Source organism: Hyla sarda, chromosome 6 (genome assembly GCF_029499605.1).
Source record: "Hyla sarda isolate aHylSar1 chromosome 6, aHylSar1.hap1, whole genome shotgun sequence".
Taxonomy (NCBI): Eukaryota; Metazoa; Chordata; class Amphibia; order Anura; family Hylidae; genus Hyla; species Hyla sarda.
Window position 1 is genome coordinate 79,962,414 of NC_079194.1, and position 63,342 is coordinate 80,025,755.

Genomic DNA, 63,342 nt, shown 5'->3' on the forward strand with positions numbered 1-63,342 from the left:
TGTCCGCTTCCGTGTCCCTAGCTACAAGTTGGGACCACGCTATCTTGGTCCTTTCAAAATTTTGTGTCAAATTAATCCTGTCTCTTACAAACTTCTTCTTCCTCCTTCTCTTCGTATCCCTAATGCCTTTCACGTCTCTCTTCTTAAACCACTCATCCTCAACCGTTTTTCTCCCAAATCTGTTCCTCCCACTCCTGTTTCCGGCTCCTCGGACATCTTCTCTGTCAAAGAGATCTTAGCCTCTAAAAAGGTCAGAGGGAAAACTTTTTTTTTAGTGGACTGGGAGGGTTGTGGTCCTGAAGAGAGATCCTGGGAACCTGAGGACAACATCCTAGATAAAAGTCTGCTCCTCAGGTTCTCAGGCCCTAAAAAGAGGGGGAGACCCAAGGGGGGGGGTACTGTTACGCCGAGCGCTCCGGGTCCCCGCTCCTCCCCGGAGCGCTCGCTACACTCTCTCCGCTGCAGCGCTCCGGTCAGATCCACTGACCCGGGGCGCTGCGATTCTGCTGCCAGCCGGGATGCGATTCGCGATGCGGGTAGCGCCCGCTCGCGATGCGCACCCCGGCTCCCGTACCTGACTCGCTCTCCCTCGGTCCTGTCCCGGCGCGCGCGGCCCCGCTCCCTAGGGCGCGCGCGCGCCGGGTCTTTGCGATTTAAAGGGCCACTGCGCCGCTGATTGGCGCAGTGATTCCAATTAGTGTCTTCACCTGTGCACTTCCCTATATCACCTCACTTCCCCTGCACTTCCCTGCCGGATCTTGTTGCCATTGTGCCAGTGAAAGCGTTCCTTGTATGTTCCTAGCCTGTGTTCCAGACCTCCTGCCGTTGCCCCTGACTACGATCCTTGCTGCCTGCCCCGACCTTCTGCTACGTCCGACCTTGCTTCTGTCTACTCCCTTGTACCGCGCCTATCTTCAGCAGCCAGAGAGGTTGAGCCGTTGCTAGTGGATACGACCTGGTCACTACCGCCGCAGCAAGACCATCCCGCTTTGCGGCGGGCTCTGGTGAAAACCAGTAGTGACTTAGAACCGATCCACTAGCACGGTCCACGCCAATCCCTCTCTGGCACAGAGGATCCACTACCTGCCAGCCGGCATCGTGACAATAAGTATTTTAGTAAAACACTAGCAGTACAAAGTCTCTGTGTACTAAACCCTAAAATGCACTCTCTCCCAGACTATTAGGAATTGTCTGCTGGGTATGTATTATACAGTCTACAGACTATTATAACCAGTGGAACAAAGAGGGCAGAAAACATGCGCTACAGTATGCTTAAAGGAAATCTGTCATCAGAATCACCAGCACTAAACCTGTTACACAGGCTTGTAGTGCGGGTGATCCTGATTAAAACGCTTCTTACCTCATTAAAAACTGTGCAACGATTCACCAGATATCTTAATTTTTAGTTATATGGTATTCCCAGACTTGGGGCTCAGTGGGAGGTCCGCAGCATCAGCGCGGACTCGCTTATGTCATTTTCGCCGGACGGAGCGGCTCATGAATATTCATGGCTGCCTCATCGCAGTCTTCCTCCTGGTTTAGGTCAAGTGGGTAGCGCCGCGCGCCGTACACCCGGAAGCGGCATTCTCCTGCATATCTATCTATGCGGGAGAACGCCGCTTCCGGGTGTACGGTGCGTGGCGCATGCGCGGCGCTACCCACGTGACCTACACCAGGAGGAAGACTGCGATGAGGCAGCCATGAATATTCATGAGCCGGGCAGCCGCTCCGCCCGGCGAAAATGACGTAAGCGAGTCCGCGCTGATGCTGCGGACCTCCCACTGAGCCCCAAGCCTGGGAATACCATATAACTAAAAATGAAGATAACTGGCGAACTGCTGCACAGTTTTTAATGAGGTAAGAAGCGTTTTAATCAGGATCACCCGCACTACAAGCCTGTGTTTTACATGTTTAGTGCGGGGGATTCTGATGACAGATTTCCTTTAAAAAAAAAAAACATATTGGAGTAAAACACCAGCCGGTGATTACTTTTGTCTGGAATTTCACAGTATCTAGGCCCTTGGCAGATTAACAGGTACAAAATGGTACGCTACTTAGATGTAGGTATGTGGTATGCACTTATGAGGGCAGAAAAATGTGCTACTCTATGCATCAAAAATTATTTGAGTAAAACACCAGCCAGTAATTACTTTTGGTTGTCCTTTCACTGTATGTAGGCCCTTGCCAGATTAACAGGTACACAATAGTAGACTACTTAGATGTAGGTATGTACTTATGAGGGCAGAAAAATGGGCTACACTACGCTTAAAAATATGTATTTTTGCACAACACCAGCAGTACACAGTCGCTGTGTACTAAACTCAAAATTGCACTCTCTCACAGACTATTAGGAATGGACTGCTGGGTATCATACCGTCTACAGACTAGTATAACCAGCTGATTTGTTGTGGAACAAAGACACAGAATTGCGCTGAAAAATTATTCCTGCCTCCTCTGCCAAGGTTTATGAAGTTGAGGCAGCTTGTTGAAATGTATGAGGCATCAAACAGCTATCTGCCCCTCTCTGTAATACAATGCTGTAGAAAATGACTGAGAGGATAATGGCTGCAGTAAAAATTATTTTCAGTGAAAAAAAAGCACTGCTCTCTGTCCACCAGAACGCTGATGTGATTAGGAGGTGAAACACTGCTGTAATAAGCTTTTCTGTGTAACACACAAACACAGGCTGTCCGTCCTATCTCTCTGCAGTGTAATAAATAAAGTGATGAGCCACAATATGGCTGCCGATTATATAGGGCTGTGACATCACATGGGTGACTGGCTGCTAATAGGCTGCATCTTGCATGTGATTCAGGCCTACCTGCCTTCCCGCCTATCCTTCCCGCCTTCCCAGCGTTCCTTGCCCCATGTATTGACATGTGGATCTGCCATTTTAGATGCCCTGGAGCCTGGACAGCACTAAATGGAGTGTAATGAAGCGATTTGCGTGATAGAATCACTGCGATATTCGCATTCGTTGTAATTAAAATTTTTCATGAAATTCGGAACAAATTCAGGTTCTGCAGCTTCGATTCGCTCATCTCCAGTGTAAATCATCAGCCCAACACAGTGTATGCCTTTTCTGGGCACTTGCACTAGCATTATGTCATGGCATAGAAGAGAGAAGTGTGTCAAGTGTTTTGCTGGGATGTGTTGTCTAGAAACATAAGGGAAAGGAAGTAACTGTGTGTGCACTACTGGCAAATAACAGATGTGGTCCTGCCACCTGAAATGGAGAGAATTAGCAATAGGTACGCACCATGCTCTAGGATCACCAGATAGCCATCCTTTTCGAAAGGTTTAATTTTGATTATGTCATCCTTCTCTAAGGTGCAGAGTGCCTGCATTTCAGTTTTAGAAAGGTTGGCAGGAACCTTACAGTTTTCCTGTAGATTTTCAATCTTCCAGGTAATTAGAACCAAAAATATTTAAGCATGACCCCATTTATCAGTGGGAGACAACCCGATGATTCTAGGATGTAAGTTTAAGAAAAGTCCTTGACATAAACCCTCTGACCCTCCTCAAATAATTCAGCTAATAGCGGAATGTCCCATAAGTCAGAAGTAAAGATCTATCCAGTCATATTCTTCCATTGTGATGTTTAAATCATTTATGCCACTTTTGTTTTATACATAGACTGAGACCAGTGTTGCATTTATAAAGAATAGGATGCTCTTCCTCTGTTTCTTCCTCCTCCTCTGAAATTCTATCTTTTACTTGGGCGGCCATGAGCTTCTCAAGACATCAGTAATCTTTCCTTCTGATATGCACCCTATGACCTACAAGGATGTATTACATTAAATAATATTATTAAGGTCTCAAATGGACTTAGTCATTACAGCCCCATACAATTCTAAAGAAACTCCATCAACAATCTGGCAGAAGGGGACATGATGAGACAGTCCTATCTGTCTGGGGCCCTTTATGAATGAGCTACCAACAGAAATATTTGGCAGCAAGCTAAATGCTAAGGGACAAATGATATCCCGAATAAGCACATATAACTCTCTCAGTATGTCTTTTTGAATATCTGTGTTACAACTAATTTTGAATTCCGCTCTTCTGTCAATTGTCTTGAACCAGAACCCGTAATAATATTTGAAACTCGTTAGTGTACTGTATTTCATAAACAGATGCTTATTGTATCAGTGCCCTATGGGTCTATATTACTCTGTGCGCCACCATATGGTGCATCTGTGAGGCAATGTATTCTTCGCTACGAGAGAATGCCTTTGTAAGATGGTAAATAATGCTGCATGGAATACTTTTTATAAATACATCAGATATACTGTATATAGGTGCATGGCAGTCAATGCTATGCACCTAGCATCTTCGACTGACAGCTTATCCACTTGTATCCCTCATACATGTTCACACAATGTTCAGAACAGCGTGCTTGTGTTCTAAATTAGAAGATGGTGAAAGGTTATTGCTTGACACCCCTCTGGGGGTTTATCTTAAATAGGAACAAAGGATCTGGTTTGTTAACATTTTACCAGCCTAATCTAGTTTCCCTATTATCATTTTTTGAGGAAGAATTGGGACACACTCCCAAATCCATAAGACAATCATCCAGTCCTGCCAATATCAGTAGGTCTGGCTGAGTTTGTCTGTATGTGTATGGGCACCTTTATTGCAGGTCTGTAGTGTGAGCATGTGCAGAAGAACAAAATCCATTGTCAAACCATAATTGAAAGACATTGACCTTCTTTTAATCTATCATGTGTAAGATAGCAGGTAAATGCATTGTGAGGTATTAGTCTGAATTGTTCTGAATTTCCCATTATGGTTCTTCTTATCAGCCACGTTCCTCTCCCTGTTTCCATTGCTTTCCAGTCCTTTGGCAATTTACATTATATAAAGAAATCAATGAAGTTCCTTCTACCTTAAGATGCTCGCAGAATTATCAGATGGCCCAACCAGAGCGGTTGTGTTTTACGGTCTGCAGACACCGCTGTACCATTTCTTCTGGAGTAATAGCTCTCCCTGTGCACAGAGACAATAAACTTCTTAATGTTCTCATTAGCTTAATCTTCCTTTTAATGTTCCTAAATTTGTTTTCTGTCATTTATGTTTTACCCACAGACTGCAATTCCAAAAAATAAATAAATAAATAATAATTTTAACATAATCGCTAATATTTGAAAAAGATTCAATGAAATGAATTTTTATTTCATATAATTGAATAAAGCACAATAAACAGTATACATAGGACGGATGCTCTATGTTTCTCTAAGTATACATGCATCTAATATGACTGAGGAAAGATCAATGGTATCATTGTGCCGAATGAAAATGGAATTTGCTGCAGTGTAGAAAAAAGGCCCTGGAGAATTGGAGATCTACTTCCCAGGGAGATAAAATGGCTTACCAAGTAATATGTCTGTTAAGCTCCATATTAACTGTATGTATTGTAGACAAGAATACTTGATTATTTTAAACCCTGCATACTATATTATGAATTTTTGTATAGCAGAAAAACTGAAAGGTTACCATACATGCAGGTCCGTGTAAATAAGCAGAAACAATAGACATTCTGTAAACAGTCTTTACACGAATACCTGCTACTGGTTTAGAAATTACTAACTAAAAAACTTATTTTACTAACAAATATTTATTTTTTAGATTTCTTGTTTATGCCTATTATACATAAGCATCTTTTTATTACAAAATTGCCATCTGTGGCCTTTGACTCCTTCAATAAAAAAAAACTGAAAAAAACTGTTACCATTGTCCCTCGCAGAACACTGTCACCAGCGTCAGCCACAGTACAGGCTGGTACATGCTTATAGTGTGGGTTAGGCTGATTACGAGGGTCTTTTTCTTTTTTATGTCCCTGTTCCAGAGATATTGAGGGCAATGTATATATAACTGTGCTATTTGGTCGTACATGCTGGGAGATCTTCCAGTTGTTTTGCAAAAACTGGAGGCACCCTGGTCAAAAAAACAACAACATTGGTCTATTGCATGGAAGGCAGCTCATTTGTGCTTCAATGGGTGGGGTGGCTGATGTGTGGGAGGGAAAAAAGTGACCTCACTCTAACAAACAAGATGGGACTTGAAGATAAAGGGAAGGAACTCCAGCAGGAAAGTCTTTTTACAAAAAGATAGCCACAGCGTTATAGTGGACTCAGCCCCAAGATGAGCATGTATCCTTCGTAAGCATGTCCATTACTGTCTGGCAGGTAAGTGCTAAAATCATCTTATGGGAGATAACCTTTTTAATGGCTTTTGTATATAGTGTGAAACAAAGAACGAAATCCGACCAACCTGAATAATAAGTGCACTGTGTACATTTTGAAAATAAACACTTGCTGGGAAAAAAGATACAAAATTGAAAACATTGCCAGAACATGATGAATGCCTCCTTTGTTCAGTTGTAAAACAATGGTGAAAATCAGTGGGAAAAAGGATAAAAAATTGTAAAAATGTTTTTGTGAGGCTGGAATTTGAATTTCTGCTCCAGATGTTTCCGGCATGGAAACTCTGCCAGATGCAGCAGAATCTCGTTGAAAATAATGTTTCCGCTGGATTCCATTTTGAAATTCTGCCAAGCCTTACCATTTGTGGCAAACTGGACAAAGCAGGGTGCATTGGACAAAGTCAAGAAAAAACCCAGATGGGACACTGCGTGAATCAACAGAACATGTGAAGTTATACGTTTTTTGTAATTTAATTTAATTACCCCCAATTTTTTTTCTTTAGGAGAAAAACAGCCCTATTTGGCCACTAGGGGTCTACTCGCTATCAACTGTCTGTCACTCCTGCCATTTCATCTCTAGCAACCAGGTAGATACAAAAGAACACAAGCGGGACCTGACAGTCACTTACATTCAAGTGAGCAAGGGCTGAGTGTGCACAAACCTGCAGGACAGAGCATGAGGTAGATGTGCCGCTCCCTGACTGCAGCTTAGCACAGTGCGTCATTCTCATACCATGCCAGGACAAGCCCTATTTATACAGCGCTATTGAAAAAAATCATTGTCCCTAATCTTTATTTAGATTATCCTAAACATTGATGTTTTTATCAACAGTTTTATCTACAGTTTTATCTTCAGTTTATTTAGTTGATTATGCAAATTAGCTGGTCGCTCAGTGAGTAAATCAGTGGGGGTAAGTGTCACCAAGGGATAGAAATGCCGAGTAAGACTGCAGTTTTTTTTTCTCAATGACGAGGACATGTACACTTTAACTAAACTACACCAAAAAGGCTTAAAATATACCCGTCCAGTGTTATAAACCACAGTGAGTAAAGTTACTAAAGCAAAGGGGAGGGTGGACCGATCTGTAGGTGACTTTGCTTGGCGTAGACTATACTCTTTTTTTATCTATATCAGTGATCTCCAAACTGTGGCCCTCCAGATGTCTCCACAGTTTGGAGTCCACTGCTCTATAGAATAAAAATCAAGGGTGGACATATACTGTTTGTGTGAGCTGGCGCAGTAGGTAAGGGTGCCACTGTCACCTTAAAAGCAGCTTCTTATTGTCCATATTTCATGTAAAAGACTGAATTTGTGAATTTCATAGCTCAGTGCTACTGGTTAATTGTGAGAAAAATGTGAAGGGGGTGGTGGTGTCTATATAATGTTTATTTCTTATATTATCTGATATATCCCTTCATATAAGATATAATCCCTCTTAATATACAATAAGGCCAGGGACTAATATAGTATTTAGAATATTGCAGACGTAATGGTCCAGATGGTTCTTATCTACCAACATATTCTATGTTTCTATGTGATTTATAGTAAGGGCCTATAGAATCAAATTAAGTGTCTGCCACTTTATTTGATGCCCTTACTGTTAAAAATATAAATATTGAAAAGTAGGCAGATCCCATGCCAATAGCTGAATAAAATATTCAACAGTTCTGAATACTCTAAGATGTAAGCTTTCAAAAACTATTATGTTTCAAAGATAAAATTTCCCTAAAGCAGATCTCAGTGGGAAAGGATGTGTTTTCATGATTGGAGCTAAATGAATTTAATAAAAATAAATTGAACTTTTCTGGTCTTTCAGCCTTTTAGGACCAGGCTATTTTTGACTATAAAAAAAAAAATCCACATATAAATATTTTTTTCTGAAAGTAGGCATCTGGCTCTAGTAATGTGTGACTTTATCATCAATGCATAAGGTTTTTTTAAAAAAACAAAACAAAACATGCTTATAAATCCAAGTCTTTAGCTACAAAATTGAATCAAGCAGGCCAAAGGCCTACAGTATATGAATTTATAGAGATACAAGTTTAGGATGTATGTGATATACATACTGCTTATACTTACAATATGTCTATATATTTTTCATACAACTTCACAAACTCACTAAAACCAAGAGACCAAAAATCTCTGTAGCATACTTGCTGGTAGCCATTTTGTAATGATCAGGACTAGATACATTACATCTTAGTCCTATAGGAGAAAAAAAAGCCCCATGAAGGTAAAAATCAGAACGCACATATTCTTTCCGACTGGTAAGGTACAGTGATAACATAAAGAAAAGTTCATATATCACCTGTTGGGGTCATTTCAATTTCTCTCCAACAAAATCAAAATCTGCACCCCAAATCTGGTATTAATCGAAAGCTAAGATTTTGAGCTTTAACCCCTTAACGACGCAGGATGTAAATGTACATCATGGTGAGGTGGTACTTAACGCACCAGGACGTACATTTACATCCTATACATAACAGCGAACATCAAAGCGATGCTCGCCTCATGTGAGGCAGATCCCGGCTGCTGATAGTAGTCAGGGACCTGCCTGTAATGGCCGACATCCGCGATCGTCCGCCATCACGGCATCTGCAGCACTTAATGTGGACGATCGGGATTGCCCGCAGCGTCACCGCGGTGATCCGGTCATCTGTAATGGTGGGCAGAGGTCCCTTCACCTGCCTTTGTCCATCTCCCAGCGTCTTCTGCTCTGGTCTGAGATTGAGCAGACCAGAGCAGAAGATAGCCGATAACACAGATCAGTGCTATGCCCTATGCAAAGCACTGAACAGTATTAGCAATCAAATGATTGCTATAAATAGTCCCCTATGGGGGACTATTAAAGTGTAAAAATAAAAGTAAAAAAAGTAAAAAATAAAAGTAAAAAAAAATTGGAAAAATCTCCTCCCCCAATAAAAATGTAAATTGTCAGTTTTTCCCCATTTTACCCCCAAAAAGTGTAAACATTTTTTTCAATAAACATATTTAGTATTGCTGCATGCATAAATATCAGAACTATTAAAATATAGTGTTAATTATCCCATGCGTGAACGTTAAAAAAAAAATGCCAAAATTGCTGCTTTTTATAACATTTTATTCCCAGAAAATTGGATAAAAAATGCATTAAAAGTTTTATATATGCAAATATGGTATCAATATATGGAAAAATGAAAAGGTTATAGGTCAGCAAAATAGAGGGATTTTAAACGCACTAATTTGTTTAAAAAGTTTCCATTTTTTTAAGTATGTAATCATGGGTATCATTTTAATTGTACTGACCCACAGAATAAAGAAAACATGTCTATTTTACTGTAAAGTGTACAGCATAAAAACAAAACCTTCCTAAATTTGCTAAATTGTGGTTTTCTTATCAATTTCCTCACAATATAGTATTTTTTTGGTTGCGCCATACATTTTACGGTAAAATGAATTATGCCATTACAAAGGAAAACTAGTCGTGCAAAAAACAAGCCCTCATACTAGTCTGTGGATGAAAATATAGAAGACACAGTGTAGCAAGATGTCTACACCGGTACCGCCAGACAAATGAATATCCTGCCGCAATTAACTTCCAGGTTTTGAGCACCTGTGTGTATAGACTTCCAATTCAGGCAGTGATAGGTAGTGCTCAGGCATATGACAGTTCCATATAGACAGATCCACTTCAAAAGATATGAAGAAAAAACAGAGTGCATACCATGCTTAAGATGCCTTAATTGCCTGAGGTTCCCCCCGAAGCACCCGTCCACCCTCCCGACCCTCTTGCCGCTTACCCCAAAATGAAGCAATAAAGAAAATGAAGGCATCTTAACCCCTTAAGGACCAAGGACGTACCGGTACGTCCTTGGTCCTGCTCTTCTGATATAACGCGGGGTTACACAGTAACCCCGCGTCATATCATGGCGGGCCCGGCGTCATAGTGAAGCCAGGACCCGCCTCTAATAGCGCGCGCTCAAAGCTGAGCCGCGCGGCTAAAAGTGAAAGTGAAAGTTCCCGGCTAGCTCAGTCGGGCTGTTCGGGATAGCCGCGGCTAATCGCGGCATCCCGAACAGCTGACAGGACAGCGGGAGGGCCCCTTCCTGCCTCCTCGCTGTCCGATCGCCGAATGACTGCTCAGTGCCTGAGATCCAGGCATGAGCAGTCATCCGGCAGATTCGTTGATCACTGGTTTCTTATGAGAAACCAGTGATCAACATAGAAGATCAGTGTGTGTAGTGTTATTGGTCCCTATGGGACCTATAACACTGCAAAAAAAAAGTGAAAAAAAAAGTGAACAAAGATCATTTAACTCCTCCCCTATTAAAAGTTTGAATCACCCCCCTTTTCCAATAAAAAAAAAAACACAGTGTAAATAAAAATAAAAATAAACATATGTGGTATCACCGCGTGCGGAAATGTCCGAATTATAAAAATATATAATTAATTAAACCGCTCGGTCAATGGCGTGCGCGCAAAAAAATTCCAAAGTCCAAAATAGTGCATTTTTGGTCACTTTTTATATCATTTAAAAATGAATAAAAAGTGATCAATAAGTCCTATCAATGCAAAAATGGTACCGTTAAAAACTTCAGATCACGGCGCAAAAAATGAGCCCTCATACCGCCCCATACACGGAAAAATAAAAAAGTTATAGGGGTCAGAAGATGACAATTTTAAACATATTAATTTTCCTGCATGTAGGTATGATTTTTTCCAGAAGTCCGACAAAATCAAACCTATATAAGTAGGGTATCATTTTAATCGTATGGACCTACAGAATACATATCAGGTGTCATTTTTACCGAAAAATGTACTACGTAGAAACGGAAGCCCCCAAAAGTTACAAAACAGCGTTTTTTTTTTCAATTTTGTTGCACAATGATTTTTTTTCCCGCTTCACCATAGATTTTTGGGCAAAATGACTGATGTCATTACAAAGTAGAATTGGTGGCGCAAAAAATAAGCCATCATATGGATTTTTAGGTGTAAATTTGAAAGAGTTATGATTTTTTAAAGGCAAGGAGCAAAAAACGAAAATGCAAAAACGGAAAAACCTCCGGTCCTTAAGGGGTTAAACATGATATGTTCTCCGTTTTTTCTTCATATCTTTTGAAGTGGATCTGAAAATATAGAATAGTTATGATTTTTAACCTCTTAAGGACCCAGGACGTATGGGTTCTTCTTACCTTCTCCTGCGCTGTCCGATCGCCGAATGAATGCTTCAAGACTTAGATCCAGGCTTGAGCATTCAATCACTTAAAACACTGATTGATCCATTCCTATGGAGATGGATCAATCAGTGTAAAAGATCATTTAATGCAATGTTATAGCCTCCTATAGGAGCTATAATATTGCATAAGAAAAGTGTAAAAAAAAAAATCATTAACCCTTTCAATTATCCATTCCCCTAATAAAAGTTTGAATCACCCGGCATTTCTAAGAATAAAAAAACACAGTGTAAATAAAAATAAAAATAAACATATGTGGTATCGCCGTGTGCGGAAATGTCCGAATTATAAAAATAGATCGCTTTTTAAACCGCACGTTTAATGACGTATGCGCCAAAAAATTCCAAAGTCCAAAATAGCGCATTTTTATCACTTTTTATGTCACAAAAAAGTGAATAAAAACTGATCAAAAAGTCTGATCAGAACAAAAATACCGATAAAAACCGCAAAAAACTTCAGATTACGGTGCAAAAAATGAGCCCTCATAGCGCCCTGAACACAGAAAAATAAAAAAAAGTTATAGGGGTCAGAAGATGACCATTTTTCTGCATGTATTCATGATTTTTTTCTGAAGTGATACAATATCAAACCTATACAAGTAGGGTATAATTTTAACCGTATGGACCTACAGAATAAAGATAAGGTATCATTTTTGCCGAAAAATGTACTGAGTAAAAACGGAAGCCCCCAAAACGTACAAACTAGTGTTTTTTCATCAATTTTGTCGCACACTGATTTTTTTTTACCGTTTCACCGTAGATTTTTGGGTAAAATGACTAATGTCATTACAAAGTAGAATTAGTGACGCAAAAAAATAAGCCATCATATAGAATTTTAGGTGACAATTTTAAAGAGTTATGATTTTTTAAAGTTAAGGAGGAAAAATTGAAAATGAAAAAAACAGAAAAAGCCCGGGTACTTAAGGGGTTAAGAAGGCAAGGAGGAAAAAACGAAAACGTAAAAATAAAATTGTCTGAGTCCTTAAGGGGTTAACATTATCCAAGTTTCTTATACGTTACACACCATTGGAACACATGTCCATAAAGAATCAGTCTACATCAGCCAACTGCTATGTCTATTGTCTCCTGTACATGCACATTTGGGGATGGATCAGGAGAAATAGCTGATTTATTCTTTGTGAAAACTGTAAAATCCTATTTGCAGGAAAACAGAGGTGTATATAAGCCAATGCGTAAATAGGGGTAGTCATCATTCTGGGCATACATTTTTATTGAAATAGTCCTCCTCACTGGCGAGATAGAAGCCTTTTATTTATTATGAAAAGAAGGTGCAAGTGCCCTGGTGACATTCCACTGCTTGGCAAGAGCCCAGTCAAGCCCATCTCCTTTTTATATAATAGTTATCACTAAAATGGGGTAGGTGGATGAAAGAAGCCCATACAGTGAAGATAAGGAGACATTGGCTAGACTTGCCTGGGCTCTTTCAGTGCTGAGGAATACTCCCTGGGAACTTATGTCTAATATCTCTAATATGCATTATAACAAAAAGGCTTATATTGGCTTAATATTAGATGAAAAATATCTTTATTAGACATCACTCTATTAAAGAACATCAAACAACTGCATAGGAAATAAAATTGGTTATTTAAAAAAAAGACACAGGATATGGGATTTGCACCTGGTCACTCCGACTACTGCATTGAGTGGCACAATGTATATAAATATATATATATATATATATATATATATATATATATATATATATATATATACAGTATGTACTAATATTAGGCTACTTGGCCATATGTATATGAAGTACAAAAAAAATTAAGCTCTCACCTAATTGAAAGCCATATTTACAATTAAAACATGTTATTAATAATAATAATTATTTTTATTATTGTAATAATAACAACATCAATAACAACAACAACAACAACAATAATAATAATAATAATAATAATAATAATAATAATAAATACCAGATATTTTTTTTGCCGGTAGTTAAAAGCTGCAACTTAAAAAATTATTATTATTTTTTTTTTTTAAAGAAAGTTACTTGTAAATACGCTCTAAATAGTTATTTAGAATGAATTTTACAATCAGGAGCAGCTGGAGACCAGAAACAAATTGTATCAGATCCCTGAGGCTGCTTGTATTATTGATAGTTCTGCTATGATCACAGATTCTGTCATATCACCTGCTGGGATATAGTCAATTCTCAAAGTGGTAGAATTTCTTGCGGATACTGATAGCTTAATAACATGTGTATAAGACATAATCGGCTGCAGGCAGCTCAGTGGATTTTATTTCAATGCTTTTTTTTTTTTGTGCCAACTGATAACCAGCTCCAACTGGTTAGCAAATATTTGCTGGCCCGAGGTCTTCAATCTGGCCGGCTTGCCGTCTGTGACCATCCTTTACTGGAAACATATTACAGCCACAGACGCTTGTGTGCAACGGTGAGAAGAGACAGGTGCTGCCTAATCGCATTACTGACATGGAGTACTTAAATGGAGGTCTACCTAGTGACCTGAGCAATTGTCATTAGAGAGGAATTAGTTCTTTCACAGGTATTTATCCACCAGAATGTAATTACAAAAGTGACACAAAAATGAGAAGTAACTGATGCAGACGGAAAACAACTGAGGTATTGAAGCCAAGACGCCGGTTCGCTTTCCCAGGACATAATATACAGGAGCATTCATGTGAAGGTTATATATATATACATATATATATATATATATATATATATATATATATATATATTTTTTTTTTTTTTTTTTTTTATTTGCTCAGGAAATTTGCTGACATGTAGAAACATCCATTACCCCCTCAGGTGTTTCCTTGGAGACATCTTTGTCCATACCATGGAACCAAATGCACTGCAATAAGCTCTGTCATTGTCAGCCATGCCTGATCTGCTACGTGTTTGTCAATATATTGGTTTCATGCATGGGTCCTTTTAAAAGCATTCCAGCATATTAACTTCATGTGAAATTAACTTTAGCATGTATGCGTAACTGTAGTAAGGAAAAAAATAGGGATAATTTATTAAGTGCTTAGAAACAGTTTTCCTGAATAGAAACGTGCACATTTTGGTGCAAGAGTATTTGCTCTAAAATGCACTACTCGCATCAATGAAAAGTAGGCATAGTGTGAACACTTAGAAACAAAAAAATTACCATAACTCATGCCAAAAAGATAGCTGACATATGTTACTTTACTAGTGCACCAACAATCCACAAATTTAAATAAAATTAGCACATTTTTCTCCAATGCATTTTGCATTGAGAACAGTGTATGACATGTTGGCCTCAATGCTTTGGAGGAGTACTCTGCCTCTAGACTTCTTATCCCCTATCCAAAGGATAGGGGATAAGATGTCTGATCTCCCTGCTGCACCCAGCATTCGTATAGAGCAGGGGTCTCAAACTGGTGGCCCTCCAGATGTTGCAAAACTTCAACTCCCAGCATGCCTGGACATACCCAGACCCATTTGTTGCAGCTAACTGCTGTCAGGAATGCTGGAAGTTGAAGTTTTGCAACATCTGGAGGGCCACAAGTTTGAGACCCCTGATTGAGAGCGTATGGTGCAGCACCGGAGGCTCGTGGTGTCATGGCCACTCCCCCCACATGAGGTCACGGCCACACCCCCTCAATGCAAGTCTATGGGAGAGGGCATGACGACTGTCACGCCCCCTCCCATAGACTTGCATGGAGGGAGCATGGCTGTGATGTCACGAGCAGGGCGTGATCGTGATGTCACGAGCCTCAGCCCCGCGTCGCCAGTCATCCGGCACAGAGCAAAGTTTGCTCCGCGCACCAGATGTCTGGGGTGCTGCAGCCAAGATTGCAGGGGTCCCCAGTGGGATCCCCATGATCAGACATCTTATCCCCTATCCTTTGGATAGAGGATAAGATGTCTAGGGGTGGAGTACCCCTTTAAGGTTCTTGACGGTAGTCAATTTTCCTCCATTGTCTTAAAGCATTTCACTAAAACTTACTGAGCCCTGCTGTGATCTTAACTTTTGACTAGTCTGGACAGCATGTCAAAACTTAAGATGGGTTGGGGTCTCGGTGCCCTACAGATCGATAATTATAGCTGGATGAAGCAAATGGCAGTACACTTTACTCCCCAGCTGGCCACCCTATTTGATTGATGTGCTCCATAAACTATAATGTTTGACTATAATCTGGATGACATGTCATCATTTTGTACAACTGACATTAATGCTTTTATTTATGTCATTGTATGGTGTGAGATATGTAGGAATAATAAAAATATAAAGTAATAGAATATTATTCTTTATCTACTAATTAATAACAAAAAAATATATACTATTCCTAACTAAAGAAATGTTATGAAGTCGCTACTAGTCACACTTGCTGGGCAGGGCTGTTCACTGTTTACTGTGCCTATTTATGAATCCTTGCCCTACTCCCTGTACTGTCTCAGGAATGGGCAACGCCGCTGCTCGCATGTCCGGTTGTGGGCACACCCAGCCGGCAACAAGATATTTATCCCACTGCGTTCCTGGCTCCCCTGTTCCTCTTGACTGCCAGCATGCGCGTACCCGCTTCCTAGGGCGCGCGTGTGTCGGCTCTCTGAAATTTAAAGGGCCAGTGCACCGGTAATTGGCTGTTTCCGGACGCTAACCCTATAAAGTATTCTCACTTCCTTTGACCCCTGCCGGATCCATGTGCTTAGTACCCTTAAAGAAAGCGTCCCTACAGTGTTCTGTCTTTCGTGTACCAGTACAGTTTGCCTACGTTTCCTGACCACAAACCTAGACACCTGCCCTGAACTTCCTGCCAGTCCCTGACTCTGTGTATTCTATATGAATTTGTTCCTCACCTCAGCCGCCGCTGTGGGTAGTTGTACCAGGGGTAGCGACCTGGGAGTTTGCCTGCCGCAGCAACTCCATCCCGCTTTGCGGTAGGCTCTGGTGAAAACCAGCAGCTCCTTAGACTCCACTCCCTGGTGCGACTTCCTGCAGTGGTTCAGTGGATCCACTACTCTGACCGTTACAAGTATCTAACATGCCCATTGATTAATACATCTGCCTTAGATTACCAAGTCAAAACACACACTATTTTTTCTTTTTGTTTATTTGTACTCTCTTTTCTGGCATCAGAGGGTGAGTTAGAACTTAGGAAACATGGAACTAAAGTTTCATAGACATTGGATTACAGGTGATATTGATCTCAGGGTGCTATGGACATCAGGTAACAGATAAAATTAAACAATGTCCTGTTTTTTGTACTACAAATACCAGCAGTCTGACTGTAGAACAAGACAATAAAAGCTATCAAATTACAATACTAAGCTGAGTAAAGCAGTAGACGGACTTGTATTTATCGAAATAACTGATTTAGAAGCACTGAGCGAATGCAGAACATACATCTAAGGCCAAATTAAAATATTTTCTGGGTTTAATCAAACATATAATATTTCTACTTGTATTTTACATAAAACACATTAAAAGTGTTGAGAGCAGATGCGAAATAGCCATCTAAGGCAAAGTTCAGTGTATTTTCGGGGTTTAATCAAACATATAATATTTCTACCTGATTTTAACATAACTGCGCATTAAAAGCATTGAGAGAGAACATGATATAGCCATCTAAGGCCAAATTACGTGTATTTTTTGGTTTAATAAAACATATAGTATTAACACCTGTGTTTAACATAACTAGGCATTGAAAGTGAACACAGAATAGCCGTCTAAGGCCTAGTTACAATTTTCTGGGTTTATTACAACATATATTATTTCTACCTGTGTATATCATAAATCCGCATTGAAAGTATTGAGAGTGGAACTTGACTAGTGACAAATAAAAAACATTGAAAAAACATTAAAATAATCCCCTGATATTTTTCAAATAAACAAAATATGTCTGGTAAAGGAATTGCTGGACTGGGTACAGGACAGAGCAAGCAAACGTTGTCACTGTCTTCCAGGGGTTGTGGGGTTTTAGAGGACAGTACAGCCCTCGGGGACTGGTTGATTCATCTGAGGTCATTTCTGGAGGAGGAAGAAGAATCTGGCAATATGACCTTGAGCCAGGAGTCAGTGGTTTTCTCATCATCTACAGTCACATGGCATGGTGTAAAAGTCTGCCCTAGACAGTCTGTTAAATCAACTCTGGGACGATGAGGAGGCATTTTATGTTGGTCTGATAAGCTCAGGAGCAGGTAATAGTGATGCTACTGCATCTGCAGGCTTGAGAAACATAGGAGGAGTTGAGTGGTGGTATACCTATCTTTTTAAGGTATTCTGCAGTGTGGTAAATCTTTCCTATCTTACCAGATTCAGAAAAGCAGGCAGAATTTTTTTTCAAGCCAGGGTCCAAGTTTAGAAAGTAAGAAAGTAAGGTATAGCCACGGTCCAAGTTTAGAAATTACGGACTTTATGAAAGCACATGGAGCAGCATTAAAAGGCCTGGCTAAAAGTTTCACTAGTCCACCCCTGTCTGCTGTATGCTGGTCTCCAGTAGCACTAGTCCACCACTGCCTGCCTTCTACTGGCTACAACTCCCATTAGTCTGCCACTCTTGCTGCTGCTACTACAGGACTACACATACACACCCCATGATCCAAAAAAACCAAAAGAAGGACATTTTCTTATTTACCATTTTGGAGGCCAATCATGTTGCAACTCCCAAAGGGGATTTTTTATATATATATTTTTTTCAACTTTTCAATATTTAGAAAAGCTATTTTTTCATTGCCTACAGGTTCTTTACTATTTTGAAACACTATCACCAATCCTGTTGCAACTCCCAATGAGGGAGAGCTGTTGGAATGCTTAGGAAAAGTCATTACATCTTCCAATACCTCCTTGTGCATTTTAATACTTGCTGACATCTGTCAACAAACATGGATACTTCATACACCTTTATTTTAATGTTAAAAAGCATATGACACATGATACAAAGAATACTCAGTACACTCTCCTATAGGAGTAAGGCCATGTTTACTCAACAAAATGTCAGCAAGGACATTTCGCAGCTGAAGTGTCCTTTTGATTTCAATGGGATTCTGCTGCACTGTTTACATGGCAGACTTTCTGCAAAATATATATTTGGGCACAGAAATTCTGATTCTGGCATCCACAGAAAGAATAGTCAAGTCTATTCTTTCTGTAGAGTCTATGGGACGGCACATTTCCAAGCGGTCCTAGTGCCCGCTGGTTATTCAAATGTGCGGAATATCTGTACTTGCTTTCCCTGTGAACATTCCACACATTTTTGGCCTGTGTGAACCCGGCCAAAATCAGTAGTTTGGCTGAAGTTTCCCATGTAAGTGTTTCTCTTGTAAAGTAAATCTTGGGAGCTATCATACACAACTTAGAGTAACGTGCAGCCTCATTAATCCTGTAAAGGATTAATAAAATGAAAAAAAAAAAAAAATAGAAGGAAAAAGCAGGACAATTTATGTGAATTCTCCACATCTATTTTCTTAACCCCTGCATATTTGTGAGCTGTAACCTGTGTCTTCTGCTTGTGAGCTTAGATTTGCTTTGAACTTAATAAAGGGAGGAATCCCGAAAGCTTGTCTCTACAAAATGCTGTTAGTCCAATAAAAAAGGTATTACAAGATACTGCAACATTTTATGATTTGCAAATATAAATATATATATATATATATATATATATATATATATATATATATATATAATTGTTTGTTTGTTTTGTTTCTTTTATTTTAGCTAAACATTTTTCTGTTAGCAAACTAAATGTACAATGGCCTGAAAGGAAAAAATATTCATACATTTAGTGTTTTCAAAAACTAATATAGTATAGTAAGTGTTGTCTTCAAACTCCATTAGGTAAATCACTTGGTTCATTACCAGCAATACTGAATTTCCAGTCTAGTGCCTCTTTTCTTGAATGGCTGATGTTTCTGGGCTACATATTATAATTTTTATTATAATGCAAATGGTTGTTAATAGCTGCACAGTGACAGAATTTATCCCTTATGTTTTATGAAAGTTTTCTCATGAGTCTCATAAGTTTCTATAAGTGAAAGAATGAAATATAAAATGTTACTGCATATATAAATAGACATGTTTCCACAAAGTTAAGTGTAGAAGTATGTTCAGTTGTGCTCAAAGGTTTGCATACTCTGTGAGAAACTGTACAATTTTGCTGATGATTTAGAAATTATGACTGATCATACAAAAAAAAAATAAACACTTTTATTTTAAGAATAGTGATCATATAAAGCCATTTATTGTTTAGCTGCTTTATTACCCAATTGGTAACACAAATCTACTGGATCCTGAATTCTTTTGATCCACCGTTAGAGAAGCGCCAGTGGGTAACGCCTATTTTTTTTTCATGCGGACCTCTGTCCCATATTTGCATTAGATTCTAAAGCCATGTAAAATACTGTTAGGAATGTATTTAAGACGTTTTAGAAAAGGTTTTAGGGCTAAGTTATTGTCAAAGGTCCGGTCACATGCTGTAACCCATGGTAATTAGAAGCTTGTTTAAAAACACACTGTGCTATTGGATTTTGTAGGCTTTGTAAGATAAAGAATCCATATTTGTTGGCAAATGCCTGCCAGTGTTATAATGCACACAGAGGTATTGGAAGATACAACATTTTTTTCCAAACGTTTCAAAAAAGTATCACTTTTTGGGAGCAGCAACAGGTCTTGGGTCTGACAACTTGGGTCTGAACAATAAGTTAACTATGTACCTATAAGTTCAGTCATTCCTGTACCCTTATTCATGATATGTAGAGATTCTGTGGTGTCTGGTATTGTACCGAGGGACTGGCGCAAGGCGAATGTGGTGCCAATCTTCAAAAAGGGCTCTAGGTCTTCCCCAGGTAATTATAGACTGGTAAGCTTAACGTGCATTGTGGGAAAATTGTTTGAAGCACTCATACGGGACTACATACAGGAATACTTAGGGTATAATAGTATTATGAGTGATATCCAGCATGGGTTTACTAAGGATAGAAGTTGTCAAACCAATCTAATTTGATTTTATGAAGATGTGAGTAGAAGCCTTGACAGAGGATATAGTGGATATAGCGTTTTTGGATATTGCAAAAGCGTTTGATACTGTCCCTCATAGATGTCTAATAGGTAAGTCAAGGTCTTTTTGTTTGGAAACTTTTGTTTGTAACTGGATTGAAAACTGGCTTAGGGTGCATTCACACCACGTTTTGTACATACGGGTGCCAGATCCGGCGGGGGGAGGGGCAAACTGGGCGCTCCCATACCCCGGCCGGATCAGCCCGTGACTCCGTTTACTTTAATGATCCGACCGGAGTCAAACGGTGACTCCGGTCGGCTCAGTTTTGACCCGTATGCAGTTTCCTGACCGGACCTAAAACCGTAGTACACTATGGTTTTAGGTCCAGTCCAAAACCGCATACGGGTCAAAACTGCGCTGACCGGAGTAACCGTTTGACTCTGGTCGGATCATTAAAGTAAATGGAGTCACGGGCTGATCCGACCGGGGTACAGGAGCGATCGGTTTTCCCCTCCCCCCGCCGGATCCAGCACCCATATGTACAAAACGAGGTGTGACTGCACCCTTAAAGGGGTTATCCAGGAAAAAACTTTTTTTTATTTATCAACTGGCTCCAGAAAGTTAAACAGATTTGTAAATTACTTCTATTAAAAAATCTTAATCCTTTCAGTACTTATGAGCTTCTGAAGTTAAGGTTGTTCTTTTCTGTCTCAGTGCTCTCTAATGACACGTGTCTCGGGAACCGCCCAGTTTAGAAGCAAATCCCCATAGCAAACCTCTTCTAAACTGGGCGGTTCCCGAGACAAGTGTCATCAGAGAGCACTTAAGGTCGTTCTTTTCTGTCTAAGTGCTCTCTGATGACACTTGTCTTTGGAACCGCCCAGTTTAGAAGAGGTTTGCTCTGGGCATTTGCTTCTAAACTGGGCGGTTCCCGAGACACGTGTCATCAGAGAGCACTGAGACAGAAAAGAACAATCTTAACTTCAGAAGTACTGAAAGGATTAAGATTTTTTAATAGAAGTAATTTACAAATCTAAATAAAAGGTAAATTGGGGCTCAAGGTCTTGAACAAATGGCCATAGAATATAGTTTGATAAATAACTGTTTATTATATATGTAAAAAACTAGTGGAGATAGGTGTACCACAGGGCCCTTGTGATGGCACCACTCCAACAAGTATAACAATAAAATGGTATAGTAAATAATAAAATATTAAAAATGTGACCACTATAGGAAGGTAGATAAATTCCTCTAAATGATGCGCTCGTTTTTTTCTTTTTCGATTGGCGCAATACTATAAAATAGCAACTTAATGGCTGTAACCCGTAGCAACCATATGTGAGACTGTCAGCCGGCAGTAGTAATTCTTAATAAGTTCCTTCAGTCCTTAATCAACGATAGATAAGGATATAGAAAATGCTGGCCAGCATAAATATTTCGTTTCAACACATAATTTGAGTTCAAATCTCTCGCGCAGTCAATTTGTGACAAGTTGTACAGATTTATACTGCTGCAGCGAATAAAGTCTATGATGTTTGTCAACTATGCAAGAGATACTGTCAGTTATGACAGGTAATTTTGTATCTCACCACTCCCGGGTATGTTCGGTTGCGATCACCTCTGCGATCCCTTCTAAGATGCAGTCCTCGCAGTATATTGTATGCGCATCAGTGGCGGCGGATGCCGGGTCGCGGACCTACAGTGCCTGCAAGTGGCGTCAAGACAGCGGTCTTGACGCCACTTGCAGGCGCTGTAGGTCCGCGACCCGGCATCCGCCGCCACTGATGCGTATACAATATACTGCGAGGACTGCATCTTAGAAGGGATCGCAGAGGTGATCGCAACCGAACATACCCGGGAGTGGTGAGATACAAAATTACCTGTCATAACTGACAGTATCTCTTGCATAGTTGACAAACATCATAGACTTTATTTGCTGCAGCAGTATAAATCTGTACAACTTGTCAAAAATTGACTGCGCGAGAGATTTGAACTCAAATTATGTGTTGAAACGAAATATTTATGCTGGCCAGCATTTTCTATATCCTTATCTATCGTTGATTAAGGACTGAAGGAACTTATTAAGAATTACTACTGCCGGCTGACAGTCTCACATATGGTTGCTACGGGTTACAGCCATTAAGTTGCTATTTTATAGTATTGCGCCAATCGAAAAAGAAAAAAACGAGCGCATCATTTAGAGGAATTTATCTACCTTCCTATAGTGGTCACATTTTTAATATTTTATTATTTACTATACCATTTTATTGTTATACTTGTTGGAGTGGTGCCATCACAAGGGCCCTGTGGTACACCTATCTCCACTAGTTTTTTACATATATAATAAACAGTTATTTATCAAACTATATTCTATGGCCATTTGTTCAAGACCTTGAGCCCCAATTTACCTTTTATTTACATTTAACTATTTCATCACCTTGGGTATAGGTGATACAATTGGGTAGCCCAGGTCGTATGGTTATTTGATTGACAAGAGCCTCTCCAAACCCACATTGTAATAATTTACAAATCTGTTTAACTTTCTGTAGCCAGTTGATAGATAAAAAAAAGTTTTTTCCTGGATAACCCCTTTAAGGATCGTACCCAGAAATTGGTGGTCAATGATTCATACTCTGATTGGTCCCCGGTTATTAGTGGTGTATCCCAAGGTTCAGTACTGGGCCCGCTCTTGTTTAATTTATTTATTAATTATATAGAGGATGGGAATAAAAGCTCTGTTTCTATTTTTGCAGATGACATCAAGCTTTGTAGTACGGTACAGTCTGTAGATGATGTGTATAGGTTACAGGACGACTTGGATAGATTAAGTGTCTGGGCATCCATTTGGCATATAAGGATAAATGTAAAATTATGTATTTGGGTGCTAAAAGTCTGCATGCATCTAGTGTTGAGCAGCATAGGCCATATTCGAATTTGCGATATTTCGCGAATATATGGACGAATATTCGTCATATATTCGCTAAATTCGCATATTAGTAATATCCGCGATTATCCGTATGCGGAAATTAGCATATGCAAAAATTAGCATATACAAAAATTCGCATAACCAAAAATTTGCATTTGCAAATTTTGACATATGCGAAAATTTGCACGCCAGTCTCACACAGTAGTATTAGAGCCTTCTTTACACCACACAAGCTGGAAGCAGAGAGGGGTGATCACTGTGATGTGTACTGTGAAGAAAAAAAAAAAATGAATATTCGTAATTACGAATATATAGTGCTATATTCGCGAATATTCGCAAATTCGCGAATATGCGATATTCCCGAATAAAATTCGAATTGCGAATATTCGCGAGCAACACTACAAGCATCTTATGTCTGGGGGGGGGGTTAAACTGGGAGAGTCACTGGTAGAGAGGGATCTGGGTGTTCTTGTAGATCATAGACTACAGAATAGCATGCAGTGTCAGGCAGCTGTTTCTAAGGCCAGCAGGATATTGTCCTGTTTCAAAAGAGGCATGGACTCGAGGGACAGGGACATAATACTACCCCTTTATAAAGCATTGGTACTGCCTCACCTGAAATATGCTGTTCAGTTTTGGTCCCCAGTTCATAAAAGGGACGTTGTGGAGCTGGAGAAGGTGCAGAGACGCGTAACTAAACTAATATGGGGCATGGAACATCTTAGCTATGAGGAAAGATTAAAATAATTACATTTGTTCTTGAGAAGAGACGGTTAAGGGGGAATATGATTAACGTATATAAATGGCCCATACAAAAAATATGGGGAAAAACTGTTCCAGGTTAAACCCCCTCAAAGGACCAGGGGGCACTCTCTCTGTCTGGAGAAGAAAAAGTTTGATCTCAAGGGGCGACACGCCTTCTTTACCATAAGAACTGTGAATTTATGGAACAGTCTACCTCAGGAACTGGTCACAGCAGAAACAGTTGAAAGCTTTAAAACAAGGTTCCTAGAACAAAATAACATTAATGCTTATGCAGAAATATCCCTTACCCTTTATCCCACCATACCACTTCCCTTCAATTCCTTGGATGAACTTGATGGACGCATGTCTTTTTTCAACCATACTATGTAAATATGTATCTATGTAATACATTTTTCAAGTAATCCACCACCAGCCATGTCTTAGATATGGAAACCTCTGTTACAGTTGCGCTCCGGTCGGACTCGCCGGCCGTGAGCACTTTCTGTTCCCGCTGTCGGCGGGCTGTAATTCACAGTGCGTTGACGCACCCGCATGCGAGTCTCAGCCCTTCGCTTACCATCCTGTGTCCTTGCTCCCTGATGTCCTGCAGCTCCGGTGTGTGCCTCTAGCACCTTTGGGTGCGCGCGTGCCGGAGCTCTGTTTCTTAAAGGGCCAGTACCTATTAGTCTAAGTGTCTGCACCTGTCCTCTGGTCCATAAGTATCTGCTCCTCCCTGCTCCCTGGGCTGGATCTTGGTTGTCTGTGATTGTCCTACGCCTGAGTCAAGTCCTGTTCCTGAGTCAAGTCCTGTTCCTGAGTCTGTGTACCGGTTCCGAGTTCTGGCCTGTCCTGTACCTGTGTTCCTGCCTTGTCCTCCTGCCCTGCCCCCCATGTCCTGCCAGTCACGTCCTACCAGTCACGTCCTGCCTGTCCCTGTCAGTGCCACGTCATCCCCCAGCTACCTGTGTGGAGGAGTAATCCCAGGGGTAGCGACCTAAGTGCCACCTGCTGCAGCAAGACCATCTCACTTTTCAGCGGGGTCTGGTGAAAACCAGTGGCACCTTAGACCCCGCTCCCTGGCATGGCTCAAGTCTCCATTCACACAGGTCCAGAGAATCCACCACCTGCTGTATTCCTGCCGTGATTCCTAACAGTAAGATCCGGCCATGTATTCCGCTAGGGCGCTTTTGTCTGATTTTTCGGATCTTTTCAATCCGGCCTTGGATTCTGCAGAAGGACCTCGGCCAGAAGTCCATCCTACTGTCGTAGGCCATCAAGCGTAACGATTGAAGTTACTTTCAGCGATGATGCAACAGCTTTTGGCTTTAGAACAGCAGCAGGTACCACAATCTGGCCCACTACCAGTTCCTGCATTGTTTCCTGGTTCTCAGCTATGCCTGTCTGTACCTCGTCTGGAGTCTCAACATCCTTCCTTGCTGCCAACTTTGCCTCTTACCGAAGAAGTCTTGGATGTGAACTATTTGCCTTATGAAGCTCCTGCAGTGTCTTCTGAACATCCTTCCTTGTTACCAACTTTGCCTCTTGCTAAAGAGGTCTTGGATGTGGACCTTTTGCGCCGTCTAGCTCCTGTAGGGTCCTTCTGAACACCCTTCCTTGCTACCAACTTTGCTTCTAGCCGAAGAGGTTATGGATATGGACCATTTGCACCTGTCATCTCCAGCTGTATCTCCTGGTTCCCAGCTACGCCTGCCTGTACCTTGTCTGGTGTCCCAACATCCTTCCTTGCTACCAACTTTGCCTTCTGCCGAAGAGGTCTTGGATGTGGGCCATTTGCCCCGTCTGGCTCCTGCATTGTCTTCTGGTGCCCAGCAATGCCTGCCTGACCCTTGTCTGGTGTCCCAATATCCTTCCTTGTTTCCAACTTTGCCTCTTGCCGAAGAGGCTATGGATGCGGACTGTCTTGAATTTTGCCAAGTTCTTTGTCTTGTTACCTTTTCCTCTCCAGGTTTTCATCTCAGAAGACGAAAGACTCCTAGCCTGAAGCCTGTTAGTTCTTGTCTGCCTTTGTCCAGTTCAGTACCCCCCTGGTCTTATGTAGTGGGGAACTCTTTGAGTCCCACAGAAGAGGTGAGAACAAAGGGGGGGGGGTACTGTTACAGTTGCGCTCCAGTCGGACTTGCCGGCCGTGAGCGCTTTCTGCCCCCGTTGTCGGCAGGGCTGCGATTTGCAGTGCGAGACGTGCCCACATGCGAGTCTCAGCCCATCGCTTTCCGTCCTGTGTCCTTGCTCCCTGATGTCCCGCAGCTCCAGCGTGTGTGCCTCTGGCCCCTTTGGGCGCGCGCGCCGGAGCTCTGTCTTTTAAAGGGCCAGTACCCTATACATTTAAGTGTCTGCACCTGTCCTCTGATCCATAAGTATCTGCTCCTCCCTGCTCCCTGAGTTGGATCTTGGTTTTCTGTGATTTTCCTATGCCTGAGTCAAGTCCTGTTCCTGAGTCAAGTCCTGTTCCTGAGTCAAGTCCTGTTCCTAAGTCAAGTCCTGTTCCTGAGTCAAGTCCTGTTCCTGAGCCAAGTGCTGCTCCTGAGTCAAGTCCTGTTCTCGAGCCTGTGTACTGGTTCCAAGTTCTGGCCTGTCCTGTACCTGTGTTCCTGCCTTGTCCTCCTGCCCTGCCCGCCAAGTCCTGCCCATCACGTCCTGCCAGTCACGTCCTGCCTGTCCCTGTTGTTGGTTCCAACCTTGAGATAAAAGAATAGGAGGCCGTCACTTCTTTACGAGAAAACAAAGAATTAATTATAAAACCAAGAGATAAAGGGGCAATATCGTTGTGATGAACAGATCTGCTTATGTGGACATGTTATTAGCTTTCTTATCAGATGTCACATAATATGAAATGTTTACTGCAGATCCTACAAGCCAATATTTACATGAATATAAGATCTTCCTGACAACCGCAAAAGGATAGAGGCCTACTTAGTGATGATGAATTCAAATAATAATATTTGAAGGACACCAAGGATACCATTTCAAAGCCAGCAGATATTAGTTACTGACAATACAATGCTGGCAAGCCTAGATGTTGAAAGTCTATACAGAAATATATGACATGACTTGGGTTTCCTTGCTGTTTCCCGATTTTTGAGCACCAAGGGTACCATTTTTCATGAACACAAAGCATTTATTTTGGCACTACTGGAGTTTATTGTTACATACAATTATTTCTTATTTGAGGGCACGTTTTATCGACAAACACAAGGCACCACTATGGGGGCTTCTTGCACACCAACCTACGCTAACCTTTTTCTTGGGTGGTGGGAGCACACTTTAGTTTTTTCTGATGATTTAATTTGTTTCAACGAGCACATTTTATTTTGGGGACGTTACATCGATGATGTCCTCATTTTATGGGATTGGTCAAAAGCACTTTTTGACGATTTTGTCACTTCACTTAGCAATATTGACTTTGGAATGGCTTTTACCTCGGAATTTGGAGGACGCTCAATCAATATTCTTGATCTGCAGATCTATATTGATGAACACAATTGTATTCAAACTGACATCTTTTGGAAGCCCACCTCGACCAACTCCCTCCTGCACTGGGATAATTGGCATCCGGGTTCTCTTAAAAAGAGTATATTATTAAGAAGAGAAGCTGCATGGGTCAGCCGCCTTGAAGCATTGGGCCCATTAGGACTCAATGAACAGAACGATCTTTCCCCCTATCTGTAGGAACAGTCATGTGTTCACAGGTTCTAAGTAATTTACTTTGTTTTTAACCATTCACATGCCTATTCACTTGTAATTGCATAAATGCACTACTCACCTGTGAAGAAATCAGACTGGAAAAAACGTAGTTGAGATGAGAAACAGTCTGTTGTCTGTTACCCTCCCCTGCACGAGCACCCGTGACCCCACTGTTTGTCAAGCTTGTATAGCTGTGTACCGTGATATATTTGGATGCAATAAAGATTCCAGCTCATGACCAGCTCATACACCAGTGTGGTGAGTGCATTCTTTTATTCTATATGGACTTTTATACATTTGAAGCTGCCTTTCCAAGAATAGCACCCCACCGTGTACAAGCTAGCTATTATTACTCCATGACTAGAAGCAAAGCTAGTAGTGCCTAGTGACTATATTTCTGTTCCCATTACTCACTTACTCACTTAACAGGAATTTATCTACCTTCCTATAGTGGTCACATTTTTAATATTTTATTATTTACTATACCATTTTATTGTTATACTTGTTGGAGTGGTGCCATCACAAGGGCCCTGTGGTACACCTATCTCCACTAGTTTTTTACATATATAATAAACAGTTATTTATCAAACTATATTCTATGGCCATTTGTTCAAGACCTTGAGCCCCAATTTACCTTTTATTTACATTTAACTATTTCATCACCTTGGGTATAGGTGATACAATTGGGTAGCCCAGGTCGTATGGTTATTTGATTGACAAGAGCCTCTCCAAACCCACATTGTAATAATTTACAAATCTGTTTAACTTTCTGTAGCCAGTTGATAGATAAAAAAAAGTTTTTTCCTGGATAACCCCTTTAAGGATCGTACCCAGAAATTGGTGGTCAATGATTCATACTCTGATTGGTCCCCGGTTATTAGTGGTGTATCCCAAGGTTCAGTACTGGGCCCGCTCTTGTTTAATTTATTTATTAATTATATAGAGGATGGGAATAAAAGCTCTGTTTCTATTTTTGCAGATGACATCAAGCTTTGTAGTACGGTACAGTCTGTAGATGATGTGTATAGGTTACAGGACGACTTGGATAGATTAAGTGTCTGGGCATCCATTTGGCATATAAGGATAAATGTAAAATTATGTATTTGGGTGCTAAAAGTCTGCATGCATCTAGTGTTGAGCAGCATAGGCCATATTCGAATTTGCGATATTTCGCGAATATATGGACGAATATTCGTCATATATTCGCTAAATTCGCATATTAGTAATATCCGCGATTATCCGTATGCGGAAATTAGCATATGCAAAAATTAGCATATACAAAAATTCGCATAACCAAAAATTTGCATTTGCAAATTTTGACATATGCGAAAATTTGCACGCCAGTCTCACACAGTAGTATTAGAGCCTTCTTTACACCACACAAGCTGGAAGCAGAGAGGGGTGATCACTGTGATGTGTACTGTGAAGAAAAAAAAAAATGAATATTCGTAATTACGAATATATAGTGCTATATTCGCGAATATTCGCAAATTCGCGAATATGCGATATTCCCGAATAAAATTCGAATTGCGAATATTCGCGAGCAACACTACAAGCATCTTATGTCTGGGGGGGGGGTTAAACTGGGAGAGTCACTGGTAGAGAGGGATCTGGGTGTTCTTGTAGATCATAGACTACAGAATAGCATGCAGTGTCAGGCAGCTGTTTCTAAGGCCAGCAGGATATTGTCCTGTTTCAAAAGAGGCATGGACTCGAGGGACAGGGACATAATACTACCCCTTTATAAAGCATTGGTACTGCCTCACCTGAAATATGCTGTTCAGTTTTGGTCCCCAGTTCATAAAAGGGACGTTGTGGAGCTGGAGAAGGTGCAGAGACGCGTAACTAAACTAATATGGGGCATGGAACATCTTAGCTATGAGGAAAGATTAAAATAATTACATTTGTTCTTGAGAAGAGACGGTTAAGGGGGAATATGATTAACGTATATAAATGGCCCATACAAAAAATATGGGGAAAAACTGTTCCAGGTTAAACCCCCTCAAAGGACCAGGGGGCACTCTCTCTGTCTGGAGAAGAAAAAGTTTGATCTCAAGGGGCGACACGCCTTCTTTACCATAAGAACTGTGAATTTATGGAACAGTCTACCTCAGGAACTGGTCACAGCAGAAACAGTTGAAAGCTTTAAAACAAGGTTCCTAGAACAAAATAACATTAATGCTTATGCAGAAATATCCCTTACCCTTTATCCCACCATACCACTTCCCTTCAATTCCTTGGATGAACTTGATGGACGCATGTCTTTTTTCAACCATACTATGTAAATATGTATCTATGTAATACATTTTTCAAGTAATCCACCACCAGCCATGTCTTAGATATGTAAACCTCTGTTACAGTTGCGCTCCGGTCGGACTCGCCGGCCGTGAGCACTTTCTGTTCCCGCTGTCGGCGGGCTGTAATTCACAGTGCGTTGACGCACCCGCATGCGAGTCTCAGCCCTTCGCTTACCATCCTGTGTCCTTGCTCCCTGATGTCCTGCAGCTCCGGTGTGTGCCTCTAGCACCTTTGGGTGCGCGCGTGCCGGAGCTCTGTTTCTTAAAGGGCCAGTACCTATTAGTCTAAGTGTCTGCACCTGTCCTCTGGTCCATAAGTATCTGCTCCTCCCTGCTCCCTGGGCTGGATCTTGGTTGTCTGTGATTGTCCTACGCCTGAGTCAAGTCCTGTTCCTGAGTCAAGTCCTGTTCCTGAGTCTGTGTACCGGTTCCGAGTTCTGGCCTGTCCTGTACCTGTGTTCCTGCCTTGTCCTCCTGCCCTGCCCCCCATGTCCTGCCAGTCACGTCCTACCAGTCACGTCCTGCCTGTCCCTGTCAGTGCCACGTCATCCCCCAGCTACCTGTGTGGAGGAGTAATCCCAGGGGTAGCGACCTAAGTGCCACCTGCTGCAGCAAGACCATCTCACTTTTCAGCGGGGTCTGGTGAAAACCAGTGGCACCTTAGACCCCGCTCCCTGGCATGGCTCAAGTCTCCATTCACACAGGTCCAGAGAATCCACCACCTGCTGTACTCCTGCCGTGATTCCTAACAGTAAGATCCGGCCATGTATTCCGCTAGGGCGCTTTTGTCTGATTTTTCGGATCTTTTCAATCCGGCCTTGGATTCTGCAGAAGGACCTCTGCCAGAAGTCCATCCTACTGTCGTAGGCCATCAAGCGTAACGATTGAAGTTACTTTCAGCGATGATGCAACAGCTTTTGGCTTTAGAACAGCAGCAGGTACCACAATCTGGCCCACTACCAGTTCCTGCATTGTTTCCTGGTTCTCAGCTATGCCTGTCTGTACCTCGTCTGGAGTCTCAACATCCTTCCTTGCTGCCAACTTTGCCTCTTACCGAAGAAGTCTTGGATGTGAACTATTTGCCTTATGAAGCTCCTGCAGTGTCTTCTGAACATCCTTCCTTGTTACCAACTTTGCCTCTTGCTAAAGAGGTCTTGGATGTGGACCTTTTGCGCCGTCTAGCTCCTGTAGGGTCCTTCTGAACACCCTTCCTTGCTACCAACTTTGCTTCTAGCCGAAGAGGTTATGGATATGGACCATTTGCACCTGTCATCTCCAGCTGTATCTCCTGGTTCCCAGCTACGCCTGCCTGTACCTTGTCTGGTGTCCCAACATCCTTCCTTGCTACCAACTTTGCCTTCTGCCGAAGAGGTCTTGGATGTGGGCCATTTGCCCCGTCTGGCTCCTGCATTGTCTTCTGGTGCCCAGCAATGCCTGCCTGACCCTTGTCTGGTGTCCCAATATCCTTCCTTGTTTCCAACTTTGCCTCTTGCCGAAGAGGCTATGGATGCGGACTGTCTTGAATTTTGCCAAGTTCTTTGTCTTGTTACCTTTTCCTCTCCAGGTGTTCATCTCAGAAGACGAAAGACTCCTAGCCTGAAGCCTGTTAGTTCTTGTCTGCCTTTGTCCAGTTCAGTACCCCCCTGGTCTTATGTAGTGGGGAACTCTTTGAGTCCCACAGAAGAGGTGAGAACAAAGGGGGGGGGGGTACTGTTACAGTTGCGCTCCAGTCGGACTTGCCGGCCGTGAGCGCTTTCTGCCCCCGTTGTCGGCAGGGCTGCGATTTGCAGTGCGAGACGTGCCCACATGCGAGTCTCAGCCCATCGCTTTCCGTCCTGTGTCCTTGCTCCCTGATGTCCCGCAGCTCCAGCGTGTGTGCCTCTGGCCCCTTTGGGCGCGCGCGCCGGAGCTCTGTCTTTTAAAGGGCCAGTACCCTATACATTTAAGTGTCTGCACCTGTCCTCTGATCCATAAGTATCTGCTCCTCCCTGCTCCCTGAGTTGGATCTTGGTTTTCTGTGATTTTCCTATGCCTGAGTCAAGTCCTGTTCCTGAGTCAAGTCCTGTTCCTGAGTCAAGTCCTGTTCCTAAGTCAAGTCCTGTTCCTGAGTCAAGTCCTGTTCCTGAGCCAAGTGCTGCTCCTGAGTCAAGTCCTGTTCTCGAGCCTGTGTACTGGTTCCAAGTTCTGGCCTGTCCTGTACCTGTGTTCCTGCCTTGTCCTCCTGCCCTGCCCGCCAAGTCCTGCCCATCACGTCCTGCCAGTCACGTCCTGCCTGTCCCTGTTGTTGGTTCCAACCTTGAGATAAAAGAATAGGAGGCCGTCACTTCTTTACGAGAAAACAAAGAATTAATTATAAAACCAAGAGATAAAGGGGCAATATCGTTGTGATGAACAGATCTGCTTATGTGGACATGTTATTAGCTTTCTTATCAGATGTCACATAATATGAAATGTTTACTGCAGATCCTACAAGCCAATATTTACATGAATATAAGATCTTCCTGACAACCGCAAAAGGATAGAGGCCTACTTAGTGATGATGAATTCAAATAATAATATTTGAAGGACACCAAGGATACCATTTCAAAGCCAGCAGATATTAGTTACTGACAATACAATGCTGGCAAGCCTAGATGTTGAAAGTCTATACAGAAATATATGACATGACTTGGGTTTCCTTGCTGTTTCCCGATTTTTGAGCACCAAGGGTACCATTTTTCATGAACACAAAGCATTTATTTTGGCACTACTGGAGTTTATTGTTACATACAATTATTTCTTATTTGAGGGCACGTTTTATCGACAAACACAAGGCACCACTATGGGGGCTTCTTGCACACCAACCTACGCTAACCTTTTTCTTGGGTGGTGGGAGCACACTTTAGTTTTTTCTGATGATTTAATTTGTTTCAACGAGCACATTTTATTTTGGGGACGTTACATCGATGATGTCCTCATTTTATGGGATTGGTCAAAAGCACTTTTTGACGATTTTGTCACTTCACTTAGCAATATTGACTTTGGAATGGCTTTTACCTCGGAATTTGGAGGACGCTCAATCAATATTCTTGATCTGCAGATCTATATTGATGAACACAATTGTATTCAAACTGACATCTTTTGGAAGCCCACCTCGACCAACTCCCTCCTGCACTGGGATAATTGGCATCCGGGTTCTCTTAAAAAGAGTATATTATTAAGAAGAGAAGCTGCATGGGTCAGCCGCCTTGAAGCATTGGGCCCATTAGGACTCAATGAACAGAACGATCTTTCCCCCTATCTGTAGGAACAGTCATGTGTTCACAGGTTCTAAGTAATTTACTTTGTTTTTAACCATTCACATGCCTATTCACTTGTAATTGCATAAATGCACTACTCACCTGTGAAGAAATCAGACTGGAAAAAACGTAGTTGAGATGAGAAACAGTCTGTTGTCTGTTACCCTCCCCTGCACGAGCACCCGTGACCCCACTGTTTGTCAAGCTTGTATAGCTGTGTACCGTGATATATTTGGATGCAATAAAGATTCCAGCTCATGACCAGCTCATACACCAGTGTGGTGAGTGCATTCTTTTATTCTATATGGACTTTTATACATTTGAAGCTGCCTTTCCAAGAATAGCACCCCACCGTGTACAAGCTAGCTATTATTACTCCATGACTAGAAGCAAAGCTAGTAGTGCCTAGTGACTATATTTCTGTTCCCATTACTCACTTACTCACTTAACAGGAATTTATCTACCTTCCTATAGTGGTCACATTTTTAATATTTTATTATTTACTATACCATTTTATTGTTATACTTGTTGGAGTGGTGCCATCACAAGGGCCCTGTGGTACACCTATCTCCACTAGTTTTTTACATATATAATAAACAGTTATTTATCAAACTATATTCTATGGCCATTTGTTCAAGACCTTGAGCCCCAATTTACCTTTTATTTACATTTAACTATTTCATCACCTTGGGTATAGGTGATACAATTGGGTAGCCCAGGTCGTATGGTTATTTGATTGACAAGAGCCTCTCCAAACCCACATTGTAATAATTTACAAATCTGTTTAACTTTCTGTAGCCAGTTGATAGATAAAAAAAAGTTTTTTCCTGGATAACCCCTTTAAGGATCGTACCCAGAAATTGGTGGTCAATGATTCATACTCTGATTGGTCCCCGGTTATTAGTGGTGTATCCCAAGGTTCAGTACTGGGCCCGCTCTTGTTTAATTTATTTATTAATTATATAGAGGATGGGAATAAAAGCTCTGTTTCTATTTTTGCAGATGACATCAAGCTTTGTAGTACGGTACAGTCTGTAGATGATGTGTATAGGTTACAGGACGACTTGGATAGATTAAGTGTCTGGGCATCCATTTGGCATATAAGGATAAATGTAAAATTATGTATTTGGGTGCTAAAAGTCTGCATGCATCTAGTGTTGAGCAGCATAGGCCATATTCGAATTTGCGATATTTCGCAAATATATGGACGAATATTCGTCATATATTCGCTAAATTCGCATATTAGTAATATCCGCGATTATCCGTATGCGGAAATTAGCATATGCAAAAATTAGCATATACAAAAATTCGCATAACCAAAAATTTGCATTTGCAAATTTTGACATATGCGAAAATTTGCACGCCAGTCTCACACAGTAGTATTAGAGCCTTCTTTACACCACACAAGCTGGAAGCAGAGAGGGGTGATCACTGTGATGTGTACTGTGAAGAAAAAAAAAATGAATATTCGTAATTACGAATATATAGTGCTATATTCGCGAATATTCGCAAATTCGCGAATATGCGATATTCCCGAATAAAATTCGAATTGCGAATATTCACGAGCAACACTACAAGCATCTTATGTCTGGGGGGGGGGTTAAACTGGGAGAGTCACTGGTAGAGAGGGATCTGGGTGTTCTTGTAGATCATAGACTACAGAATAGCATGCAGTGTCAGGCAGCTGTTTCTAAGGCCAGCAGGATATTGTCCTGTTTCAAAAGAGGCATGGACTCGAGGGACAGGGACATAATACTACCCCTTTATAAAGCATTGGTACTGCCTCACCTGAAATATGCTGTTCAGTTTTGGTCCCCAGTTCATAAAAGGGACGTTGTGGAGCTGGAGAAGGTGCAGAGACGCGTAACTAAACTAATATGGGGCATGGAACATCTTAGCTATGAGGAAAGATTAAAATAATTACATTTGTTCTTGAGAAGAGACGGTTAAGGGGGAATATGATTAACGTATATAAATGGCCCATACAAAAAATATGGGGAAAAACTGTTCCAGGTTAAACCCCCTCAAAGGACCAGGGGGCACTCTCTCTGTCTGGAGAAGAAAAAGTTTGATCTCAAGGGGCGACACGCCTTCTTTACCATAAGAACTGTGAATTTATGGAACAGTCTACCTCAGGAACTGGTCACAGCAGAAACAGTTGAAAGCTTTAAAACAAGGTTCCTAGAACAAAATAACATTAATGCTTATGCAGAAATATCCCTTACCCTTTATCCCACCATACCACTTCCCTTCAATTCCTTGGATGAACTTGATGGACGCATGTCTTTTTTCAACCATACTATGTAAATATGTATCTATGTAATACATTTTTCAAGTAATCCACCACCAGCCATGTCTTAGATATGGAAACCTCTGTTACAGTTGCGCTCCGGTCGGACTCGCCGGCCGTGAGCACTTTCTGTTCCCGCTGTCGGCGGGCTGTAATTCACAGTGCGTTGACGCACCCGCATGCGAGTCTCAGCCCTTCGCTTACCATCCTGTGTCCTTGCTCCCTGATGTCCTGCAGCTCCGGTGTGTGCCTCTAGCACCTTTGGGTGCGCGCGTGCCGGAGCTCTGTTTCTTAAAGGGCCAGTACCTATTAGTCTAAGTGTCTGCACCTGTCCTCTGGTCCATAAGTATCTGCTCCTCCCTGCTCCCTGGGCTGGATCTTGGTTGTCTGTGATTGTCCTACGCCTGAGTCAAGTCCTGTTCCTGAGTCAAGTCCTGTTCCTGAGTCTGTGTACCGGTTCCGAGTTCTGGCCTGTCCTGTACCTGTGTTCCTGCCTTGTCCTCCTGCCCTGCCCCCCATGTCCTGCCAGTCACGTCCTACCAGTCACGTCCTGCCTGTCCCTGTCAGTGCCACGTCATCCCCCAGCTACCTGTGTGGAGGAGTAATCCCAGGGGTAGCGACCTAAGTGCCACCTGCTGCAGCAAGACCATCTCACTTTTCAGCGGGGTCTGGTGAAAACCAGTGGCACCTTAGACCCCGCTCCCTGGCATGGCTCAAGTCTCCATTCACACAGGTCCAGAGAATCCACCACCTGCTGTATTCCTGCCGTGATTCCTAACAGTAAGATCCGGCCATGTATTCCGCTAGGGCGCTTTTGTCTGATTTTTCGGATCTTTTCAATCCGGCCTTGGATTCTGCAGAAGGACCTCTGCCAGAAGTCCATCCTACTGTCGTAGGCCATCAAGCGTAACGATTGAAGTTACTTTCAGCGATGATGCAACAGCTTTTGGCTTTAGAACAGCAGCAGGTACCACAATCTGGCCCACTACCAGTTCCTGCATTGTTTCCTGGTTCTCAGCTATGCCTGTCTGTACCTCGTCTGGAGTCTCAACATCCTTCCTTGCTGCCAACTTTGCCTCTTACCGAAGAAGTCTTGGATGTGAACTATTTGCCTTATGAAGCTCCTGCAGTGTCTTCTGAACATCCTTCCTTGTTACCAACTTTGCCTCTTGCTAAAGAGGTCTTGGATGTGGACCTTTTGCGCCGTCTAGCTCCTGTAGGGTCCTTCTGAACACCCTTCCTTGCTACCAACTTTGCTTCTAGCCGAAGTGGTTATGGATATGGACCATTTGCACCTGTCATCTCCAGCTGTATCTCCTGGTTCCCAGCTACGCCTGCCTGTACCTTGTCTGGTGTCCCAACATCCTTCCTTGCTACCAACTTTGCCTTCTGCCGAAGAGGTCTTGGATGTGGGCCATTTGCCCCGTCTGGCTCCTGCATTGTCTTCTGGTGCCCAGCAATGCCTGCCTGACCCTTGTCTGGTGTCCCAATATCCTTCCTTGTTTCCAACTTTGCCTCTTGCCGAAGAGGCTATGGATGCGGACTGTCTTGAATTTTGCCAAGTTCTTTGTCTTGTTACCTTTTCCTCTTCAGGTGTTCATCTCAGAAGACGAAAGACTCCTAGCCTGAAGCCTGTTAGTTCTTGTCTGCCTTTGTCCAGTTCAGTACCCCCCTGGTCTTATGTAGTGGGGAACTCTTTGAGTCCCACAGAAGAGGTGAGAACAAAGGGGGGGGGGGGGGTACTGTTACAGTTGCGCTCCAGTCGGACTTGCCGGCCGTGAGCGCTTTCTGCCCCCGTTGTCGACAGGGCTGCGATTTGCAGTGCGAGACGTGCCCACATGCGAGTCTCAGCCCATCGCTTTCCGTCCTGTGTCCTTGCTCCCTGATGTCCCGCAGCTCCAGCGTGTGTGCCTCTGGCCCCTTTGGGCGCGCGCGCCGGAGCTCTGTCTTTTAAAGGGCCAGTACCCTATACATTTAAGTGTCTGCACCTGTCCTCTGATCCATAAGTATCTGCTCCTCCCTGCTCCCTGAGTTGGATCTTGGTTTTCTGTGATTTTCCTATGCCTGAGTCAAGTCCTGTTCCTGAGTCAAGTCCTGTTCCTGAGTCAAGTCCTGTTCCTAAGTCAAGTCCTGTTCCTGAGTCAAGTCCTGTTCCTGAGCCAAGTGCTGCTCCTGAGTCAAGTCCTGTTCTCGAGCCTGTGTACTGGTTCCAAGTTCTGGCCTGTCCTGTACCTGTGTTCCTGCCTTGTCCTCCTGCCCTGCCCGCCAAGTCCTGCCCATCACGTCCTGCCAGTCACGTCCTGCCTGTCCCTGTTGTTGGTTCCAACCTTGAGATAAAAGAATAGGAGGCCGTCACTTCTTTACGAGAAAACAAAGAATTAATTATAAAACCAAGAGATAAAGGGGCAATATCGTTGTGATGAACAGATCTGCTTATGTGGACATGTTATTAGCTTTCTTATCAGATGTCACATAATATGAAATGTTTACTGCAGATCCTACAAGCCAATATTTACATGAATATAAGATCTTCCTGACAACCGCAAAAGGATAGAGGCCTACTTAGTGATGATGAATTCAAATAATAATATTTGAAGGACACCAAGGATACCATTTCAAAGCCAGCAGATATTAGTTACTGACAATACAATGCTGGCAAGCCTAGATGTTGAAAGTCTATACAGAAATATATGACATGACTTGGGTTTCCTTGCTGTTTCCCGATTTTTGAGCACCAAGGGTACCATTTTTCATGAACACAAAGCATTTATTTTGGCACTACTGGAGTTTATTGTTACATACAATTATTTCTTATTTGAGGGCACGTTTTATCGACAAACACAAGGCACCACTATGGGGGCTTCTTGCACACCAACCTACGCTAACCTTTTTCTTGGGTGGTGGGAGCACACTTTAGTTTTTTCTGATGATTTAATTTGTTTCAACGAGCACATTTTATTTTGGGGACGTTACATCGATGATGTCCTCATTTTATGGGATTGGTCAAAAGCACTTTTTGACGATTTTGTCACTTCACTTAGCAATATTGACTTTGGAATGGCTTTTACCTCGGAATTTGGAGGACGCTCAATCAATATTCTTGATCTGCAGATCTATATTGATGAACACAATTGTATTCAAACTGACATCTTTTGGAAGCCCACCTCGACCAACTCCCTCCTGCACTGGGATAATTGGCATCCGGGTTCTCTTAAAAAGAGTATATTATTAAGAAGAGAAGCTGCATGGGTCAGCCGCCTTGAAGCATTGGGTCCATTAGGACTCAATGAACAGAACGATCTTTCCCCCTATCTGTAGGAACAGTCATGTGTTCACAGGTTCTAAGTAATTTACTTTGTTTTTAACCATTCACATGCCTATTCACTTGTAATTGCATAAATGCACTACTCACCTGTGAAGAAATCAGACTGGAAAAAACGTAGTTGAGATGAGAAACAGTCTGTTGTCTGTTACCCTCCCCTGCACGAGCACCCGTGACCCCACTGTTTGTCAAGCTTGTATAGCTGTGTACCGTGATATATTTGGATGCAATAAAGATTCCAGCTCATGACCAGCTCATACACCAGTGTGGTGAGTGCATTCTTTTATTCTATATGGACTTTTATACATTTGAAGCTGCCTTTCCAAGAATAGCACCCCACCGTGTACAAGCTAGCTATTATTACTCCATGACTAGAAGCAAAGCTAGTAGTGCCTAGTGACTATATTTCTGTTCCCATTACTCACTTACTCACTTAACAGGAATTTATCTACCTTCCTATAGTGGTCACATTTTTAATATTTTATTATTTACTATACCATTTTATTGTTATACTTGTTGGAGTGGTGCCATCACAAGGGCCCTGTGGTACACCTATCTCCACTAGTTTTTTACATATATAATAAACAGTTATTTATCAAACTATATTCTATGGCCATTTGTTCAAGACCTTGAGCCCCAATTTACCTTTTATTTACATTTAACTATTTCATCACCTTGGGTATAGGTGATACAATTGGGTAGCCCAGGTCGTATGGTTATTTGATTGACAAGAGCCTCTCCAAACCCACATTGTAATAATTTACAAATCTGTTTAACTTTCTGTAGCCAGTTGATAGATAAAAAAAAGTTTTTTCCTGGATAACCCCTTTAAGGATCGTACCCAGAAATTGGTGGTCAATGATTCATACTCTGATTGGTCCCCGGTTATTAGTGGTGTATCCCAAGGTTCAGTACTGGGCCCGCTCTTGTTTAATTTATTTATTAATTATATAGAGGATGGGAATAAAAGCTCTGTTTCTATTTTTGCAGATGACATCAAGCTTTGTAGTACGGTACAGTCTGTAGATGATGTGTATAGGTTACAGGACGACTTGGATAGATTAAGTGTCTGGGCATCCATTTGGCATATAAGGATAAATGTAAAATTATGTATTTGGGTGCTAAAAGTCTGCATGCATCTAGTGTTGAGCAGCATAGGCCATATTCGAATTTGCGATATTTCGCGAATATATGGACGAATATTCGTCATATATTCGCTAAATTCGCATATTAGTAATATCCGCGATTATCCGTATGCGGAAATTAGCATATGCAAAAATTAGCATATACAAAAATTCGCATAACCAAAAATTTGCATTTGCAAATTTTGACATATGCGAAAATTTGCACGCCAGTCTCACACAGTAGTATTAGAGCCTTCTTTACACCACACAAGCTGGAAGCAGAGAGGGGTGATCACTGTGATGTGTACTGTGAAGAAAAAAAAAAATGAATATTCGTAATTACGAATATATAGTGCTATATTCGCGAATATTCGCAAATTCGCGAATATGCGATATTCCCGAATAAAATTCGAATTGCGAATATTCGCGAGCAACACTACAAGCATCTTATGTCTGGGGGGGGGGTTAAACTGGGAGAGTCACTGGTAGAGAGGGATCTGGGTGTTCTTGTAGATCATAGACTACAGAATAGCATGCAGTGTCAGGCAGCTGTTTCTAAGGCCAGCAGGATATTGTCCTGTTTCAAAAGAGGCATGGACTCGAGGGACAGGGACATAATACTACCCCTTTATAAAGCATTGGTACTGCCTCACCTGAAATATGCTGTTCAGTTTTGGTCCCCAGTTCATAAAAGGGACGTTGTGGAGCTGGAGAAGGTGCAGAGACGCGTAACTAAACTAATATGGGGCATGGAACATCTTAGCTATGAGGAAAGATTAAAATAATTACATTTGTTCTTGAGAAGAGACGGTTAAGGGGGAATATGATTAACGTATATAAATGGCCCATACAAAAAATATGGGGAAAAACTGTTCCAGGTTAAACCCCCTCAAAGGACCAGGGGGCACTCTCTCTGTCTGGAGAAGAAAAAGTTTGATCTCAAGGGGCGACACGCCTTCTTTACCATAAGAACTGTGAATTTATGGAACAGTCTACCTCAGGAACTGGTCACAGCAGAAACAGTTGAAAGCTTTAAAACAAGGTTCCTAGAACAAAATAACATTAATGCTTATGCAGAAATATCCCTTACCCTTTATCCCACCATACCACTTCCCTTCAATTCCTTGGATGAACTTGATGGACGCATGTCTTTTTTCAACCATACTATGTAAATATGTATCTATGTAATACATTTTTCAAGTAATCCACCACCAGCCATGTCTTAGATATGGAAACCTCTGTTACAGTTGCGCTCCGGTCGGACTCGCCGGCCGTGAGCACTTTCTGTTCCCGCTGTCGGCGGGCTGTAATTCACAGTGCGTTGATGCACCCGCATGCGAGTCTCAGCCCTTCGCTTACCATCCTGTGTCCTTGCTCCCTGATGTCCTGCAGCTCCGGTGTGTGCCTCTAGCACCTTTGGGTGCGCGCGTGCCGGAGCTCTGTTTCTTAAAGGGCCAGTACCTATTAGTCTAAGTGTCTGCACCTGTCCTCTGGTCCATAAGTATCTGCTCCTCCCTGCTCCCTGGGCTGGATCTTGGTTGTCTGTGATTGTCCTACGCCTGAGTCAAGTCCTGTTCCTGAGTCAAGTCCTGTTCCTGAGTCTGTGTACCGGTTCCGAGTTCTGGCCTGTCCTGTACCTGTGTTCCTGCCTTGTCCTCCTGCCCTGCCCCCCATGTCCTGCCAGTCACGTCCTACCAGTCACGTCCTGCCTGTCCCTGTCAGTGCCACGTCATCCCCCAGCTACCTGTGTGGAGGAGTAATCCCAGGGGTAGCGACCTAAGTGCCACCTGCTGCAGCAAGACCATCTCACTTTTCAGCGGGGTCTGGTGAAAACCAGTGGCACCTTAGACCCCGCTCCCTGGCATGGCTCAAGTCTCCATTCACACAGGTCCAGAGAATCCACCACCTGCTGTACTCCTGCTGTGATTCCTAACAGTAAGATCCGGCCATGTATTCCGCTAGGGCGCTTTTGTCTGATTTTTCGGATCTTTTCAATCCGGCCTTGGATTCTGCAGAAGGACCTCTGCCAGAAGTCCATCCTACTGTCGTAGGCCATCAAGCGTAACGATTGAAGTTACTTTCAGCGATGATGCAACAGCTTTTGGCTTTAGAACAGCAGCAGGTACCACAATCTGGCCCACTACCAGTTCCTGCATTGTTTCCTGGTTCTCAGCTATGCCTGTCTGTACCTCGTCTGGAGTCTCAACATCCTTCCTTGCTGCCAACTTTGCCTCTTACCGAAGAAGTCTTGGATGTGAACTATTTGCCTTATGAAGCTCCTGCAGTGTCTTCTGAACATCCTTCCTTGTTACCAACTTTGCCTCTTGCTAAAGAGGTCTTGGATGTGGACCTTTTGCGCCGTCTAGCTCCTGTAGGGTCCTTCTGAACACCCTTCCTTGCTACCAACTTTGCTTCTAGCCGAAGAGGTTATGGATATGGACCATTTGCACCTGTCATCTCCAGCTGTATCTCCTGGTTCCCAGCTACGCCTGCCTGTACCTTGTCTGGTGTCCCAACATCCTTCCTTGCTACCAACTTTGCCTTCTGCCGAAGAGGTCTTGGATGTGGGCCATTTGCCCCGTCTGGCTCCTGCATTGTCTTCTGGTGCCCAGCAATGCCTGCCTGACCCTTGTCTGGTGTCCCAATATCCTTCCTTGTTTCCAACTTTGCCTCTTGCCGAAGAGGCTATGGATGCGGACTGTCTTGAATTTTGCCAAGTTCTTTGTCTTGTTACCTTTTCCTCTCCAGGTGTTCATCTCAGAAGACGAAAGACTCCTAGCCTGAAGCCTGTTAGTTCTTGTCTGCCTTTGTCCAGTTCAGTACCCCCCTGGTCTTATGTAGTGGGGAACTCTTTGAGTCCCACAGAAGAGGTGAGAACAAAGGGGGGGGGTACTGTTACAGTTGCGCTCCAGTCGGACTTGCCGGCCGTGAGCGCTTTCTGCCCCCGTTGTCGGCAGGGCTGCGATTTGCAGTGCGAGACGTGCCCACATGCGAGTCTCAGCCCATCGCTTTCCGTCCTGTGTCCTTGCTCCCTGATGTCCCGCAGCTCCAGCGTGTGTGCCTCTGGCCCCTTTGGGCGCGCGCGCCGGAGCTCTGTCTTTTAAAGGGCCAGTACCCTATACATTTAAGTGTCTGCACCTGTCCTCTGATCCATAAGTATCTGCTCCTCCCTGCTCCCTGAGTTGGATCTTGGTTTTCTGAGATCTGCTTATGTGGACATGTTATTAGCCTTCTTATCAGATGTCACATAATATGAAATGTTTACTGCAGATCCTACAAGCCAATATTTACATGAATATAAGATCTTCCTGACAACCGCAAAAGGATAGAGGCCTACTTAGTGATGATGAATTCAAATAATAATATTTGAAGGACACCAAGGATACCATTTCAAAGCCAGCAGATATTAGTTACTGACAATACAATGCTGGCAAGCCTAGATGTTGAAAGTCTATACAGAAATATATGACATGACTTGGGTTTCCTTGCTGTTTCCCGATTTTTGAGCACCAAGGGTACCATTTTTCATGAACACAAAGCATTTATTTTGGCACTACTGGAGTTTATTGTTACATACAATTATTTCTTATTTGAGGGCACGTTTTATCGACAAACACAAGGCACCACTATGGGGGCTTCTTGCACACCAACCTACGCTAACCTTTTTCTTGGGTGGTGGGAGCACACTTTAGTTTTTTCTGATGATTTAATTTGTTTCAACGAGCACATTTTATTTTGGGGACGTTACATCGATGATGTCCTCATTTTATGGGATTGGTCAAAAGCACTTTTTGACGATTTTGTCACTTCACTTAGCAATATTGACTTTGGAATGGCTTTTACCTCGGAATTTGGAGGACGCTCAATCAATATTCTTGATCTGCAGATCTATATTGATGAACACAATTGTATTCAAACTGACATCTTTTGGAAGCCCACCTCGACCAACTCCCTCCTGCACTGGGATAATTGGCATCCGGGTTCTCTTAAAAAGAGTATATTATTAAGAAGAGAAGCTGCATGGGTCAGCCGCCTTGAAGCATTGGGCCCATTAGGACTCAATGAACAGAACGATCTTTCCCCCTATCTGTAGGAACAGTCATGTGTTCACAGGTTCTAAGTAATTTACTTTGTTTTTAACCATTCACATGCCTATTCACTTGTAATTGCATAAATGCACTACTCACCTGTGAAGAAATCAGACTGGAAAAAACGTAGTTGAGATGAGAAACAGTCTGTTGTCTGTTACCCTCCCCTGCACGAGCACCCGTGACCCCACTGTTTGTCAAGCTTGTATAGCTGTGTACCGTGATATATTTGGATGCAATAAAGATTCCAGCTCATGACCAGCTCATACACCAGTGTGGTGAGTGCATTCTTTTATTCTATATGGACTTTTATACATTTGAAGCTGCCTTTCCAAGAATAGCACCCCACCGTGTACAAGCTAGCTATTATTACTCCATGACTAGAAGCAAAGCTAGTAGTGCCTAGTGACTATATTTCTGTTCCCATTACTCACTTAACAATAATAACATCGGAATGGCTTTTACCTCGGAATTTGGAGGACGTTCAATCAATTTTCTTGATCTGCAGATCTATATTGATGAACACAATTGTATTCAAACTGACATCTTTAGGAAGCCCTCCTCAACCAACTTCCTCCTGCACTGGGATAGTTGGCACCTGGGTTCTCTTAAAAAGAGTATCCCGGTGGGCCAATAACTCAGAGCCAGGAGGAACTGCTCTGAGGATAATAAATTCCTTATAGAAATTGATAACCTTTTTCACAGGTTCAGACAAAGGGGTTATCCCCAAAAACATTTGAAAACAGCTTTTCAGAGAGCCTGTAAAAGTGGCAGAAATACTTTGTTATGGGAGAAGAAAGGTGGAGAGGAGAGTCAGAAAAGGTTAAGATGCATTGGAACGTTTGATGGGTTCACCGATCAAGTTAAGGCCATACTACTGCGACATTGGCATCTATTGGCCAGAGATACAGATTTAAATCCAGTGATTGGAGAGAAACCGAGTCTGACATACAGGATAGGACCTAACCTGAAAGACTTATTGGTACATTTACAGAGTTTGGAAGTCGCCATCACTTGGCTTACTAACAAGACGACAGGATCTTACCCATGTGGCCACTGTAGTTTGTGGCAGTATGTACCAAAATCTAAGAAAATCATAAATCCAATTGATCAGAAAAAATACAAGATCAGACAATTCATAAATTGTGGGACCAAAAATATTGTATGTGCGGCCAGATATACTTGTCCGAAACTTTATGTTGGAAAAAGACACAGGAATTCCGTAGGAGAATGTCCCAACACCTGAGTACTATTTAAACAAGTTCTGACACACCACTATTGAGACATATACGGGGGATCCATAATGGTAGAGTGAGTGACCTTAAGTTCTTTGGCTCATGCCAACTTAAACTAGACCCCATAAAAGGCAATATTGACACCCGCCTTCTAAAAGAGGAGGCAAAATGGATTTTCCATATTCAAAGTCAAGCCCTGGGTGGGATTAAAGGGGTTCTCCGGTGCTTAGACATCTTATCCCCTATCCAAAGGATAGGGCATAAGATGCCTGATCGCGGGAGTCTTACGGCTGGGGACCCCCGTGATCTTGCACGCGGCACCCCGTTTATTATCAGTCCCCAGAGCGTGTTCGCTCCAGGTCTGATTACCGGCGACCACAGGGCCGACGGTGTGTGACGTCACGCCTCCGCCGCGTGTGACATCACACTCCGCCCCTCAATGCAAGCCTATGGGAGGGGGCGGGACATCTATCACGCCCCCTGTCATAGGCTTGCATTGAGGGGTGGAGCGTGATGTCACACGGGGGCGGAGGCATGATGTCACACACCATCGGCCTTGTGGTCGCCGGTAATCAGACCCGGAGCGAACACGCTCCGGAGACTGATTATAAACGGGATGCCGCGTGCAAGATCACGGGGGTCCCCAGCGGCGGGACTCGCGGGAGTCCCCAGAGAACCCCTTTAATGAAGTCCCCGGAGAACCCCTTTAATGAAGGTTTTTTTTTTATAGAGCTCTATATTTAGTTAGACTACAATGATATATATTACCCGATATATATATTACAGTTTATCACATGACGTATGCCTACAGGAAAGCGATGTAATAAATATGACTGTGACCATGCTATTCACTCACTCGCCCATTTGAGGTATATGCTGGCCTTTCGTTACTCTTTCACATATGTAATATACACTGGTTCATACACCAGACCAGGTTCATACACTTCTAGATGAATATGAACCTGGTCTTCTTCTGAGCAGATGAGAATACTTACCTGCCTACTTTCTTATAAATATTAAATACTTACCCACCTACTTGAGAACACTTACCTGTTTACTCCCTCATGAATATTAAACACTTACCTGTCCATCTCCTTGCCATCCTTAGGGAGTAGTCATTTGCGTGGGGAATAGAATCGGATGAGAATGGTTGATACTAGCCAAAATTATGCTGATGGTATTTAGATGAATATTATTTAACCATAAAACCATATTATTATTAGATCATTATGCCAAATTGTATGTTTTCAAATTGTGTAGTTCAATTGAAACATGGGTAATTCAACATTTGAGGCACTTGAGCATATCTGTAAACCACATATAACTAGATATCTTCAGGTAAAATGCATAGTAATGGCTCTGTCAAATAAGACCATCCCAATAAGGACACCTATTGAAATCACCTTTCTAACCACACTCTTAGACAGTAAAAATCATCCTTTATTGATGTAACAACAGTCGCTAGGATACCCAGAATCGTCTTCTCCCAGACTAAAAACTGATATGTATGTTAACAAGATCCCACAGCAGTTCTGCACTAAGTCCGAGGACATGAGCATCACGCAGCATTACACAGCGCCACGACTAAGTATATGTTCATGCGCACTGAGCAGCGTAGTTAAGACGTGCAGTGAGCGGAAGAGTTCCGATGCAAACAAAAAGTGGAGACGCATGCGTGGCGCAGCAGGATGGTGTCATCACCTCTCTGAAATGACATGCTGAGGAATCCCAGAGTGACATGGTATGCTATCTAAGGAATGATTGGCAGATTGTTACATACTCACCCGGAAATAATCTATGAACTGATGGTTTGATTGGCGAGGATACCTCTCATTGTTAGGATTAAAGACATTGGTTTATATGATACGGGCGATGATGGATGAGGTCATCACCAACCATTGTTCTAGCCTCTTGACAACGCTGTTGTAACAGCTAAACATGTTGAGGGTGGCAAAGTGATCACATATAAAACAGTACACTATGATGGTGTTATAATCAGTGGATTGCAGCACTACTCTCATACTTATAACAGGGAAAGTTCCTGTGATTCATATATCCAACTTTAACACTATCACAGTACCATTTTAATCATTTATATAGGGTTTATTGAAGTATTTAATAAAAGTTATCTTTTAGGGAGGGCACATTGTAGGGGTGTTAGTCGATCCGGGTTTGGCCCAGGAGTGTTAGTGTATTGAAGAATTAAGGACCACTTACCCTTGCTTAGGATCACTTGTATGCAGATTTTTCAAGTGTTCCAAAAATAGTAAAGAAGAAATAGCTTTTGTATGAAAAGCCGAAAATGTTTTCCCTTTTTCGTGGATCATGGGCTGTGCATGCGTACTTCTGGCTGGTAGTAGCAGCAGCAGCAGCAAGGATGATGGTGAACTGCTGGAAAATATAGTAGTCAGTAGAAAGCTGTCAATGGCAAACATTTCTTGACAGATCAATTTTGAAAATATTTAACATTTTTTTTACTTATCAATGAAAGTCTCCTTTATGAAGTGACTAAGGTATGTCTGGGCTGAAAGATTCTTGAACATTTTGAAAACATTTTCTGAGCTGATCACACCAGCAGGCTTATGTCTGGTATGTTTCACAGATGTTCTGTCCCTAACTCTGCTACTCTCTTCTTCCCTGACAGTAGCACTACACTCCTCCTCTGAAAGCATCACCTCCTGGTCACCGGGCTCCAACATCCTATCCTAAACTACATGATTATCATTAAACTTCTCATCATCATGCCCGCCACTGCTCTCAGCATGAAATTCCAATGTCTGATCATAGTCTCTTTGCACCTCCTCAGCATATTCACCATGATGTCTTACAGTATCCCCACCACGCCCACCATCAGTCTCACTAGTGCTATGCTCAGCCACAGCTTCCACCTCCACCAGAGCATATTTCAGGTGTGCTCTTTCCTCTATCTCCTCCTCTGTCAACCATTCCTTTAAGAGACATTGTTATTTTTGAGGTTATTGTTATGTATTGGAGTGATGAGGCAACCATATAAATCAAGTGGCAGAAAAACACTTTTTTATTTGTGTATTTATGTTAAACACAGGTTGAAATACTATATGTTTGGTTTAACACAGAAAAGGTGTGTAATATGTATATTCTGCATTTAATCTCAACACTTTCAATGTGTCGTTATGTTAAACTCGTTAGAAATATTATATGTTTGATTAAACCCAGTAATAAACTTAACTCTTAGAATGCTAATCCACATTTACCCTCAAAGCTTTCCATGCATATTTATGTTAAACCAATGTAGAAATACTATATGTTTGATATAACCCAAAATACACATAACTTGGCCTTAGATGGCTATTCTGCATATGCTTTCATTGGTTATGATAAACCAATGTAGAAAACTATATGTTTTTGATTATACTTAGAAACTACATGTTAGTTGTCCTGAAGTGGCTCTTCCACATTCACTCTCAATGTTTTAAAATGTATTTTTATTAAACCCAGGTTGAAATACTATATGTTTTATGAAACCAGAAAATAGAAGTAACTTGGCCTTAGATGTACAATAAAATCTCCTTTAGTGGACACCCCCTCAATGGCGGACAACTTCCATTTGTTGCATGATTGTCTCATTCTGTTATAACCTACAGTAAGTTATGAATCTAAAAGAAATAAAAAAATATATCTATGCATTACCAATTTTCCAAAGGTATGCAAACATCTGAGCACATAAGTATGTAAATATCTATATTTTGCAGAATTGGAGACCTAAAAACACCATGATAATAAAGTAAATATTGTTGTCTCCTTACCTTCTACTATAGCTATGATTGAGGTCAATAATATGCATATAATGATCACTTGGGACATAAGACAAACAATTGTCCAAATGGTCTTTCCAACCCTACCATCAGCAACTTTAAACTGATATCAGGTTGCCACTTGAAGAAATGCCCTCTCTCTGCCAAATTCTGTAATATTTTTTTTTTACTTTGAACATATAATCTCCATCTTCATTTGCTTTTGTGTTAAAGAGACAGTGGCAACCCTTACAATATAGCACGTCCATGAAAGGTTGTACAACATACTATAGCATCTAGGAGATTTCTACGATTTTATATGGTGAAAGCTTTAGCAGTAAACACTAAAAGACCATTACATGGAACATTTACCTAGACTATTCTAATTCAGCAGCACATAAAACAACATGAGCTGAAATCTCTTAAGATGGCCATTAACCATTTGATAGCATGTTTGTAAAGTAATGCCAATTTTATGAATATATACATTCCACCCCTTTCAGCAGGTGGTAATATTAAGGGTCTTTACCACAAAGAACATTTATTAACAATCCATAGAAATATAGGACCATAGCAATGGGTCCCCCAGCTTACAGCACATGTGTGATGAGGAGTTACTGTAGATGATCAGAAGTCATGAATGCATGTTGTCACTCAATGCATACCTTTCGTAGATTTGGAATAATTAAAGTTTTTTTTTTTTTAGCACAAATAGCAAGAGGAAGCAAAAAACCCTTCAGGATCTCCAATAGGTGGCTCAAAAGCCATCTTTTTTTTTCTCCTTTTGGAGGGAAGCTACTTTGCAAAGATTTTTTTTTTTTCCCCAGGAAGCATTGTCTGGCCTATAAGACTACATTCTTCGCTTAAAGGGGTATTCCGGCTTTATACATCTCCCATATACATGAATTGAGGGGGCGTGGCATGACATCACTTAGGGGGCATAGCTGTGACATCACGTCCCTGTCTCGGAGGCAGCGCCGTGCACAGAATGCCAGGGACTGCACCGAGAATGCAGGGGTCCCCAGTTGTGGGACCACTGCAATCATACATCCTTTGGATAGGGAATAAGATGTATAAAGCCGGAATACCCCTTTAAAGTTCTCCCCAAGGGACCTTTTATTCAACCAGACTAAGAAGCCATGCACCCAATCAACTAGCACCTTAATCTATGCTGATGAGGAGCTTTTTAGGGGGTCAAGAATTAACTTACTGTAATCTACTTTCAATATTTGGCTCTAGAGTGCTACTTTGCCTTCTACATTGCCTGTCTTTAAAGACTGCCAACTCCAGCTCGGTGGTCTCTTGGTGCCTCTCTCCCTTCCAGCCAGCAATCTACTGTGTACTGATGAGAAGAAAGAACCCAAAAAGCTGTCTACAGATGAACTTACAATAAAAATAATGAAAGATACTCTAATGTCCTAAAAGTCAGCATTAAAAAAATCCTGTATGGAAAAAAAAACTCTTTTGGTGGTGTTAACATCTGGCCAGTGTGATAATTTGCAGAAAAGCTGCTTCTTGTGAATACAGCTGTATTTCTCCTCTCTAAAAGCAGATATTGACAAGTTTGTTGAAGTAGCAGTTAAAAAGGCAACGCTATTAGGGTGTCAGCCAGATCACAGCTGCTGGATTCCCAGCGATCCTCACTCCCTGTTTTTTTCATGAACTCACAGGAAATACAGCAGTGACCTGTCTTAGCCCCTAATTGACTGAGCTGCATTTCCTTCAATCAAGACAGGTCCAGAAATGGCATTTAACAGGGACCAAGAAGTGGTGATCAGCAAGTACCAGGATCAGCAAGGACAAGGAAGTAGTGATCAGCAAGGACCAGGAAGTAGTGATCAGCAAGGACCAGGAAGTAGTGATCAGCAAGGACCAGGAAGTAGTGATCAGCAAGGACCAGGAAGTAGTGATCAGCAAGGACCAGGAAGTAGTGATCAGCAAGGACCAGGAAGTAGTGATCAGCAAGGACCAGGAAGTAGTGATCAGCAAGGAGCACTGGAACAGCAGTGGACTAGCAGGTGAGCAATCTTTTTATTTTTTTTATTTTATTAAATAACCCAACTTAACTCATATAAAAAATGCGGCACCCAATTGAAAATGCCCATGTCATTTCAAAAGAGTTCTATCCAGTAATAGAGTTAGTGTCAGTGGGTTGAATGGGCCTTCAACAATCACTGAATGAACAAAGAAGGTGCCAAAGTACTCTTTAGTTGCTGTCAGCATTTTTTAGCATTAATGAAACAGTCAAGGCTGACTCCACGTTTTGGTTTAATGGCAGAAAAGATACAAGATGATGAGAAACATATACAACCTCTAATGTACTGTATTGGGCCCACCCACCATTGTTCCTCTTGGTAATAAAGCACTGCGAAACATGTTCAGGATATATATATATATATATATATATATATATATATATACTATTATTATCATCATTATTATTATCATAATGTTGCATTTGAAAACAATATGAGATATATCTCTGAAATGTAGGAATGTCCTAAAATTTGCACCATTGTTTTAGTTTTTGGTTTTTATGTTTTTTGTCTCTTTATATATTCAAATGGTATGTGGACCTCTGGGCTAAAAAAAACCAAAAAACTAAATCAATACAAAGTTCAAAGTAGTTCACAAAAAATAAATTGCCTTTTATTTGCCTTTAGGTCATATTTTTTTTTTTTACTGTGCAGATGTGAATTTTAATGAATACTCATGAGAGACTCTACATAGTAACATAGCATAGCTGAACTAGCTAACAGTAAGGCTTCTTTCACACTATAAATTCATCTGTTTTAAAGATCCATTATAATGAACGGAAGAAATAGTGTACAAACTGTTTCTTCCGTTACCTTCTCCCGTCACAAAATAATATCCGTTATTAATAAAACGGGTAATGTAAAAATCCCATAGACTATAATGGGATTTTGTAACGGCCATTTAACTCCGTTTTTAATGGTTTTGTTAATGGATCATTATAACGAATCTTTAAAACGGATAATTCTAGAATGTGAAAGCAGCCTAACAGTAAGTCTGCATAACATTTAGACCCTTACAATTTATATATATATATATATATATATATATATATATATATGTATGTATATACATATATATATATATATATATATATATATATATATATATATATATCCTAGTAGTCACCTTGCTGTGCAGTCCTCCCAAGTACTGATCATTCGCTTTGTGAACATACAGCACATTACGCTTCACAAAGCACAACTAGTCTCAGTAGCTGTAAAAAACGATCAGTGTCCAGCTAGGAGCGCTGCCTGATTCCTTAAGGCAATGAAGCATGCTGGGTATATTTCACCACTGCTAAGAACTCTCCTTAATGTCTCATCTTCTAATTAGTTCTTTTTCTTGTATAATTTCTGCCTGTGCTGGTAAAAAAAAAAAGGGAGAATAAATGTTATTCAGTTTTTTGCAAAGAAAATATGCAATATACAGTATACGAGATTGGACTATGCTACAGACAGAAAATCTAATATCATATGCACCAATGAGCTGCCACTTTGTCCGTAACAGTATTGGAATTATGTTTAACCCTTAAACAATAGTCCGGCTCCTACCGAAATGAGGGGGTTCGCTTGGGAGCTTTTTATACCGACTGCATAAAGACCCCAAGGCGGTGTCCTCTAAACATGTATATTGTAAATTATATGTTCACTCATATCTATCCAAATAAATCTTGGACTGATTGCTAAAGAAACTACATTTCCAGTCGGAATCAGTCCAGGTTTCTTGTTCATGGCACCACTGTAAATTAAGTTATTGGTGGCTGGCTATGAGTGGATACAGAATGGGCACCGTGACAAGAAATTGTCTTCTGCTAAGTACCTGGAAATGGTCCGAGCACAGACAGGGGTGCGTAATGAAGGGGCCATCTGTGTCCAGAAAAGGAAACAATGGGAGCTGCTCCTGCTTGTCAGCAGATCAAGGGATCCTCTTTACTGGTGGTCTGTCTGGCCATCCGGAGCCTGTTCGCTGTTCGCATGGCATCACATAACCACTGCTCCTAAAAACATGGTCAAAACAGCCTAGATGGTTGGGAATTTGTCACAACAGCCATCCTGCGTTTCTCAGTCCAATGATGCTCCCCACTCAAATACTATCAACTGGGCAAAATATCTTTGAGTGCGTCATAGAGGCAGTCAACAATCTCTGGCCAAGAGGTGCACTACCTCAAAAATGGCCTTAGAGAGTCTTTTTAATGGGAAGTGGGGGAAATATTTTGACACCCCCTTGTGGCAAGACCCATTGTCTGATCAGGCCACACCTATAATCATTTACATATCTGCCTAAGACATAACTACTACAGCTACATTGGCATTAAACATTAAAAGTCATCTTACGGTTCCCCATACGTAATCCTTAGCCTGAGATGTTATGAGAAAGGATATCAAATATCTGACGTGTCAGATTCTGATGATTGTTGCACCTTGTTTTGATGTACGATGTATTTTAATATTCAAAAATAAGTATAAAAAAGGAATTTTAAGTGAACACCCAACAATGTTGGACTTCACCCTGCATAGCCTGAGGTCTCTGAGAGTTGTCTTCCCATTTTCATTTAGTGTAGCCTTTTCTATTATAAAAGTGTGTGTAATGCAAAGCAAATACATCTTTTCTATATAATACCTTTTTGTAGAACATTGTGTCTATGTTCCAGGAGATCCTCATCAGAAATCCCATGTTTACAGCTCTGTACTAATGTTACTTTGTAGTGTAAGAGCTTTAGTATTGCCCTATTTACTGCATCTTAACAAAATGATTTCTTTCTCTGTAATTCAAGCATTTAGATTAATATAAAAATACCCAGAGAAGAATTTTATGGCTACCATATGATTGCCCTTCGAGTCTCCTTCCTCTATCAGTTTCACGGCAACGAAACCTGTCCGTAGAATAGGCATGTTGCCTAGCAACTGGAGGTGAGCAAACGTGCGCAGGGTCTTGCAAAGTCTAGATAGTGAAGGGTAAAGGCATAGGGGCTGAAATGAGTTGATCTGCTCATTTATCCAGCAGCAATATTAATACATGTTCCATCATGTCTCTTGTACTTTTAAGGTTATGACAAATGTCCCTATACATTCTCCAAAATACTGATATTGTGTGTACAGACAGAAGAGCCTGTATCAAATGTGTTCAGATATATTACTCGCATGTAAAACAATTCTGTAGAGATTTTCTATTGCTGATATCAGTGATGCATGTACAGGGGAATTGACTAGACTGGAATACATGTAATACATTATTAGTCTTTATAGATCTTGCTTAACCCTGTGCATGCCAGAGATTGCAAATATTTATATATATATATATATATATATATATATATATATATATACATATATATATATATATATATAAAATATATTACAGTGAAAACTAACTAGTTTTGACTGAACGCCTTTGTGAAAACTAGAATTGACTGCTTTTTCCCAGTTAAAATCAGTTTTTACTGATCGCCTTTGTTAAAACACCAGTTTTTCCTGAACGCCTTCTTACAAACTAGAATATTTATTAAACATCTTCGTACAAACTAGAATATTTACTAAAAGCCTTCATACAAACTAGAATTTACTGCTAAGCAAAAGCCTAATGATGCAAATTAGTTGAGCAACGACGCCTGACTCATGGTGGACCGACTATGCTGCCTCCGCATACCCACCTACCCCTCCGCTAAGCACGCTCGTGCGGGTTGACCACTTTGCACATTAGGACCTCTGCGGACCTCCACCAGAGTTTCCTTTGCCTTAGCCCTGCCCAGTTATAGTTCAGCCTTCTTTCTGGACCTATCGCTCACGAGTATGCTCTACCTCCCTCACGGCGCGGGCGAGACGGGCCAGTGGTTCGCTTCTGCCTGGACAGCGGAAACTTGATCCCACCTTCATTGCACCACAAGGTTGCGCATCAAACCCTCCGACTCGCACGTGCATTAGACTTCTGGTTCTGTGTTTCAAGACGGGTCGGGTGAGTCACTGACATCGTCGCGGACCCATTGCGCTACCTTTCCTTCCCACCTGCGAGGGACGGGGACGGTGTGGGCCCTCCCGCCATGGCATTGCAATGTGGTCAGGACTCAATGAGCACAGTTCACCCCATTTCACATCTGTGCCAAGAGCGGGGGACCCTGTCCTCCTTTCCTAATTCTGCTTCCCCCCAAGGAACCCCGGCTCTATACACCAGAGGGTGACGGCGACAGGGGAATAGCTTGGGCACTGGGGTTGCCTTGTCCTCCTGCAGAGAATCAGGCCTCTGGGATTTTTAAAAGTCCCTCTGGAGGTCTCACCTTGAACCTTCCACATAGGCCTGTCTGGGAAAGGTGAAATCTGGCTGGGGCACTGGATGACATGTCCCCTCTGTAGAAGTTGCACCATTTGGAGTGCAGGTGCCACCCGGTGACGACTTTGGGGTACTGCATGCTCACCATCTACCCTACCTCTTCCACATAGGCGTACTCAGGAAAGGTTCACTCTGGCCCGGGTACGTTGGTCGCCTTGTGCTCCTGCAGAGAACCAGGCCTCTGGGATTTTTAAAAGTCCCTCTGGGGGGGGGGGGGGTTCTCCCCGGGCTCCTCCCAGAGAAGTGTACCCAGGAAGGGAGGAAGGGTGCACTCTGGTCTGGGGCTGCCTAGTCCCAACTCTCTGGAAGTGGGACCTTTCAAAGCGTGGAAACTTTGGAGTACTGCATGCCTTCTATCTTAAAAACCTCTTTCACACAAGTGTGCCCAGGAAAGATGGACCCAGACCTGGTTACTTGGCTGCCTCCAGTAGAGAACCAGGCCTCCTGGATTTTTACAAGACCCTCTGGAGGTCTCGCTGGGGACCTTCTGGATAGGCCTACCCAGGAAAGGTGCACTCCGGCCCAGGTACATGGGCTGCCTTATCCCCTGCAAAGAACAGGCCTCTGGGATTTTTAAATGTCCCTCTGGAAATATTAACAGGTACCTTCTGCACAGGCTTACCCACAGGACCGGGTACATGGGCTACCTTGTCCCTTGCAGAGAACCAGGCCTGGGATTTTTACAAGTCCCTCTGGAGGTCTCAAGTGGGACCTCCTAGACAAGTGTACCCAGGAAGGGTGCACTCTAGCCCTGGCACTGTGGTTTCCTAGTCCCCCTCTCTGGAAGTGGGTCTATTCTGAGTACTGGCACCGTCCGGTGGTGACTTTGAGGAACTACGTGCTTTCAATCTATCCTATAATAGTATCGGTAATTAGTATCGGCAAGTACATAAAAAATATCTTTACGTGTACTCGATCTTAAAAAATGGTATTAGGACATCTCTAATAACTAGATTTATTTAGCATGACTAGTTCTCCATGACTAGAATATAAGTTGAAATCTAGAAAAGTTTGAAAACCGCTGCATGTATCAACAAATATTACTAATATTAAAAAGTACAATATGTCATGAAAAAACAACCCCAGAATTGCTTTACTCATTAAAGCATTCCACAGTTATTACCATCCAAATAGAAACACTATCCGGCACTGCTGTACAGGGAGTGAACGTAAGTCCGCAATTAAAGTGCAAGTGTGGATATAGTCCTAAGGGTGGTGCTCAATCTTCCAGAAAGAGGAAGAATTCTTACAAACTGGCAATGTAGAAGAAATGACGGCACTCACCCGATGAATGGACTTGCAAGGATTACTTTTATTTTGTGCTTGTCAACCAAAGTCCATGTGCATAGCAGCGTTCTCGGAAGTGCGAGACAGCTGTAACCTGAACGCTGGGTCTCCCGGCATCCTTGTCCGCCAATACCTGCCTGAACGCTGAACGCTGCTATGCACATGCACTTTGGTTGACAAGCAGGAAATAAAAGTCATCCTTGCAAGTCCATTCATCGGGTGAGTGCCGTCATTTCTTCTACATTCCACAGTTATTACCACATAAAGAGACACATGTCAGATTTGAAAAAAATGCGCTGTGTCATAAAGGCCAAAACTAGCAGGGTCATAAAGACATTAAAACAAATTCAACAATACATACCAGCTAATACCTCCTCTGAGTAATCTAATACCTTTGCATCATCAGGTGCCTCACTTTCTCCATTAAAACTAGTTTTCTCTACTTTAAACCAGTTTGAACTGACATTCATTTTTGATTAGCAGTAAATTCTAGTTTGTACGAAGGCGTTCAGCAAATATTCTAGTTTGTACAAAGGCGTTCAATAAATATTCTAGTCTGTATGAAGGCGTTCAGTAAAAACTTGTGTTTCAACAAAGGCCATCAGTAAAAATTAGTTTTAACTTGGAATTAGAAGTCAATTCTAGTTTTCACAAAGGCATTCAGTCCTCCTCCTCCGCCTCAGTGACATAAGACTGGAGTTTGGGTTTAGGTTTTGGGAGTGTCTGAAGGTTCTGGACATAAAGTCACTCCCATACTCCAGTTCCAGTATGAATGTTGCAGTCCTGAACCTGATCTCACAGGTGAAGCTAAGGGCAACTTGTCTGTAATACATTGGATACTGCTACACTGTACCAAAAAGACTGACTGTGGGACTATACCTGCCAAGTTTGAATGAGAAGCTCATGAGTTTATGTTTGTACAGAGAATGTGATGTGTAGTGATGAGCGGCATTGGCCATATTCGAATTTGCGATATTTCGCAAATATATAGACAGATATTCGTCTTATATTCGCAAATTTCCCGTACACGCATATTCGTGTATTCGAAGAAGAAAACAGTGAAGGGTGGGCAACTTTACTATTGGTTGCTAGGGATGTTGTTGATAACCTCTGACAAGTGTATTTGCATCATTCTAATTGGCCCACAAGTGAAAAGAAGGAATATCACTAGTGATGTGCAGGACATTCATTCATGTTATACTGTATGCTGCAAGTGAAACTCATTGCTGTATGTGAATTATTGCAATAAACCCAAGACTACTGAACTGTAACTCGTTCCTGTATGGGTCTGTTTGCTTTGAAGTTTGAAGTGTCCACATTATAGGTCCATATCCAAATGAATATATTATGCTTTACCCAAAAACATAGGGACATATTTATCAAAACCTGTCCAGAGGAAAAGTTACTGAGTTGCCTATGGCAACCAATCAGATTGCTGCTTTCATTCAGAGGCCTTTTCAAAAATGAAAGACGCAATATGATTGGTAGATTTGGGCAACTCAGCAACTTTTCCTCCGGACAGGTTTTGATAAATCTCCCCCATAGAGCACATGTAAGGCTACATTAACAGGTATCAGAATTGGTGCAAAATATTATATTATAAAATATTATATTTTTGAAAGTCTCTGCAAGAAAATATAGAATGGAAGACTGATACCAAACTGGGGAGATTTTTTATTTTGCTGCTGATTTCCAAATAGTAAACAATTAATAATGTAATTTAAACATCAAATGGATAAGCATACGAAAAATAGGACTCTGCCAGGCGCTTCTCCTCAAAGGAATGACAGTCCAAACCACGCAGGATGGATACAGGAACAGTCACTTTTATTGGTGCAACAACAAATTTCGAGTCCGAGCGGGACTCTTCGTCAGGCATAGTGATGTCAAGCATAGGCATTGTTTATATAACCCTGGGGTAATCATTGCCGGGTCAAAAGGTCAGCACATTACATAACAGTTAAAAACAGTAGGACTGTTATGTAATGTTCTGACCTTTTGACCCGGCAATGATTACCCCAGGATTATATAAACAATGCCTATGCTTGACATCACTATGCCTGAGGAAGAGTCCCACTCGGACTCGAAACTTGTTGTTGCACCAATAAAAGTGACTGTTCCTGTATCCATCCTGCATGGTTTGGACTGTCTTTCCTTTGAGGAGAAGCACCTGGCAGAGTCATATTTTTCGGATGCTTATCCATTTGATGTTTATTCAACACTGAAGTGACCCAGAGTCACTTGAGAAGGACGCCCCGGCCAGCTGACCTCAGTCTTCATTGTGACACTACGTGCAATTTGCGGTGTTGTGCCCGCAGCGCAACGTTTTCTGGTAAGCAAATTCTAACCCATTTGGGGGCACCCGCTTACCTAATACTTCTACACTAGGAGTGCACCTTTGTTTCTTTCTCTAATTTAATTTTACTAATGTCGTTTAGGCCTGGCTGCAATCTTTAAATGGTGGCAGCCTGATCGATTGGTACAAGTCTGACAGCAGGGACCCTCCACCGACTGCCAGGAGCCATAGTTTTCAGTCTGGTCACAAAACCGGTTACGGGGCAAAAATGAGCTGACTCCGGTCAACTCAAATGAAATTCAAATGAATGAGATGCTGCCCTGGTCTGGCTGGGGTACGGGATCGCCTGGTTTTCACATCCCCCAGCCCGATCCGGTGACCATTAACAAATCGGGGTGTGAATGCACCCTAACACAGTTTCATATAAGTTTCATCCTCTACTGTTTATGAGCACAACACCAATAACAACTTGGTAGATGAGGACTTTTTACTATCTGCAAAGATCAACAAATCTCATCTCAATATCTCACTGTTTTTAAAGGGAATCTGTAGAATATGGTGTATTTGCTGCAGACACCATTGAATAGCTGTTAGGGTTGCATTGAGGGGACTTGCATTAAGGGGACGGGGCGTGACGTCACACAGGGGCTTCCATTTCCGTGGCCGCGACCCAGGCCCTCCAGCGCTTCCGGACAAGAAACAGGTGGATGCCCAGGTGGATGCCCCAGCGGCGGGACCCCTGCGATCAGACATCTTATCCCCTATCCTTTGGATAGGGGATGAGATGTCTAGGGGTGGAGTACCCCTTTAAGAAGGCAAGCAAGCTGCCTGGCATGCCTTCCCACTTGCCACCACCTCCCAGACCCTCCTTAATTGATGTACAGAATTCTATTTGCCAATTGAGGAGGGGTTGAGAGATGAGGACAAGTAAGAAGGTGTGCCAGGTTTGGCACTTGAGCAACTCATCATTGAGAAATAAAAAGGAAATTTTCAAAATTTTACAACAACCACCATCAGCTACAGGATAGATTCAGTTTACTTTCATACTCACAGCCATCCAATGGTGTTTACAGCTCATAGCAGCAAATTGCTGACAGATTCCCTTTAAAAACACTGACATGTATACTTTCTATACTATGGTGATGCTCTGCTCCAAACATAAATTATTAAAAAGTAATGCAGTGTAGGACAATTTATCCCCTATCCAAAGGATAGGAAATAAGTGTTTTATTGCAGGGGGTCCAAATGCTGGGACACTCTGCAATCTCCTGCACGGCGATCCGACTCTCCTCGCCCACAGGACGGGAATCGGCATGTGCCCTCCATTCATCTCTATGGGAGAGCCGTAAATACACAAGTACACTGCCAGGGCATCTCTGGCTCTCCCAAAGAGATGAATGTAGGGCCTCCGCGATCAGACACTTGTCCCCTATCCTTTCTATGATCATTGAATCATACTGCAAACCATTCCAATAGAAACAGAAAGACTATATACTGTGCTGACTATACACATTCTGCTCAATTTAGGCATATGGACACCCCACCTTGTGTTTTCTTCACTGTTGCTTGGGATGATGTATTACATGGGGGATGTCAATCACCCTGCAGGAAGCATATTTATGGCTGTAGTGCAGGGCACAAGTCCTACAGGAACACGTGGGAAATGAGTTCCTGCACTTTTTCTACAGCAGGAACGCCATTTCCATTAGAAAGAGTCCTGCAGGACCAGCCCTTGAGTGGAAAAATCTTGGGTTAGTTCCCACACTTTTTTCCCAGGACTTTCACTTTTGACTTTGACTCTCACTTGGGGGTGCCTGCTGGCCACCCCAATGACTTTGGGCAGCTAAACTACATGCTGCACCCTCTGTAATCACTGTATTAAAGAAGAAATACATGTATAAAGGAAGAAATGTTTATTCACAAGCCATAACGTGTGTATGTTTGTAATACAGTTTGTTACCCAATCCATTGTGGTTTCATATCGGAACTGCAGCTGACAGGTTCCTTTTAATTCTGAAAACAGACTATAGAAATGTACATAAAACCGAAATAATGAAAATCTAGATAAAATAGGATTTATTTTATCCTATTTTCAATACAGGCAATGAGTGTATAATTGCATTTGGCAATAGGGTATGATATATAAAAAAAGTTCTTAAAAAGGCATGTCGTTGTAATTACATTAAATAAATATAAAATGTGCCTTTAGATTATTATCACTGACACGCATTACCTTGCTCCAGTGTCTGAATTTAATACTCTTGGAAGTAAAACTTCAAAATAAATTGAATTTGCAGATTAACATAGACATAGTCTTTTTGAAGTATTCTCTATGATTTTGCAAGATATATGTAAGGAAACCTGCCGGTAATATGAAAAGGCTGTAGATTAAAACAAATCTTTCCCCAGTTTCAGCCTTTGAGGAACTTGCTAGAAAAAGAAAGCAATACATAAGCATGAAGCGTGGAAATATAATTAAAATTTAAATATTGGAGAACTTGTCAAATACTGAGCTGATAATAAAATGAGAAAGAAGGCCGAGCAAAGACCCGTCATATACTTGTCATAATGTCATATACTTACCTGACGGTGTTCCTGTTGCTTCTTTCAGTCCAGGTGGGGAATTGGGTGTACAGGTTATCAAACAACCGATAGGCAGATTTAGCTAACCAACCAATTAGAAGGCTTGGTTATTGGACCAATTAAAGGCTGGGTTAGCACAGCCAATCTGTGAGTTTGCCTCACTGTTTAAATCTCCTCTCTTCTCACCTTTTACTGTGTTTTGTAAAGAGATTTAGGCTAAAATTTGCTTAAATTGGCCATTAGATTTGATTTGACCCGAAGAGCTTTGGCTTCAATCCAAAATATCCCAATTTCCCCACATCTGACTTTAGGATTTTTCATAATATATAGTATGTTAGTTACATACTGAATAAACCTTTGCTCTTTGCAACTGGGGTGAGTATTGAGTCGGTTTGTGGGATATCTATAGCAGCGCTCATCCAGGACCCATTTTTGTTCCCTTCTATTAACCAATGCTTAGTTCTGCACCATGCAGTATGCAGAAAGGGCCCTTGAGCAGCATACTATGTACTTATTAAAGGTATACTTCACCCCTAGACATCCTATCCTCTATCAAAAGGATAGGGGATAAGATGTCAGATCGCTGGGGTCCCGCCGCTGGGGACCCGGGGATCTCGGCTGCAGCACCCACCTGTTGTGGCATCCGGGAGCGCTGGAGGCTCTCATCCTAACACCTCGCGACCATGGTGACGGGAGATCGTGACGTCATGACTCAGCCCCCATGTAACATCACGCCCCACCCCCTCAATGCCCCTCCCCTCCCATAGACTTGCATTGAGGGGCGGGGCATCACAATCTCACGTCACTGTGGTCGGCAGCCGAAGCCTCCAGCCTTTCCGGAAGCTGCAACAGGTGGGTGCTGCAGCCGAGATCCCGGGGGTCCTCAGCGGCAGGACCCCCGCGATCTGACATCTTATCCCCTATCCTTTGGATAGGGGATAAGATGTCTGGGGCAGAGTACCCCTTTAAATCTACGCTTTACATAGACTTGTGGTGACAGGTTCATTGGTCTCTGACGTACTACACCAGGGAGGGCCCCTGTGTTCTTTTGCCTTTCTTTTTCCTTTCATGTAGATAAAGAGGATTCCACTGACACCTGGCTGAACATTATACTGCCAGACTCTTTCTCTTCCTGAGATAACCAAGAATGAGCCAACGAGTCCACAATGGCCATATTATCCTCTGAAACAACACAACCCCTGGAAGGAATAGACAACTTGTGCTTTCTGATGCTGCGGCTACTACTACCACAAGATATATGGCTGCTGCTACCTGTACTAGCCCTGGGCAAGTGATTGGTGCCAACAGAGGGGGAATTGGCACAAACATGCTTACTGGCAGAGGCTTGACAGGGGTGTTATATCGTTTACCCCATCCTCGTCCAATCATTCCTTTATGAGACATTTATTTAATTATTGAAAAAGATGTTAAGGGGTTCTTTTTGTTTTTCAGTAACTGTCAAGTGACAGAGAAACTGCCAGTCAAATTTAACTCTCACAGCTAGAAATGCTGCTCTTTATTAACTCAGCTAGAAATGTTCTATTTTTGCTACAACCCAGAAAATATAGGTAATGTAGGGTAAAAGGCTATGAGCTATTTGGGGGTATACCTGTATATGGGAATAATATTTCACTGCATGATACATTTATATATTGCCTAATATAGGG

General features: G+C 42.0%; 1 long non-coding RNA gene across 1 annotated transcript; it reads right to left on the bottom strand.

Moving 5' to 3' along the window:
- Window positions 1-3,622: 3,622 nt before the first annotated feature.
- On the bottom strand, window positions 3,623-47,705 carry LOC130277559 (uncharacterized). Its single transcript, XR_008845470.1, has 3 exons — window positions 47,594-47,705; window positions 4,886-4,986; window positions 3,623-3,779 (listed from the first exon to the last, which is right to left on the bottom strand). It is a non-coding gene; the product is annotated as an uncharacterized LOC130277559 (long non-coding RNA).
- Between the last annotated feature and the right edge of the window lie 15,637 nt (window positions 47,706-63,342).